Below are 72089 nucleotides of genomic sequence, written 5' to 3'. Positions count from 1 at the left end.
CGCCGACAGATGAAGAAAGGTGGCACGGGTGATATGATGCTCACGTGAAGAGTGGGCCACATAACACCTACCAGTTTAGAGAACGGAAACTGTACCTTTGGGCTGTTGTATCAAAATAACATGCAAATTCCTAGCGGTGGCGTACTGAACTGCAATACCGCGAGGCGAGGTGGCGCTAGTAGTACTATCATCATCAATAAGCAGACGCATTTTTTTTGCAGGTGGGGGGGGGGGAGGAGCTCGCGGCTGGTTCGCGCTGCTCGCTTCCTCTGGGTTTTCTTTTTTTCGTTTCCCAATCGCGTTTCGCGTCTGTAATTATCGCCAGGAGACCTAGCTGGCCTCGACTGGCAAAAACAACGTCAATCAAGTAAGGTTTGCATCGTTTATTGCGAGTGTCCAAGCCGGTACGATCAATGTATACGGTCTGGTCCGAACAAAACAAGTCACCCATACATATCGAAAGCTTTCAACCCATGTGTAAAGACTCTTGAAAGCTAACAAGCATATGCATATAACTGAACATTGAAATCGCTGTATGAACGTCGCTCTCATTGTGTTGCGGCGCTCGAGTTTAATAGCGTGGCTTCAGGACAAGGGTCTGATTCTGCCGTCACATGCGGCGCTTGCCCCGTAGTGTTGATCTTGAACCGAATGCATGATGTGGAATCGGGAAGGAAATTTGTACATTGCCGATAGATAGCTCGTGCAGTTAGAGCAATGTAGTTTTGCTAAATTTGTTAAATAAGTAATTGCGGATGCGTGCATTTCTGAATCATTCTCGCTCTGCAATGTTACATTGAGTACTTCACAATTCTGCGATGTCGCGTCGTGTCGAGAGAGTAGGCACTAGTTTTATTACTCAGCCGTGAGCCCATATCATAGGTAATATGTATTTAGGGGATGGGCCTAAAAATATTTCAGGCTTGCTACATTTATTGGTAGAGTTAAGTTACACAGTTACCACAGCTAGAATTTCTCGTCGCAGGTAATGACCAGTCTGCTGAGTATGCAGCGAACATGTATGCTAAAGGGACACTTACGAGGTGTGTGCTTACAGATCTAAAAGGCCCAATTCTAAGAAAATAAGCTTCAGGTATGCATTGTACAATTTTGTTGTCTGTAAATCTTTGTTGGCACTCTTACATCACACTATCTGCTCAGCCCCGAGCACAATCTCTTTTTTTGCATAGACATATCCATTGAACTTGAGTACTCTCTTGCAAGCAAGCACTCCTGAAATCAATTGGTGGTACATGATGTGAATCTGTCCGAATACTGGTTCAATAAAGGTCACATTTATTACACGCTTGTTATTATGTTTACTTTTTCAGTATACTTGTGCTTGAAAGTGAAGTTGTTTTCTCCCTGCTATTATTAGAGGTTAGGACTTGAAATACGTAATATCCTGCAGTGTGGCTGTAGATAAGTGAAGATCATGTATGTTTCAACTACCTGTGCGATTTCCTAGATTTTTTTTCATGACTGTAGTGCACAGATTTTCACTTTGTAGTGGTAGACACTATAGTTATGACAACTTAATTTAAACAGAAGTAGATGTGCACAAAGAAATCTGGAACGTTTTTCTGCCAAAAAAACAAAACAGTACCACATGCAGTGAACACAATCTTGCTCTTAATGGCAGCATTCACGTCTTTAAAGAAGCTGTGCTGCAACTGCTCATCACCTTTATGATTTATCATTTTAGGAGCCCAATAAACAGATGTGCAGAGCTAAAGCAATTGAGTGCAGTCTTATGAGCTTTGGTGCATCTTTTTGTAAACTGGTATGAGCTGAACACAGGTAATTAAGACAAAACAGTTCTGGGTGTTGTTGGTAAACTGTCACAAGGCACAACTGAATGTCGGAAAGCCTGTTTATGCCCATCACTGTGGGTGTGTTCATTATGTAGTGCAAATAATAATTTCCGACGATTCACATGCCAACTATGAAGTGATCGTGAGTCGTACAGTAGTGGGCTAATTTAGATTGATTCTGGCTTCCAGGGGTTCAAACAAATGACATTTTAGCCTCACAGGAGACAAGATTGCTTGTCGACACATTTGCTTTGACCCCTTATGTTAACATAGTTTTCATATTTTCAAGCTTCCATCTTTTAAGGGTCAGTTTAGTTCCCCTGCACCAATCCGAATTGGTTCACAGCTGTGCACGAGAAGTTTAGAACTTGTGTGGTAGGAGTTCAGCGGTGCGGCATCACAAGTGAATGACAAGGTGGAATCCTTATTTTTGTTCGCTTAATTTAATGAGGTGCAAGCATCTTGGCAAAACACACCGCATTTATAGAGGTGGGTACAGCACCTACGTCTAATGCTATGTTGTTTGTTAAGCTGTGCGAGCGGCTGCACCAAACCAGCGCCGTCAGAGCAGAAGGTACAGGAAAGTCATGAAATAGTTTTGGTGCTGAACCTCTCCTGCGCTTTTTGAAATGAATGGCAAGATTTAGAAGATGCCATTGCTGCGCCACTGAAACGAATGGCGAGGTGCAGCACTTGGTAAATTGGATCATGTGGTGCAGACAAACCCTCAAGCACACAAGCGTCTTAGTGTTTCACACCCATCGAACTATGGCTACAGTGGCTGGGATCAAACAGTGTGTTGTTAAGCTCAGCAGCGCCACAAAATCTAACTAATAGTGTTACAGTTTCAACATTATTGAAGTGTACATTCCATGCCACGGTAGGCAGGCAATGCTTGTAGTCAATCTAAAGCACCTCTCCACAATATGCGCGGTAAAACATTCACAAAAACAGCATTACATGTGTGAGGTTAGAGATGACCTGTTGTAGTGGGCATTCAGATGTTTCAACGTGCTTGCAGAGTGGGCATTCGGGGGTAGTCATCCTGTCGTTGCATGGCAATCTGGAGAAACAAGTAACATCACCAGATATCAATGCATGAAATTTTTTAATGTAAACAAATAAACTCAGTTAATCAGTAAACAGCAGTATTTTATACATATATGTAGTGGTACCTCATAACACGTATATCACTCAGGGCTGCTTCTTCACAAGGCATGTCATGTAGCAGGTTCCTTGCCCATTGTACACATTTGCTTCCATGTCAGGTGGGCCAGAAGGCTGCGGCAGAAAAAGAAGTATTTCTCATTTATGTGACGCTTCCTTTGTCACACTATAGCAAAACCAGACCCATAATTATGTGATGTTTTTTTCATACGCGACTGCAGTAAACTATTAACTAATAGGTTTTTTGCACTAATATATGGGCTAGCTAAGAAGACACATGCGAGGCGACAGTGATTCATTTGCCTTCTTTTATCGCAATGGCCTGGTTGGTGTGACCTGGTGATAGAATTTCAGAATTAGCTATTGAGTCAGCGACTCGTTCCCACGTGAAGCCATGCACGCTGCAAGTAAGGCACGTTTTTCCTGTTACAGATTGAGCCGTTCAACAATTTTAAAATTTAATACTGCAATGCGCTGCCACCGTGTGACGCCTACGCAGTCATTGTCAAAAAAAAAACTACATATGTTGAAATGAACCAACTAGCCCCGCAAGCAGCTATCCTTAAAAAAATGAAGTGGTTTCTACTCACCGGCCCCGCCTTGCAACGGGTGTTCATTCGATGAAAGCTTCAACGGTCGCTTCGTTCCCCGAAAGTCACTCGAATTCCCTTCGCGAAGCATTTGAACGAGTCAAAATAAACAGAATGAGAAAGAATGTGTCGGTCGGCAGAGGCTCGAAATATTTACAGCGAAACAAAACAGTCCGAGACACCTCCGAACGTACCGCGAGCCGTTACCTGCCGTCGCAGCTGTTGGCCGCCGCAAACTTTGAAATGAGGATAATGATGTCGATAGGCTGCTAATGACATTGAGTCAGCTGCAGCAAAAACTACTACAAAAAGTGGATGACGCAGCACATGTTTGACAAAAACTGCTTGTTAGAAGAACAAAATGTTTTTAATGTGTAGCGGTACGCAAACATGTAGTATTTGATCGTTTTAAAATAAAACTTGGCCCTGACAAAGGCGCCTCTACAAGAAAGTGAAATAGCGCGATTTGCGAGAGAGGTTAGTAGATCCACTCTGGGTGTTTGAAGCAGAAACGCGCCGTGGTTGATTTTTTCGCCCCCTACAGATGAGCACTTGAACTTGAGAGTTTCAGGGGCCTGAGTGGGCTGCCGCGTTGCCAATGGTGGAGAGGGTGAAGTTAGAGAGAGCTTACACGCGGTGAGCGTGCGGCACGCGTAGGACAGAGGTACAGTGTACCAGAATACTTTTCAGTGGCACGACCGCGCCTCGCCGGCTGACGCGCGTGGTGGACGCTGCAGCGGCGGCGCTGCCATCGACCACTCTTTGAAGTTCGCCCTGGGTTTCGTCTGCAGTGTACGTGGCACACGAGAATGTGACGCGTGTTCGGTTATGCACTGCCGCTGTTTTAACGTAATTAAGGCTGGGTTCACAACTATTTTCCGGTTACTTTCTAACCGCGTTGGTGTGTTTAAGCTGCTCGCATGATTTCGGGCCTCTCAGCAAGAAAAGCTAGTAGCAGACGAAAGCCAGTCGATGCGCTGCAACTTTTTCTTTTTTGCCCGTAAGGGACCATTCCAAACAATGTGGCTATTTCGCGAGTACTAAATTTTGTGAAACAGTTGTTATTCGTGAAACCGAAAATCCGTTTGATATTCGTGATCATGAAAAACACGTCGTATGGGATAAAAAATATCAAAAATCAGATACGAAAGCAGACAATGCGCAAAGGAAAAAAAACGAACTCCAAAGCGCGCTTATTGACCCACACGATTTTATTGCACGCGTTTTTCATTTGCACAAAAGTTATTCTTGAAGTTTCAATGCACAAAGCAACCAGTGTAGAATTACAGCTAAGTTAGTCTGCTTAGCTTGAGGTGTTGTGCTGCCTTTCTCTTTGACAACACGTTTGCTTTGTTCAAGCCTTTGATAAAAAAAATGAAGTCGTGGGGTAACATAAAAGCTGACTATGCGAGGAGTCAGACTCTCTGCGTGAGCTCTGCATCTCACATTCAAAGAATCGGCACAATGAATCATTTGCAGGATGTCCATCACGCTCATCCGGTGAACTTTTCGTGCACTAAAATAATTTGTGAAAATATCTTCAAGTCTTGAGATGTAGCGAAAGAGTTCGAATGACGGGTAAAGCCAACCGCCCTGATCATTGTGGCATTCAAATGCTGCAGCATGCAAGCGGCGCCCTTCTTCTTTTAGAAGGAGGAGGCTGTCATTACATGTAGGTCAGCCTTGAGTCGCTTCTCTGGACGCGGTACTCATCCACAGATTCACTGTCACATGAATATGAAGTTCCCGCTTGCTTTTCCGTGCAAAGCTTCATTTTGTTGATCAGCTGTTGCTTTCGGGTTTCTTCCCTGTCTCCAACGTCAAGAGGAGAACTTATGACATCGCCTTCTGCATTCTCGCCTGCAACACTGTGTGCAAAATTATAAAAGAGAGACAGTGAGCAGAAACTGCTGTGGCCCACAGCATCGGGTAAGAGTTGCAGCCGGATAAAAGCCTCACCATTCCGGATGAGTTTTCTACTTTATGTTGGCTAAGCCTGGATGTCAATAAGTAGCGAAACCCAACTGGCTCACGCAAACAGCGAACGAGCTCTAGAGTACTTGTTAAAGTGACTCTTAAGCCCTCAGCACTAGACTCTCTGAGAAACTTCTTTTTATCTGCATGGCGCTCCCAGGAGTCCAGGAAACTGAGCATTTTCTAATGTTTTTTCTTACCTGCCGAGTCAGGTCTGAGAGCCTCGGCTATGTACCTTGCTGTCATCACAGCGATCAGTGACTTCATTCTCGTGAAGAACTTCTCGGTCACATCAATTTTATCACAGTGAGTCAAGGGAACATGGAGTAAAACATACTCCGTCTGCGTCGTGAAGTTAATGTAGCGTTCAGCACTTCCCAGGCATTTTGAGTGCCATCACAGCAGCGACAGTCGCGGCCGCACAACCTCCCCACGTGCCTTTTTTCGTTGCGGGACTTCGTCATTGCGCTTACTTTTTCGCTCATTCCTCTTGCGAGTGGGCTGTTTGCTCAGGTAAGCTGGCAGACTCGGCGAAATTGTGAAGACTGCGGACGGAGTGAGCGTAGGCGTCCTACGTGGAATGCGAACTTCCTCACCATTAAGGCGGTGTACGTAGTCCCTGACAATGAAGCGCTGCTCAAAATGCAGCTCACATACCACGAAGTCTGCGGTTTGCGGTTTGTAGGCTCTATGTAGGTTTCTTTCCCACGTGAATCTCCGTTCCGGGTATGCAGGCGCCTTGAATATCGACAGCTTCTTCGCGCTGTTAGTTCGCGCGTATCCTGTGCTGCAGCCTGGGGCATAGCACTGATTGAGACGTTGCTTTGCACTCATTGACGCAAGTGGCCACGTTCACATAAGTACAGGCACGAAACGCAACCACGCAGAACGAAAAGCCAGAACGAAATGCAGTAGCCGTGCGCGCCCACACCAGTAGCTTTCAAGGATGGATGGATGGATGGATGGACATGGCTGTACCCTTTAGATCGGGCGGTGACTAGCGCCTCCAAGCCGTAATACTTAATAAACCCAAAACTATATTTATTTTTTTTCCTTAAAAAGTGAGTTTGAGGATTCGTACTTTGCAGTGAAGAGTTTAATTTTCACTCGGGCCTTGACTTTAGCCACCAATCAGATAACCTCCTTCTAGTTATGTCTACTTGCTTAAAGTATATTTTGCCCTCTCGGTCCCTAAACCCCAGTGCTTAGAAAAACTCTGCGCCATCATCCTGAACTATAGGGTGAAGCCCTTTACAGAACATTATCAAGTGTTCGGCAGTTTCTTCTTCCTCTCCACACGCGCACTGCATACTGTGTCTACCCTTCGTATTTGGCCCGATATGTCTTGGTTCGCAGTACTCCCGTCCTTGCCTCTAACACTAGAGAACTACCCCGAGTATTATCATAGATCCTTTCCTTGGCAATTTCCTGCATAAAAGTTCGATAGATCTCTAGTGTGAACTTCTTAATCATGCCCATTTTCCACATGTCAGTCTCCGTTTCCTTCACTTTCTTCTTAACCGATAGTTATTTTTTGGTTTGGCCGCCTGCTGTTTTCAAAGTATTTACCAGTCAACTTCCTGGTTCGCTTCCTCCTTTTTGTATCAACATTTTTCATGTACAAGTAGCTGAAAACCTTCCTAGCCCAACGCTCCTTCTTCATTTCTTTCAATCGCTTCTCAAATTTTATCTTGCTGCTAGCTTCCCTGCCCTCAAATGATGTCCATCCCATATCACCTTGTACTCCCTGATTTGGTGTATTCCCGTGAACTCCTAAAGCAAGCCTATTTATTCCACGTTGCTTAATTTCTAATCTTGCTTGTACTTCTGATCTCATGCACAAGACCGCATTGCCGAACGTCAGCCCAGAAACCATGACCCCTTTCCATATTCCTCTCACAACATCATACCTATTGAATTCCACAGTGCCCTATTTTTCATCAATGCTGCATTCCTGTTCTCATTAGTCGTCACGTATAGTTCGTGTTCCCTCAGGTACTCGGTCCCATTGCTTATCCATACGCCCAGATATTTGTATTTATCTGTTATCTCTAGCGTGACCTCCTGTATCCTAAGCTCACTACTTCGTTGTCATTGAAAATCATGACTGCTGATTTTTCCTTACTGAATCTGAAATCTAACCTATCTCCCTCATTACCGCAGATGTCCATCAATCTCTGCAAATTTTCCTTGTTGTTGGCCATTAGCACTATATCATCTGCGTACATTAATGCTGGTAGTGCCTGACCATTAAGTTTTCCTTGTTTGACTAAAGAGAGGTTGAAGCCCAGCCCACTTCCCTCTATTTTAGCCTCTGATCCTAGTAGGTACATCATGAATAATAAGGGTGACAGGGGACGCCCCTGCCTAAGCCCCCGTTTTACCTCTGCAGGCTTGGATACCTGTTTTTCGCACTTTATAACTACCTTGCTACCTTTATAGATACCCTTTAAAAGATTAGTGACTACATGTTCCACGCCTAGTGTGTCCAGTATTCCCCACAATTCCTCTTGAACTCCGCTATCGTACGCTCCCTTGATATCCAAGAATGCTAGCCACAGGGGCCTGTGTTCCTTTTCTGCTATTTCGATGCACTGCGTCAGTGAGAACAGATTGTCTTCCAACCTCCTGTGTTTCCGAAACCCATTCTGCAGTTCCCCCACCACCCACTCATCTTCTATCCATGCCTGCAGTCTTTCCTTTATATTCTGCATCGCCAGCCTGTAGACCATTGATGTCACTGTTATAGGACGGTAGTTGTTTATGTCAGCTTTGTCCCCCTTTCCTTTATAGATCATGCTCATCCCGCTAAGTTTCCATCGATAGGGAACTTCAACATCGATTATTATTTTGCTCACTGCCTCTCTCAAAGCCTGCTTAGACTTCGGACCTAATGTCTTTATCACACTAATTGGAATGCCATCTGGGCCTGTTGATGTACTACTAGGAACCCTTTTCTCAGCCCTTTGCCACTCTCGTTGTGAAAATGGAGCCATTGCACCACTTGATTCGTCCTTGTCTATTGTGGTGCATAAAGTACTTCTTTGTTGAAATTTTTCTGTCACCCTTGTTCTTATATATTCAATAGCTTCGTCCCCTTCTAGCCTGGCACCTTGGGCTGTAGTTATAAAACTCTGCTCTAGGCTCGTCTCATTTCTTAGGGAGTTTAGATGGTTCCAAAATTTCGCAGCTGCCTTTCTATCTTTTTTATGTACTTCTGCCAGCCAATGAGCTCCCTTTCTTCTAATCTTTTGATTGATCAGAAGGGATGCAGCCCTTCTACAGCTTAGAAAGGATTCTCATTTTCTTTCAACATCATCTGTCGGTTCACCCCGCTGCTTAGCATGTCTGTGTTCCCTAGAGGCTTCCTGACGTTTTGCTATGGCTCTCTTAACTTCCTCATCCCACCAACTTTTGGGTTTGTGTCTTCTTTTCCGGGCTGACTTGTTACGCGTCTTAGCAAGCTCTAGCTCAAAGAGTCTAATTAGATTCGTGTATGTCCACACTGTCTTATTATCCTCCGTGATTACTTTCTCAATTTGTTTAGTGGCTATTTCAATTTGCCTTTCTGAATAAAAATTTTCCTGTACTTGCTCATCTTGTCTCCTTCCCACTTTCACTGCTCTTCCAAAACTTAGCTTGATACGTTTGTGCTCACTACCCAAACTTCTGGAGCCACCTTCATCTATGTGCATTCCCCTGAGCTTATCATACATCCTATGTGACATCAGTGCATAATCTATCGTCGACTGCAGCCTTCCTACCATGTTATTTGCCCTTCACACTTCTCGGTACTGTATGCAAATGATCAAATCAAGCCTTTCACACATATCCATGATCATTTTGCCTGTCGGGTCGGTATACCCATCTATATCTTCTATGTGCGCATTCATGTTTCCTAGTATAATTATCTCGCACTTTCCTCCTAACTCCTGAATGTCCTTCGATATACACTCCACCATTGTCTGGTTTTCCTCTCTGGCCTTTTCTCCCGTCCACAAGTACACGAAACCAAGGAGTGTCATTTGACCTGCCACTTTCCCTTTTAGCTATAAATGTTCTTTGCACTTCTGCTTGACCCTTTGCCACTCTGTACTTTTATGAATAATTTCCCCAATACCACCCCCCTTTCTGCTGCCTTCTGTTCTATTACAATATTCCCACGCGTAGTCCGGATTGTTCGGAGGTTGTTCCATGACCCTGAGATTTGTTTCTACAAAACCGTATACCATCGGCCTTTCTTCCCTTAGCTGTTCTTCTATCTCTTCCCACTTCAGCCTGTTCCTACCACCCTGCATGTTAATATACCCTATGTCTAAATGGGCTCGGCGCTCGTGGCTACGTCTATTTATGCCCCGGACTCTACCTATCTTAGTCCTTGGTGCCACTTTGGAATCGTATCTGTCCATAACACCTGTCGAAGAGTCTCCCTGGTTGTTTTCCTCGTTACTAGCTATCCTGCACCCCGAAGGGCTCGCTTGCCCCCCAAAAAAGCTACTGCGCGTCCTTCAAGTCACCAACCCACCTCATGACCTAGCCGCCAATCGAAGTGAATTCTGTCTCGTTGAAAAACACCCCACCTATGCACCTCTCTGTTTATTTCCACCACCTCAAAGCCTTTCTCTCAACTCATCCGCCATATCTCTTGGTTTGCGTTGACAACCGCTCTTTGCAGGTTGCTATCACGCACCGGTACCTCCGGTATCGTGCACAGTGCCACCACTTCGGGTTCCATTCACTGTGACACGCGAAGCAAGGCGGCGCCCCCTCCGCTCATTGCACTGAGTTCTTTTAGTTCACTGTAACAGACGCGTCACCACGCACTGCTAGAAGAGCGTGAGATACTACGCTTCCGCGAGGTGCGGGGAGTGATGTGGACGGAGGAACAGCGTTACACAGGCTTGTCAAAAAGGTGCTTCGCATCTATTTCGGTGCAGCAGCATATCAACGGAGGGAATTATAATTTTGGGGGTGAAGCGTCTGTCTGTGCGTCCATTCGTCCGTGTGTCCGTCCGGGCATCGGTTCATTTGTCCGTCTGGCTCTCCGTCAATCCATGCGTTCATCCATGGTTCCGCTCGTCCCTGTCTCCGAGCGTCCATCCGTCCGTCCGTTCTCGCGTCCAGACGGACGCTTCACCTCATTCATCATTCACTCAGCTGTATGCTGTGGTTCTTTTCTTTTTCTCTATTTTTATTTTGGTCTTATTGATTTGTTCCTTAAAAAGGGGATAATGCCACCTGCTTGTAATGGGTTGAAAGCAAAAGTGGCTCGCGCCCTGAAAAAGAAGATGCTGAAGAAGCGTGCTTCTTCGCTCGAGAGCCGGCCTTGAAAGACGTGCTCTTCGAGAGCTGGCTATATCTTGTTTAATTAAAAGAATCCTGCACTTCTGAAGTCACGTTACAATGTGTCCCGTTGAGATTACCTTACTTCACAGTTTCCCATCTACGTCAGTGTCGTCGGAGCATTGCCGCCTCATGCAGCTGCGGTCGTTCGCAGTGTTCTACACTCGCCGTGAAAGGGTACATCTCGGAACACCGGCGTGACGTTTGTCACTTCAGTTTGAAATCCAACATTAAACTTTTCAGCGCGAGAACTTTCGACAACTAACACAAGAGACGAGGACGAGCGCAACACCGTCATCGGCGAAGTTCCTCGCACCACTATTTATGCAACGAACCACAGCCGACCAATCATCGACATCATGGCTGCCGCTGAAAGTATTGACTTGAGCAATTATTCACTACTTGTTCACGTACAAGAATGTCGAATAACGTGTCAATCATTCATACTTTTTTTTCAAGAACACCCCATGCTACTAGTTCACGAGTTAAGATTCCTTAGTTTAAGCCTTGTATGTGGCATAAGCAACAATGCTGTGTGATGGAGCGATAATTTTCAGACCACTCGTGATGACACCAAATCCTAGGATCACGTGTACCGCCCCGCCGCGGTGGTCTAGTGGCTAAGGTACTCGGCTGCTAATCCGCAGGTCGCGAGATCAAATCCCAGCTATGCCGGCTGCATTTCCAATGGAGGCGAAAATGATGTAGGCCCATGTGATTTAGGTGCACGTTAAAGAATCCCAGAGGTAGAAATTTTAGGAGCCCCCCACTACGGCGTATCTGATAATCATATGGTGGTTATGATTATGAAAGATGAATATGAGAGACATAATCATAAACCGGAAATATTGGATGCTGTAATAATAATCATTTTACTCCTAGTATTCAGTTGCTACAACTGCATTTATTTATTTTATTTTGTATTCGCATTGGTATATCAATAAATTACGTTATATTATATTTTTAATTCTGAATTTGCCCCTTCATATTTTTTGTATATGCTAATGTAGATATTGAAGCTAAACACCGACTACACGATAAACACATCCCGTAGTGGTTGGGCGCCGGTATTAGAGTTACAACCAATTGAGCAGGCAATTTGCACTATACACATTCATTCGCCATCCTCCAGCCTACACACCACGATCAGGTTGGTTGCGATGTGTGTCTCAGCTGCAAAAGACAGCGACGTACGTGCCGCAGACCTCAATGTCATCGTGTGATAAGTATGACACGTCCCGACTTGAGAGGTATACAGCCGAAGCAAGCTACCTGCGCCAAGTTTTCAACATAGTCTGTAACGGCTGCAGCGGTTGCCTTGTTGCCGCTGAGTTGCAATGTCGCCTGTGCCTGTCCAACGGTACCTAGAAGCAGGCGTGTAGGCAGAAATTTTTTTTCGGGGGTGGGGGGTTGATTTGAAGTAGGGGACGGGAATGCAAATGCCCCCTTTAGTATCTTTAGGTCACAGCGAAATAAAAGCCAGGTGGGGTATGGGCGCGGTAAGTCACCCTCCTAGCTACGCCACCGCCTAGAGGTCCTTGAACCCTGGAATACTGCACGTCATGATCAACATCCACAACTGCAGCCATACGAGCACGCTGAATTTCGAGATGATGTAGTCTTGCTTTAGAGCTAAAAACTTCGAGCATAAAACCAGGAGTAAAATTCCAGAAAGTAGGTAGTGTATACTACGGTTGTTCGCAAAATTGTGAAGGATGACCACGTGAATGCCGGCCTACCACGCAAAAGTAGTGATTATTTTTATGCCGTAGTGGGCACCATGCAAGTGGGGTTTTAGCAGTTACTCAATGAGGGTTTAGAAAAGGCTCTTAAAGGCCGCGCTTCCAGCTTTTCCGGTGAGTGGTGAGCGCTTTCCGAGCAGGCCTGGTGTTTTTTTTTTGTTTTTTCTTCCTTATTTTGTCCAATGGTGGTCACCGATACTGGTGGCTGTGGCGGACAACTTCACCACCAAAAAGGGCTGTTTCTGTGATCCAATAACATCCTTTGCTGAACAAATCGCCAAGTTTTCAAGTAACCTGTATTGAGGAAACCGGATTGAGCACTTGCCATTGGCTAACAGGCTAAATTTTATATAACCTTGTCACTTTTCAATTATTGCTGATGCCCTAGGCAGCCGATGTAATCCTCACGCTAACACCTCATCTAAGGATTTTCCCCTAATATTACTCACGCTCTTTGTGGCCCGTAGTGGGTACCAACCAAGAATGAAGAACCAAGCAAGCAGGCAAGAAGACAAACGCATGAAGAAGAAGCTTGAATATGGCGGCGAGCGTCATACCGATCGTTCAGCTCCTCTTCAGATTCCTCCTGTCCACTCTCTTGAGACCGGATGGCGAAGAGGTGCCCTTGCTGACCCGTCGTGCTGCGGTGCAGCTATCGGCTCTTCGGAAACTGGGCCCGCTTGACCCTGTCTGCGACCAGCGTGGTCGTGAACGAAAGTTCTGCCAACCTGAGCTCCAGCACCCGCGGCGACCTCCGACAGGAAACGTTCGCGGCGTTCCTCAAGCAAAGTGCGCTCTGGTTCCGGCTCCTCCAGGCTCACCACAGATGCGTGTGGCGAGCAATGATTCCTCCTTTTCGACAGTTCACTTTGAAGCCGATGACGCGACATTTATCGACCCATCGCCGATCTGTGCTAAGGTAGGTGGAGTGCGCCTGTGGTATTTCAGACCCCGGAAAACACAACCTGACTTAGCGTCTCGCGTCATTAGTCTCAGTGTAGGCCGGAACGGTAATTTTTGTTTTACGTAAGCGTTTGCGCGAGTGGGTAGGCAAATGTCAAGAAAAGTTTCGTTGCGTGGACAAAACATGAACGAACAAAGAAAGAGAACGGCACAGACTAGAGCTGTATGAGTCACCTCTCTTCACCAGTTCGTGTTTAGTGCTGCTGTAAAGTTTTGCTTGACAATTAGTTTCTAAAGCTTCAGATTTTTTGCCATAAGGCGTCGACTTAAGCTGTCTGAAAAAAGCTTCGAACACGAGATATACTCTGCATAGTGTAATTACTTCTTACTAAGGTATGTTTCCATAAAGTAACATAGAAATAAAAAATGCCAGCACCTTATAACTGAATTTCTGGATGCGTATTCGTAAAAGAATTGATGTCATATTATTCTGTGTCGAACGCCTTACACAAACGCCTTTATTAAAGGGGCCCCTGCAACACATTTTGAGCATCGTCAGAAAGCGCTTCCGATCGGTAGAGAGGTTCCCGAGAACACGCGAGCCAAATGTTATAGTGCAGCACTCGGCCTGGAAACCACAATAAATTATCAATGTCAGTTAAAAATTACTTTCTCTTATCTCCACAAATCACGGAATAAGACCAAAAATCACTCGTAGTAATCCCATCTATCAGCCACTGGCTGATTTGAACATGGCGCGCTGGGTCGTTACAGAGATCGCCGTGCGAGGCCGCCACTTGTCCACACATGCGAACGTGAAATATACGTGACGACTAAAGGTGCCAGGAATGTAGCGGTGATAAAAAACAAGGCACTGTGGAATTACAATAGGTATGATGTTGTGAGAAGAATATGAAAATGGGTCATAGTTTTCGATCTGACGTCCAGCAATGCGGTCTTGTGCATGAGATCAGAAGTTCAAGCAAGATTAGAAATTCAGCAACGTGGAATAGGTAGGCTTGCCTCAGGAGCTCACGGGAATGTCCCAAATCAGGAAGTACAAGGTGATAAGGGATGGACATCATTTGAGGGCTGGGAAGCTAGCAGCAAGATAAAACTTGAGAAGCGATTGAGAGAAATGGGGGAGGAGCGTTGGGCTAGGAAGGTATTCAGCTACTTGTACATGAAGAATGTGGATACAAAATGGAGGAAGAGAACCAGAAATGTGGCTGGTAAATACTGGAAAAACAGTAGGGGGCCAAACCAAGAAGAACTTTCGGTTAAGAAGAAGGTGAAGGAAGCTGATACCGATACGTGGAGAATTGGCATAATTAAGAAGTCCACACATCTATGGAACTTTTAAGCAGGAAATTGCCAAGGAAAGGATCTATGATAATACTCGGAGTAGTTCTCTACTGTTTGAGGTCAGGACGGGATTATTGCGAACCAAGACATATCGGGCCAAATACGAAGGGGTAGACACGGTATGCAGTGCGTGTGTAGAGGAAGAGGAAATTACCGAACACTTAATATTGTTCTGTAAAGAGCTTCACCCTATAGTTCAAGTTGATGGCACAGCGTTTTTCAAAGCACTGGGGTGGAGAAACAGGGAGGGCAAAATAGACAAAGTGGGTATAATTAACTAGCAGGAGGTTATCTGATTGGTGGCTAAAGTCAAGGTACGAGTGAAAATAAACCATTCACTGCAAAGTATCACTCCTATACATCACTATTTAAAGGGAAAAATATAGTTTTTGGTTCACTAAGTAATACGGCTTGGTGGCGTTAGCCACCGCTCGATCTAAAGGGTACAGTCATATCAATCCATTCATCCATACATCGATCCATGCATGCGTGATCGCTATAAAAAAGCCGCGTATGCGAAGAAACAAAAACAAAAAAGCGTTCTAAGTCATGAGGCGTGCGTGACGTTTTTTGTTTGCCCCTCCCATTCATCCCTACTTAGCTTCCAGCATTTTCGTCGGTACGTGAGAAGAGAGAATGCGTTTGCAGCGTGTGAGAAACCTTTGTAACTCCGCTCGAACTGAACGGATTCTTAAAATTTTTGCGGTGTTGAATTTGTGAGGCAATACGCATTTCTAGTGAAATACTTACGTGGCTACTAAGAAATAATATTTCAGAGCCCTACGAGGCATATAAAACAAACTTGTAATAAACAAGAAGCAAACAATACCCTTCAAACAAGATACTCATGAAAGCATTCAGACAACCTTCCACGAAGTTTAGAGGTTTCCCAATGGAGCATACTTGTGTTGTCTTCGAGATAATCCTGCAACTCACTATTTATATTGCACCTAATTAGCGGGATTTCAAAGAAAACAGGTAGAATTGAGGCCGAAATCGCTGACACGTTCGGCATGGGATGACCTCGCCCGGACAGCTCAGTCTATCTTGCAGTCATGCACGGCACAGAGGGTTCGCAGGTGTATCGAGAAGCTGCCAAGTACCACACGTTTAGAGGCTAGTTTATTTATATATTTATTTTATTTACAGATACTGCTGTCTCATGTTTGAGACATTGCAGGAGTGGTTACAATAAACGAAAACAACAGCTCGAATAAATAAAAACATAATATTGCATAATTGGACACCTGTTCAACAAACAATAATTGATCAAACGAAAGTAACAACAGGAAAACTAAAAACATCAATTTACAAAATTGGACACTTGTTCAAGAAACAGCGCATGCGGTAGTCATTTCAAATAAGTGTCCATATTATTCCAAGTGTCAACTATGCACGGAAAAAAGAGTATTTAAAACAATCGATAAAACATCTGAATGGCACAATGTTCAACGGATTCTATAGGCGAGTCACCTGGGTAGGATGGTTGCTGAACGAAATGGGTCTGGCTATGCGGACGGAATTGTGCACGATGTTATGTAGCATGGTAAGCCGATCACACATACGTCTGTGTTCTAAACAGTTTAGCGATAAAGCATAGTATTGCTCAATAGGGGAGAAATCACGGTCATAACAATTAAAAACGAATCTAATCGCTTTTCGCTAGACGGCCTCAAGTTTAATAACATCAATTGCAAGATGTGGTGACCACAGAACAGACACATATTCAAGATGAGGCCTGACCAGTGATTCGAAGGCTGTATGCTTGTATTCTTTTGTGGCGCCCTTTAGCGTTCTTCTTAAGTAACCTAATTTCTTAAGCGATTTTGCAGAAATAAGGTCGATGTGCTTGTGCCACTTCGAGTTTGGAGGGAATACAACACCAAAATACTTTAATTCCTGAACTTTTTTCAGTGTGTGATTGGAGTTGCCATATCTGATTTGTCGCCATATCTAAAAGTTGGTGCATTGTATCACAAATGGATTACTAAATCACAGCAGTTGCACAGTTGACATCGTCTCACAAATGCTGGGCTTTTGCGCAATCCTCCGTTTGTATAGAATGCGCACCAACTAGCCTCTAAACGTGTGGCACTTGGCAACGTCTTTGCTCTTCGTTCAGAGGTCTGTCTTCCGTTCCACAACAGATTGGCGCAGTATGTCAATCAATGAGTTAAACCAAGCCATCTTGGTGTTCGAACAGTGGGTTCTCAAGTACCAACAACTACCGCGTTTCCACCTGCCTCGTTTTCACCACGTGTCAAGAAGCGCATGTGATTTAAACGTGGCCATTGGTGCCACCATGGGCCACACTACTAAAATTGCGTAGCTACACTAGTAGCGCAATCTAGAGTCACACTTATACGGATCAATTGTGTTCATGCGCGCTCAAGCACATGGCGTGCGTAATTTCAGCTTCTTTCTCCCATGTCATCGCTCCATATGTACCATACAAGGGCTTCGCAGAAACAAGAAAAAGTGGGGAAGTGTTTAAGTGCTCGACAGGTGTCTGTAACTCCGCTCCTATTTCACTCATTTGAAAAATATTCGTGGCTGCCGATACGTGACACCATCAACTGCGATACTAAGGCAAATCTAGAATAACCAAAAAAAATGCCTCAGGATCTCTTTTACTAATCTTAGTTTACTGTTTACTGCCCCCCCTTATGTTTGCGTTTATTTTATATAATCTATTATGAGTCTCACCCTCTAGGATCTGCCACGTGAGTTGTCATCTTTTGAGATTAGGCCTCTGTATGTACATCAGCATGAGTACTTGTTCTTTCTAAGTTCTGTTGACAATTTCCAACTTCACGACCTCAACTCTAAAGTTTATACTGCACAAGTATATACATAACTTGGCGCTTACCTAACTGGCTATGTTCATATTGACACAAACAATTATTATTCTTGGCATAATTATGCTGGTATTTTATTGCATCGACTAAATTGAGGCAAGCGAATTCACGGGAACGTGTTCTCGTTACAGGACCAGCTGCCTCATTGTGACGAGGATTTTCTGGACGCTGGAATGAAAGTGGTGATGGACGAGGATTGCCTAAACGGCCAGCAGAGAGTAGTCGCCGATGGAATGATGAGCCAGGAAGAATGTGAGGTTCTACTTAAGTTTGGCGTGAGTAATTCGTAATTAACACGGAAAGCTCTACCTTTTACTCACGGTCGAAGAAAAGCCTGCAATCAGAGCAACTTATATTATCCATTATCTAGCTATTTAAATTTCTATTGAAGGAGTATCTGCATGTTGTACTTGCGAAAGATTATTTGTGAACGTGACCCGTCTCGCACCTATAAAACACGACTGCTGACATCGAGAAAACTCTGCTTCTGAGGCAGTAAATTTCTGGAGACTAATAAAAATAGTTCACATTAAACTGTGGGCGATACATCAAGCTGTCGACCATATATTGAACTGCGGATGGTACAGCGAGTGATTCAAAGAAAAAGGATACGTGTAACTTCACAGGGTGAGCACAGATAGTTCGCCGCGAAACAAATGCGCACAAGGACTACTCAAAATTAAAAAAAATGAACATTTAGCCTGAACGCCTATAAACTGATCTTTAAAGAGCCAGTCAACAGGCTCTGGCGTTTTTTTTTACACCCTCCAAACAAACTCGCGCATCTTCCGTACGCCTGAGCAACCTCCTTCCACGCGCAGTGACGTCAACTCGGTGATCGGCGACGTTGATTTCATTACTGTTTGTTCAGACCTGGTTTGGACCAATCGACGACCTGCGTTATGTATCACGTTGCCTATCGCCGAGTTGACTGCGCTTGGAAGGATGTACGTCACGCGCAGGAAAAACGCGCGAGCTTTTCCTGCGCGTTTGAGAGCCTGTTTGTGGACTGGCTCTTTAAGTAACAGAATGAATTCCGGGAGAGAGTAGGTGTGCCAGACACAATGTTAGGCGGACAGATACGACTGAGAAAATGACGCCACGCAAGGCTTGAAACAGCGCTGGATGATTCTGAGGAATAATCTGGTTGCTTCTAGATTGTTTCAAGACCTTGCTCGGTGCTGTGACTGTTGTGTCTACCTTGCTTTGAGGCTGTTGCTACGCTATAGTTAGGCGATGCTAGGCTATAGCTACGTTGTTCTGAGCGCAGAGAGATGCGCATTAAATCACGGACAGTTACAGACGCGCCACGAATGTTCAAGCTCTTTGAGAGAGGAACTCGCGCCGAAACCAAGCGTTGGCAACTCTCATAGATATACTTACACATCATCGTTCAGGCCTCCTTTGGCTTTTGTGTCTTCCCGCAGCCCATGTTGCATTAACAGTTTCCTACTATTCTCTCTTTGTATGTACTTCTAGAGTTTGGTTCCTCGGCATCATTTCACCGCCATTTTTGGGCGCAAACTGTTGCCGTTATCATTTTTGCTGGACTTGTTGCGAGCAGTGAGATAAATCCGACTTCTGTGGTAGACACCCACGGCATCTTATGCCTTTGAATAGTATGCCCCCTGGTTCTATCTCACTGAAGAAATTTCTAGAAATCATAATTACTATCTCTATAAAGGTCATTTTATTTGTAAATCATTATTGAAGCGTGCAGTGGTATAATAAACTGGTTGCAATAGCAAATATCAAGCAAGACCATTCCTGTGCGTTCTCTATAGAGTGAATTATATTTATGCAGACATTTTACAGAACTAACAAAATATCATCAAGCATAAGTCTTTCATGCACTTGATCATATTGCCTAATTTATCACTTTTGCTGCCTTAAAAATTTTGCGCACCACTTCAATGACAAGCATTTTTGTCGCAGGGGCGTGGTATTCCTGGTAACGGTTATTACGAAGTTCCACATCCGATGACCGCGAAGGAACTGTTTGTTGGCTTCCGCAGCAGCGATGTCATGGAGGTGCGTGAAAAAAAGCAGTCACATTTGTTTTTATCTACACAACTATACACGCCTTTTTGAAGATAAGTTGAATTATTGACGAGTGTAGCATAGTACCACAGTGGTGGGAGACAGTGTTGCGAAAATGTGCCCCCATTCCATTTCAATTCAATTCTGGGAAATTACAGGCTTCTGCAGTTCCATTCGTTCCAATTCCTTGGAAGCAATAGCTTATCTCTTCCCCACTCCACGAATAGCCGGGCAGTTCAATTTCATTCCTGTGATTCCCCAACATACGAAAAGAATCTTCACAGTTTCATCGACTTGAGCATGAACGCCCCATAAAGTTGACGCCATCAGATGCTTTGAAGACCCGAAAGTGGGAAAAACACGTTACGATGGTCGTAGGATAGTAACTTGGTGACATATTCCGCGCAGTACAACTACTAGAAGCAGTTCTTCTGCGACAAATAGTTTTTTCATGGTCAACAAGTTTAAATAAATGGTGATGTTTTAATACTGTTTAAGCTTCATTGTGTTAATGCTACAATGACGACATTGCGCATTTTCATGCTGACAAAACCAGTGTTCAAAAATACTAAGCGATTCCGGCACGTGGTTGGAGCGGTCGTGAACATAGAGAAGACGCGTCAATTCCTACAATTCTAGAAGGGTCGTTGATATAGGGGTTTGATTAATAAGAAATAAAACCCTGAATAGATATGCTGGTAATATACAGAACAGTACACCGTTTGGTCCTTTTGTGCCCTTGCATCAAATGCGAAACACTGCCACGCACTGCTCATCAGCACTCACGCTTGTCAAGCGCGCCTAGCAAGCTTTAAATGGGTGAAGAGAACTGACTGCGTTCGCCTGAATGCAGGTATTCAATGTCTTTTTTGTTTCGAAGGTTACTCATAGTTTCCCATAACGGATACCGACCGCATGGAGCAGAAGCTACGCAAAGAATGGAAAAAAACACTGGTGTAACAGATTCTGTATGGGGACATCATTTTAGAAGATGGGTTGCTTATGAATGCATCATGCTTTCAATCGCCAGGTCATTTAAAAAATACTGCTCTATTGCGAAGTTTCAACGTCTGGTTTACTAATGATGACGCTTGAAAAACAGCGCGTAGACGTTTTTTTTTTCATTCTCTCTAGCAAAATGTGTTTAATTCCATTCCAATTTCGTTCCTTCATGCCTTGTTCCCATTTCATTCTAATTCCATTCTCGGGCCGCGAAAGTGTGGAATGATTGAGGAGTTATTCTAATTCCGGAGTAGCGATTGCTCAAAGCTGTTGGAAGAAGGAAAGGTTTGCTACAGCACTCCTCACTTCGCGTCGGTTGAGAACAAAGAACGACATGCATAAGATTGAAAGAAAAAAGAACAAAAAATGACACGATTGCGCGCTTGTTCAAACGGCCACCCTGGCACTTCTGAAGAAGAAATGGGAAGTCACCATATCTTCGAATGTAATATCACCAGAGTCCATCAGCCGACATTGTTCTCAAGAACCTGCCCCAACATAACTGGGTAAGATGCCCGCCGCTCTACAAGTTGATGAAAGGGGCGTACTGCCCACGTAGTCAGCGTGCCTGCGCTTTTAACTGCGTGTTTTAGGGGTGAAGTTCCATAGGCCCTAGCACTATCTTACCTTCTGGTCGTGGTATATAACCATTGCTATAGTCGAAACATATGTGAAACACAAGATGCTTTACAATGGACTTGAAATTGATGCAAGACACTAGAAAACGGTGCAAGACATATCAAATTTATACTGCAAGAGAAAAAATGGACTTGAAATTCATCAAATAACTTGGAAAGAAATGCAGTAAGGCACGCAAGGGCAATGACGTGATTTATGTGTCTGCAAAAAACACTTCTGGTAAATATTTACACAAGAAGACAAAGTTGCTGTACAAAATAATAACCAGCGACAACTAGTAGCAGCACAGCAGCAAGACAGAATGAGTTACTTTGGTAAAGCACTTCTTTGCGGGAAATGTATAAGTTAAAATGAAGGTTAGTTCACTTGTAAAAGTTAACGCTCTCGTATCTTCACGTTCGTGTCGGGAAACCCTGTTTCAGGGACACGGCTCAAAAAGCAACGTCGTTTTACAAGAGGGAGTGTGGTTTGACGACTACCCCATTTTGGTTGGTACAGTAAGCAGATTACAGCAATGTCCCTACGTGTCTGAAGGTGTGCGATTGAAAGTAAATGATTGACTTTTGTTACACTAGGTATTCTGTTGTAGTCGTGGGCAGCAAAGCAAGCTGCACAATTCTGAGCAGCTTCAATATATTTGATGAAGTAATCCTGTTGGGGAGACGAGATGACTGATGCACAATCGACCTGACGGCGTTCGTGCGCGATTTCTATCAGGGTCAAGGGATCGAATCCCGGCTGTGGTGGCCGCGCTCTCGATAGAGGCGAAAGTGCTGTAGGCCCGTTTGCTAAAATTTGGCTGTGCGTCAAAGAATTCCAGTTTATCTAAATCCTCGGAGCCCTCCACTACGGCGTTTCTCATTACCATATGGTAGTTTTGGGACGTTAAACCTCACATATCAGTTATCGATCGACATTTCTATCACAGCAAAACGAAAGAAAGATGGATGTGTCATAAAACACGGACTCGTGTATGTACCTCATCAAAGGGAAGTTGTCTGTTAATTCCCTCTAACTCATGGTGTAGTTAAGCCGAGCTGACTGGGAGATGTATTGCCCCGCCACGGTAGTCTAGTGGCTAAGGTACTCGGCTGCTCACTTGCAGGTCGCAGGATCGAATCTCGGCTGCGGCGGCTGCATTTCCGATGGAAGCGGAAATGTTGTAGGCCCGTGTGCTCAGATTTTGGTGCACGTTAAAGAACCCCAGGTGGTTGAAATTTCCAGAGTCCTCCACTACGGCATCTCTCATAATCATATGGTGGTTTTGGGACGTTAAACCCCAGATATCAATCAGTCTGGAAGAAGTATTATAAGTGTTTAATGAAACATTATATTTCACTAGACAATGACAGTGTAAAGCACCTGCAAGTGCAGACTTGTGCCAAAAAGTAGAAGAGCACTTAATATCCTGGAAGCGTCGTGAATAGCAAGGCATGGCCTGTGTAAGTGCATCATAGAAACATCTATCTCTTAAAGAGGTTTGATTTTTAACTCAGAAGGGGGTCTATCCAGGTGTACTAGTGTCACGCAGTCATGACTAGCGTGCATTGTTCCAGAAGGCAAAAATGAGTGGTTTCAATAAATCAGTTTGTCTGCGTTCGTCTTGCATGCATCTTTTTTGGTGTCCCGTCCGAAATTCAGTTTAGGTTGAATACTATATCGTACCAGCTGGCCACACAACCCATGCTTCTGGGCAAAGATATCTGTGATATTTGGTCGTCAATCCTGTTTGAAGGCTAACCAAGCCATTTTACAAAGTTTTGGCTACGCAATAAGAAACCGCGTTCAAATCAACACTCAATTAACCTCGAAGGAGGTGTCGAATACCTCCGTCACGTTTTACGTACACTACGTTTACAGCGGAAACGTTGTAATGTTAACTCTGAAAAATGTCGTAACTTCTGTAAATGCTGAAGTTCTCTATGTGTTCTGCATTTATGAAAACTTCTATTTCATTATTCTGTTGAGCTCACTAAACTATAAATCAATAAACATGATGCACGTCATTTTACAGGCTGTGCTCGTCAATTAATGATGTAGCTTTTACCAATAGCGATTGATTAACCTCCGCAGGAATTGCAAAGCTCGGCCGAGACCGCGATAGCTATGAAGGTCATCCTGGCGGTGTCGGACAGGGCCCGGCTTTATACCGAGGCCTACTTTCGGCTCAAAAGAAGGCTCTACATGCATCTGGTTCAGGTGAATTGCAGAACTGCGGAAGAAGGTTGGTCTCAATATGCCTCATTCTGAATTCCAAGTTTAATTCCGAAAACTCAGACCAGTGGTGTTTTTTCACCTGCAAATTAGATCCGTACTTTAGCTAAATTCAGCGATTGCATAATACTATAGTAGTATTAAGTAACCTGGTATTCGTTTCTGCCATACGTCATCCATAGGCATTTTTAATATTGTCGCAACCACAACTTAGGCGCCTAAAATAGACCCAGTACACAGATTTTTTCTAAACATAGTGATATTAAATATAAGTTGACAGGAAGCTGTTTGCTAGGAAGCTTTTTCTAAATATGTTGTCATTCATTTAATCATTTATCTATTTATGTATTTTGTTACCCTCAATCACTAAAGCATTACGAAGGAGAGCGGGTTAACACATATAAAAACTCAAAACAAATAAAATGTGCATAACAAAGTAAGAAACAAAGCCAAGACAAAAAATACAACCTCTACTCGATCAAACACAACGAAACTGAAACGCGAATAAAAGAAATACACACAGCAAACGCGGAAAAAATTTACAGTACCAGCGGCAAAAGGTCAACATGACAAAACTGCAGCAAAAGAAGCAAAAAACAACAAAATAAAATTCTAGCATCTCGATACACGTCGAAAGAAAGCTAGAGGAAGGGAGAATACATCAGGAGACTAGGAGGAGCTATCTCGAAGCAGGTGAGCTGATAAGGCCTTACAGAAAAGAGAGTGGTCAGAGATAAAAAAGATGACACCGGGTAGCTAGTTCGAATCATCAGATGTAACAGCTATGAAGGAGCAAGAAAACGGCTTAGTGTTCCGAAAATACCTTTAGTCTTCTCTTTGTGATCAATATGAGATGAATAAGTGGGAGGCGTAGTGAGCTCTACACGTAGGGATAGACGATGGTATATCTTGTTGAAAAGGCAACGACAGAAGTACTTGCGACTTATTAATAAGCAGACTGGCAGCGACAAATGGTGCTTCATTGTTGTTACGCTTGGTGTGTATCTTTCTTCAGAGAAAATAAAGCATGGTAGATGATTTCCAATTAGTTTAAGAGATCTAATTACGTTTACGTAGTGAGGGTTCCTGATTAAAACAGCGCATTGTGATTTTCAGCGCACAACAGTTTTATAAAGAAGCATCATAAGGGAGGGTGGAGCTTTGCTAAAATTTCGACATTTGTATCCCAATTTACGGTTAGCATGGTCACCGTTAACGCTAATATTCCATGTTATATTGAAAGAAACGGTAGCGGCCAAGTACCGATAGGACGACACATGGTAAAGTTGGTGGTCACCGAGTTTATATGATGGCGAGCTATTTTATTCTCAGGAAACAGTTATTAGCTTGCATATGTGAAGCTTTATTTTTAGAAGCAATTTAAGTCTGTATTCAAGATGTATTGATTGTTATCGGTACGTATTTCTCTGTAAATCACACAGTCGTTGGCATACAAATGCACAAAATAGAAGACGATGTCAGGTAGGTCAGTAATATATATCAATAACAGAAGTTGACCCAAAACTGAGCCTTGTGGTACACCCGATGTCACGCTGGTTTTTGGCGAGTCAAGACCGTTAACGATGACGTCATAGAGACGGTTTTTGAGACAATAACCGAGCCATGCCAGAACTTTAGAGTGGAGGTTCAGAAAGAAAAGCTTTACATTAGGAAAGCTTCATTTAATTTTTAATGCATCTACAAAATATAGGAAGATAGAGTCTATTCGGCATTGTTTACCAAAAATGATGTGCAGATGATGAAGTAAAAGAAGCAATTGGGTTTCACAGGAAAATGTACGCCTTAAGTTATGTTGGGCTGATGTAAAAAAATTAATAGGATTCTGAAATTTTAGCTATAAGCGAGTGTCGTACATGTTCCGGTACCTTACACAGAATGCTTGTTAGACAAATGAGCCGACAGTTATGGGTGGAGTGCTTGTTACCAGACTTGTGTATTGGTACAACCTTTCCGAGCTTGCAGTCCAGCGGCAAATTTTTCGGTCAAGAGAGTGCTAGAAAATCTTAGGCATGTTTAAGAAGTTTTGAGTTGATATTTTTAATAGTAGGATCTCATTCTACAAGATCAGCTTTGTAAAAACAAGAAACGATTGATAAAGTTGAGATTTTGTAAAACCTTGCCCAGATAAAAACACTGCTATCCAGAGAGGGGTGTTTCATATGTACCAGAATATACGTGATTGCGTTAGGTACCCTAAAACTCGATATACACGAACAGAATGCAATTCGTACTGAAGAAACACATTGCATGCACTGTCACGTTCACAAACTTCGTACTGCGTTAAAGCTCAACTTGACTGCATAAGGGAAGCCCTAAGTGCCAAATGTTTGTTATTTTGTGGAAGTGCTCTCACACTACGGATAATTTCAGCAACAGAAAACTTTCGGTTTCCACGTGCCAAAGCCAAAGTATACTGATGGGCCATTTCTATGAAATGCTTCCACAACTTTTAAGAAAGAACTGATGTCGCATACTGTACAGATCACCTCAACCAGCACGCTGCTTCCTCAAGATTCAAGCCTTCAAGGGCAGAGACATTGTAAAATACGGTTGCAAGGGGGGGGGGGGGGGGGGGGTGGAGAGGGGTTGATATAAATATCAGCCAACGTCACCATTTGAACGAAGGTCATTCTCATATATCATAGGTAAGCTATTTCTCCAAAATATTTTACGTAGGTATGCGTGAAACATCAACAATACCTTCAAGAATTGCAGAAACTTCGGTATTCAAACTGAAATACAGTTATTGTTCAGCCGTCATATCCGAGGACCTCTTTGGGTAGAAATACTTTTCTCCGTGATACACCACCGTGTATCATGGAGAAAAGGCTTTTCTCATGGAGAAAAAGCTTGAGAATAAGTTTACCTGTCTAGCCCACGTATATATTTAAGAAATTTAAGAAATATACAAGCGCGAATACAGTTATGACCAGGTCATCGGCAGTTTTTGAAACCCCTATGGTGTTTCGACCAGATGGAAAGGCGATGGCCATGAATCTGACTGAAACCATCACTTCAATCAGCAGCCGAGCACTGTAACGATAGCTCTAGCATTTGTCACCGACCCGCTGGTTAAATTACGAGAGTAAGTCTGGCATACACATTCATATAGACTCTCAATTGGTGAAGCTGTTTAGACTGTAGGTCGTTGCCACCTCTGTAGCAGTAGTAGTAGTACTGGTAGTAGTAGCAGTAGCAGTAGTAGTAGTAATAGTAGTAGTAGTAGTAGTAGTAGTAGTAATAGTAGTAGTAGTAGTATATAACCACCTCTAGTTTACGAATCGCTCAATAGACTTGTGTGCAAATGTCCTTGTAAATAACACACTAGGTGGCGTTAGTGGATTCCGTATAGTAATTTGTGTAGTTGACAGACGGACGCACAGACAGAGATAGACATACGCAGACAGACAGACGGACGGACGGATGGACAGACAGACAGAGAGACAGACAGATACACGGACGGATGGACAATGGACATGTTTCAACCAGACAAACTGACAAACAGAAAAAAGGAAAGATCGACAGATGGACGGACGCTTTGCCTCACTCATCATCAATCACTCCGTAGATATGCTGTGATTTTTTTTTGTCGTGAGCTCGCGTATTGAAATATGCTCTCTTGCTTTTTATGACGTTGTGCATCTAACGATCTATGAAATTTTTTGACGTGCTTAATGACGTTGCATTCATGAAACACGTTTTCTATAAGTAGTGAAGGCAGGTACACCTTTTGCCTGGAGTGTCATCTTGTATTATAAACGTTTCTTGCGCAAACTTTACAAAACGAGAACTGTAGACAGTGACGAAACAAGTTTAAAACGAATCAGTGCAATCCAACAACTGCTTATTAGGTATAAAAACATCATGTTCATGCATAAACCACACACGTTCCGACAGCTGCCCAAGCTTCTGTAGATATATCATGTTCACCTTCGTATTAAACAGCTGTTTACGCTGATGTGTTTTAACTTCTTTTGTCACTGTCTTCAGTTCTGTTTTGTAAAGCTTGCGTAATAAACGATCATGTTTAACCAACTAGCCCACTCTCAAGTTTTCCTTATCGCCATGTACTAAAGAATTGTTATGTCAGCGCAGATTCGACGCTAAACAGGACTGATATGAGCCACCAGATACACGCGGACAACTGCCAGTACCAGGACAACGCCAGCTGCCCGGTGTTGAACTTGGATTTCGGCTGGCGCGACTTCAGTGCCGCTGTCTACCTGAACGACGACGCACACGGCGGGGAGCTAGTGTTCGCCACCACACCTCGCACAAGCGTACGGGTGCGTAGACTTCAAACTGATGGTATACTCATAACTGCAGCAGTTTTGCTTATATTGAAGATTTTCATCACATTCTGGTTACCGCGCTAGTGAAGAGCAGCACTGTCCTGAACGGTCCATCATCATCATCATCGTCATCATCAGCTTGACTACGTCCACGGCAGGACAAAGGCCTCTCCCATGTTCCGCCAGTCAACTCGGTCCTGTGCTTGCTGTGCCAATTTATATCCGCAAACTTCTTAATCTAATCTGCCCACCTAACCTTCTGTCTCCCCCTAACCCACTTGCATTCTTTAGGAATCAAGTTAGTTACCCTTAATGACCAGAATTTATCCTGTCTACGTGCTACATACACGGCCCATGTCCGTTTCCTCTTCTTGATTTCAACTATGATATCCTTAACCCCGGTTTGTTCCCTAATCCACTCTGCTCTCTCCTTGTCTCTTAAGGTTGCACCTATCATTTTCTTTTCCATCGCTCGCTGCGTCGTCCTCAATTTAGGCTGAACCGTGTTTGTAAGTCCCCAGGCTTCTGCACCGTAACTAAGTACCGGCAAGATGCAGCTGCCATGTACCTTCCTCTTGAGGGATAGTGGCGATCTCCCTGTCATGATTTGAGAGTGCTTGCCAAATGAGCTTCACCCCATTCCTATTCTTTTAGTTACTTCAGTCTCGTGGTTTGGCTCCGTGGTTATTACCAGTCCTAAATAGACACAGTCTTTTACAACTTCAAGTGCACTATTACCTCTCTCGAAGCGCTGTTCTCTTCCGAGGTTGTACATTGCTTTCGTTGTGGCACCACCTAAAGGTCAAGTGCTCAGCCAGACAAATGCATCCAAGTGTTTAGGTACTGTGGAGGAACACTGAGCACTCATGATGCGAGGGATCGGTGTAACGTGCAATCACGAGTCAAGACAGCGATTTTAGTAAATGGGGGTGCCCAGTTGCATACGCGTTATGCCCTTACAATATTTCGACAATAACTTTGCATATACTTGTGAAGTAGAGAGATCTGCCGGATGACGCGCAATTACGCAAAACACCCTGAAATGCGAGCGCCATCCGATATGCTCTTTTCTTGAACAGATATGGGAGTAGTCTTTCGGTAAACAGGATCCTACAGCGGATCACATCACAGACATGCTGAAGTGTATGCTGGAGCGTAGACATACAGGTGTGCTAGGTGCTGCCCAGTGGAAGTGTCATCGGCTGGACTGTTTTGCTAGGCTCAATTGATTCCGGTACTTCGTGCTGCTGCATTTTGGTTCTTGTTTTATCTTTTAAGGCCATACATAGGGGCATGAAACCTTCAGAGTCGAGGAACTTGAGACACGCCCAGTTATGACGCTCTTTCCGACACACAATAATGGGCAAGATAATGCTTTCTGAGTAGATAAGGAATTAGCTGCATCGCACGTGCCAAAGTCCTAAGAAGGCGTTGTGATTTTAGCATGGGGTTATAAGTAAGGTCCGTGTCATGTGAATCAACTGTACCACTCACGCTATGTCAGCTATGCCTCCTCGGGTGTCTAAAGAGGTAAGAGAGGGAGTGAAGGGTATATGTTAATGCAAGAGAGGACACAGAGGGGCATGGAAAAAATGTTCGGTATAACGCAAGCCACTGTTAACAAAATCCTGCATGCGCTTAGAATCGACGGGTGAATTGACAATGCAGAAAAAAAATGACCGCAAGACAACCAGAGAGGACGCCGTCTTGGTGGGGGTTACAATGCCAATTCCTTCATGACAGCTTCAAGTCAGAGATATGGTTGACCTCATCGTAAACAAAGAACTAGTGCGACAATGCCTTCTTGAAGCAAGTTTGAAGAATCTGAGTGTTATGTAGAAGTCGATCCTTCCCAATGAGACAAAAGCGAAAAGACTTGTGCTCGCTCAAGCCCTTCTTTACTCCTCAGCTAATGGCAGAAAAAAATGTCACTTCCATAGATGAATCTATTGCTTTCTGACGCACCGTCCTTCTGAGGCTGTCGCGTCTGCTGGAGGTTTCCGATCATGCTGATTACTCATAAAAAGCACAAACGCAAGCATTCTCCACATTTTATTTCCAGTAAGCAGCAAAATAAAATGTTAATTTGTACGAAAACATTGCGCCTTCCTCAACTACTCTTTGTAGCCCCAGTGACCGGAATACAGTACAAAAAGGGAACTGTTAATATAAATTGAAGATCAACTTGGCCGCGCCCATACTTTGATACTACTTTCTTCGTAAAGATAACAATAGAAATTGCATAAAGTAGAAGGCAAGCGATAAAAAAAGTCAATCAGCGCGTATAGTCGTGGGCATCTGTCGTCATCAGCAATTATCTGCGAAAAGCGTTCACAATAAAAAAATAACAGAATGGAAAGTGCATATGCGAAGGACAGTCGAGAACCCTGATACTCGCCGGTACCGAGTACATATATGCGCAAAATATTGATTTTTTTTGTGGTGTGTTGCACTGTACGGCGCTATACTTAAATCAAGTGCGCTTAGAAAAACTCCAGCCAAGGCCAGTTGCACTAGGCAGTACATAGCGGCATGCACTTCACGATTTCTGCGATGTTCTCCGATGTAGGGCACTGTTTACTTAAAGGTTGCTTAAATATGAGTTCACGGAAACAGGGCACCAGACGGCGCTCGCAGTTCAAGGTGTTGTTGCGCTTGCGCGTCGTCGGCAAATATCGTTGCTTCACGAGAATAATAAAACCTACTCTACCCCACGCACAGCGTTCGCTTCTAATTTTTAAAAGAATACGTCTGTCGCGCAATCCACCAAATATTAATAAAAGAGCACGCCGTTTAGGAACAAAAACAACTTCGGAAGCTTTTAATACAGTGACGATGGAAGCCAACGAAGCCGTGACTGGTGGGTCTTCTATGGTGAATTCGCATGTTTTCATTTTTCGCAACATTGAGGGCCTTCATAGTGAGCTCTATAGTTCCCGAATTACAAAGATTATACGACTACACAAGGTTACCCGGGTATTCATGCAGTAAGAGAAGTTCCAAAGGTCGTGACTTACCTGGCGCATGGACGTGGCGTCTTGCCCTCTTGTTTTTACCCCTAGCGTAGCTTTCGCCACGTTCACTGGATGGAAATGCCAAAAAGAGAGCTTGAAGCGTGCGACTAACTCTTATATATCAGCCTGTATTTTACATCTACAATTTTCCGAGACAGACTATTCGCGATGCAACCAAGTTCATTAGTGAAGCCATTCGATTACTACTTGAAAAAATATATCAAGGCCCCTCTAGTATGTTTTATGCCGACCTCTAAAAAACGCTCACTGAAATAACTGCTGTCACAGATATGACGTCAGTAAAAAAGTACTTGCTTTTTTAATGAAAATTACGCCTTTAAGTGCAAAAGTTAAATCATTACTTCCTGTGTCTATTTGTGAAGTTGTTACACTGAAAAGCGTTTCACGTCCGCCAACGTGAGGGTTAGAAGAAAACTTGAATGATTTGTACTACTAAGCATTCGACCATGAGAAAACTAATTGAGCTGTGCCTATACGTCGCTGTTAATGCAATAGCCTAAGAATTCAAGTACTGCGGAAAACCAGAGGGTTGTTTACGCATGCCCTTAAGTGGTGCAAGATTGTGTCAAAGAAAACACCATCCAAGCACTGCGTGCAAATGGTCAAGCTGCTAAGGTCAAGCTGCATACAAATATGAGGCTCTGCCATTTGTCTACAATCGAGACGCATCCAAGTTTCTACTGCTGTAATTTCTGGTTTCTCTGTAACATTTGAAAGATGCGTTCTCCACTCTTCGTGTTCGGCTCCGTGAGACTAAAAGCTATTGCTACGTTGACGACAGTTTGTAGAGACGCATACAAGAGGCTATAAGAACTCTATTTACAGAGAGTACTCAGGCACTGAATAAATTTCAAGAGAAGGCAAATGCATAAAGGGGAGGCAGAAAATTGGATAGGCAGATGAGATTAAGAAGTTTGCACGTATAACGTGGCAGCAAAAGAGCATAGGACCGGGACATGGAAGACGCTTTTTTCGTGCAGTGGGCGTAGTAAGGCTGATAATAATGATGATGATGATGGCTCACGCACTTCACCCTAGAGCAGCGGCACAAAGCCGTGTCTGATTCATAGTCATCATTCAACGCATATTTCTCTAGATGACCCATCATGGCATTCAAACCAGAAATAAAACTCCGTCCTGCAGCATTAAGATTCAGCCTAGGATTCTACTACACTGAAGTAGGCGTGCGCGATGTCACTTGACGCCGCTGCAAGGAGTGAAAGAGAATCGTCCAGGGTGAACGTATGGGCTATGGGTGTCACTTGCAGGATGACGTCTTAGATCATCATGTATCTTGAAAGGAGCTTCTAGAAAACTTCTACGGTACGAGAAGGCCACCTCAGGAGCATGAGCGCTGCAGGCAAGAACTCTGCGTCGCGGTAACGGACGTAATGATTATGCCGCTGTGAAGTGTGAAGTAGCAACCTGTGTATGGACAAGGTAGCACGCACGATGTCCAGGAGGTATTGCATTGCGCACATACTCGGTCGTTGTGGTGCAGGCAAAGAAAGAATATTATCAGGGTAGAATTGGTTCCTGAGCATTCAGTATATAAAATGAAGGAAATGCAGCAGGGTCATATCGAGAAGGCCTGCCGAACGTAGCGTAAGGTAGAGTGATGTCTCAGCCGGGGTGATGATTCGACACGTACATAGACATCATATTTTTGATGATTACGTTAGAGCTGGTTCGTGAAACCATTCGCTTGAGAATGGCGCTAGGCGCTCAATTTGTGTTGAGTTTCGCAGGAACATTAGATGTAGCGATAGTTGTAGAGAGAACGTTACGACTACGGTCAGTGAGCCGCTTTAGTTAAGCCCCGCTAAGCAAGATAAGGTACCCCTCGCGGTTACAAACGAGTATACAGGGATCAATGGCTCACACATTCATCAAAATGTTACGCAAAGTGGTGCAGATGAGAGGCGGCAGTTGAGCGTATTTACAGAAGAATAATCGGGAACTTCACTATAAGGATGCTGCATCAAACAGTCTCCAAATAGTCAGCGTATTCTTCAAGGTACTCGTCTTTTGGTGGCTTCCCGTTACAATATTTAGAGTCAGAATGAACTTTATGAGCAGAGAACGAATAATGCTGCGGCTGGTATCCTAGCTGTATATGCTGACAAAACCTAAAGAAAAACTGGTGCGTGTGCGGATACCATTCGAGGTAGCCCTTGCTAGCTTTGCTTCTGTGCATTTACAGCTTGTAACACTTCTTCACCTCCTAGCCGACCTAGGCTCCCCCAAAAGTACTTTTCGCGTATTTGAAAAAAGAAATATGTCGTCGGCTGCGAGTTCAACATTCACTCTGCTATGGAAGGTCCATAAGCAATATTTAAAACAAATTGGGAAAGATTTGAAGCACCATGTTTTCACCCTCAAGACAACCTCGCGTTGTACTGCTCCTTGAGCCAGTTCAATGTCACAGGTCCCGTTAATAAGGGGGGCGATCGCTGGGATAATTCCAAAGGCCAAATTATCGGCCCGCCGAACCGCACCACGAAAGCGTGGACAATTTATAAGTGGTCCTATTTAGCGCGCCAGCGGATGCCGGCTGTGACGCAAAGAACAAGTCAGAGCCCAGAGTTTATAAACAAAACAAAATTATATTCTCAAATATGGCAGATCAAACTGTACACCAATATGCACACTCAACAGTAGTTCAGTACAATATGTCACTAATCAAACAACGTACTACCCAATACAATCAGCTACATTCGAAACAACGCACACAAACAAGTATACGCGCTCCAATGCAATCACATGCATGGAACGACCAAGACGCTTAAAGACTAAAGAGTTCGAAAACTTATTCGGTCCAAAGTCCTTGGAACGAAGTCTCAATGATAATCTTCCAGGAATCACTCACTCAAAGTCCAGCGCTGTTGGCGATCTGCTGCCCCCGAAGTTTCTTTTTCAGGAAACCTCGCGTCTTCGATTAGCCGCTCTCCATGCACCAAACTTCTTCGCCGGTAACACGTCGGCCACTCACGCGTTGTGATTGTTGGACGTGTCTTCGCTCTCAGAAGGTAGACTCACACTATTATTCTGCTGGTAGCACCAAGCTTCACCTTTCAGGTGGATATCCTATTCATTAACTGCTTTGTCACTGAGGACAGAAGCCTTCGCCGACACGGGGGAATGACCCTATGCACACTTGCGCAAAACTTTCATCTCCTGCCTACGTACATGGACGCAAACTTCCTTTTTCTCCTGATCTCTCTTCTCCGCTGCTTGCTTAAATACCTTTCGCGCTAGATTCCAGAAAATAATAATCTTTTCGTCGGCGCGATTCCCAGCCAAAGCTGGGGAAAGAGCGAGACGTTTCGAGGACCATCCGCGACTCGTGACGCAACTCTACATCACCACGTCCCTTTCCTTGAAGATCTTTCTAGGGCTTGCTCGGCGGCTGATGTGAGGAGGTTGGTCGGCTAAACTACGATTTCAAGGGAGGAGGCGGCGCACTTGGGGAGTCATAAGATGCTTGTTTTCTTCTTTAGCATTGACCTTGAGGCGTCTCTTGGCGCTTGACCGCCAGAATTCGGCGGCGCGCTTTTTTCTGAGCGCTCGTAATGACAGCCAAGGAAGGAGTGGCTCAGTGAAGTTCTTTGTCCGCTTTGATGCGTGGTTTTTTCACGCGAAACCTTGCTGAATGAGACCTCATTTCAAAAGCATCGACTCAATGCTTGTACAAGACAAAGAAAAAAACAAAAACTACAATACGTGCTGACGCAGAGGATCAGAGAGTTAGTACCAGGAAACACCAAGAGGACGTAATGAAAGCTGCGCCTTGTGAAAACAAGAGGATATCAACTAACAATCATGAAAACAAGAATATTTAGCACGTTAGCAGAAATAACTTGGAAGAACAGGTGCTGCTGTGTATAGTACGTCTTGAGTAGTATCGCATGCACAGTTTAGGGTCGAATGAGTCGACGTGAAGAACCTGCACCGTCCAAAAATACTTCGTAGGGGAGGTTTCTCACACGTCGGATAGCTTTGTATGGTCCAAAATAACGCCTCAGAAGTTTTTCAGACAAGTGTGGTCGTGGAGTAGGAGTCCACACCCTCACTTTGCCACCATGGTGTTATGCGACGTTTTGACGGCGAAGGTTGTAACGTGGCGAATCTGCGTCATGGTGGTCACTGATGTCTACGCTAGCCAGTTAACGATCCTCTCCAGCGTACTGAGTGTATTGCTTGACGCCTAGAGCAAGTTTATCGCCATTATCCCACGGCATCACCGCGTGGAGCGTGGTTTGTACATTGCGTGCGTAAAAGAACGCGTAAAGGTGAAAAATGATCTATTTCGAGCACTGTCGTGTTGTACGCGAACGTTACGCATAGCAGAATATCGTCCCACGTTCTGTGCTGCACGTCCGCGTACATTTATGGCATGCCTGGTTTCGTTTTGTTGAGCGTCTCCGTCAGTGCATTTCTTCGTTCATGGTAAGCTGTTCTTTTTCAGTGACTTGTGCACCTCCGTCTGGGAAAGCCCTCCAGCACTTATGCCGTAAATGACGTTCCTTTGTCTAATCATACGTGACGGCGCGCCATGCCTTTGAGGATATAAGCAGGAAAACTTCACGACCTCACACGCTGTGCTGTGGGGTGACACCTTTCTCCCAGCATAACGAGTAAAGTAATCGGGTACAGTAAACTAACTGAATTCACACACGACCTTGTTGTAATTTTTCGAATACATCTGAGATGGTTGCCAAAATGGCTGGAACATTTGGCATAAAATGACCCAGCTGTGTCATTAGACCAGGCCATCAGATCGATGAACTTTGTATCGCCCCGCCGCGGCGGTCTAGTGGCTAAGGTACTCGGCTGCTGACCCGCCGGTCGCGGGTTCGAATCTCCGCTGCGGCGGCTGCATTTCCGATGGAGGCGGAAATGGTGTAGGTGCACGTTAAAGAACCCCATGTGGTCGAAATTTCTGGAGCCCTCCACTACGGCGTCTCTCATAATCATATGGTGGTTTTGGTACGTTAAACCCTACATATCAAACAATCAATCAACCAATCAACTTTTTAACGACTTCTCTAAAGCTTTTGACACAGTACTGCATTCTAATCTTCTCCACAAACTACACGTCATCTTCAAAGTTCACGTCTGGTTGATTGGATACCTTGTTTTCTTCATAACCATTCTCAATAGGTCGACTTCAGTTGCACAACACCATCTGTTCTAGAGGTAGGCTTGGAAGTTCCACAAGTTTCTATCCTGAGATCCTTGTTATTTTAGTTTTTATAAATGACCTTGCAAAACAGGTATATTTGAGCATTCGCCTATACGCACATTATTGTGCCTAATATGACTTGATCGTTTCCGCAGCTGAGAAAAAGCGTTTTAGTGATTTCTTAACGTCCATTTTTCGCTTAGTGCAACAAGAAAAATAAACATTATTTAAAAAAAATTGGTAGAACCCATGTACAGTGGGAATCGATGATATGCGAAGCACGAATAAGAGAGGTTGATATGTCACTTCAAAATCAGCACAACGTTACGGGGTGGAGGTAATTAATGCCATACATGACTTCCGTGTAATGAATATCATGTTTGGATGTGTCGTTCACCTTTGTCATCTATTCACGTCACGTGATACCAATTTTAATATATGTGGAGCTAGCGAAACCCCGCGAGCACTCTATAAGCGTGGTATGTTGTCACGCTCTTACATGACACGCGTGTCAGGATTATCATGTTTGCACCAGTCATATATTTTGTCATCTATTGACATCACGTAACACCAAATTTGGTATATTTCGAGCTAGCAAAACGGCCGTGAGCGCATCATGAAGGGCCCAATATACTTCAATGTAGCGTTAACGCGCGCGCACGCTGCGCACAGTGGCGCTACGTTAGCGAAACGCGAGCACTCTATAGTCTGACGCCAGGCGAGACCAGCGTCCGTCGGCACGGCCCGACGGTAACCGGCACGAAATGCGACATGCTGCATTTCGTGCCGATGCCTTACCTAGACAACACGGTGCCTCCCTCTTTTCGTGATGGAGGGAAACCGGACGCGCTGAAGCGCACATGCGTCAAAGCAACGCAGCGCGGCGCACACCTGCGAGTATATGGCAGGACTGGCACCTGGCGCGGCCACGCCGGCGTGATGGAACGAAATGAACGCCTGCGAGCACGCGCACCACGCCACGTCAAAATGTATTGGTGCCTTGACTGTGGCAAGTAGTGGTGTTCTCAATTACACGCATCTCATGATTATCATGTTTGCACCAGTCACATACCTTCGTCATCCATTGACATCACGTAATACCAAATTTGGCATATGTGAAGCTAGCAAAATGGCCGCGAGCCTATCATGAGTGTAGCATGTAGTCATGCTGTTACATGACACGCATGTCGTTGTTATCATGTTTGGGTTTGGTATCGATACCATTATCGAAACGACCAGGAGAGCTAAAAGTCGTTGGTGGCTAGATAGATAGATAGATAGATAGATAGATAGATAGATAGATAGATAGATAGATAGATAGATAGATAGATAGATAGATAGATAGATAGATAGATAGATAGATAGATAGATAGATAGATAGATAGATAGATAGATAGATAGATAGATAGATAGATAGATAGATAGATAGATAGATAGATAGATAGATAGATAGATAGATAGATAGATAGATAGATAGATAGATTGACGGACGGACGGACGGACGGATGGACGGACGGACGGACGTATGGATAGATGGATGGATAGATGGACGGACGGACGGACGGACGGACGCGCTCAAAGTCACCGAAGTTCGCTAAGAAATGTTTTGCATTATTTTTATTTGCCATATCAGCGATTCTGCTTCCACAGGTGTGGTTACCTTACAGACATTGTGACGTATTCCGACTGGAAGCAGTTCAAAAGAGAGATGCCCGTTTCATTTTTCGCAGGTATTATCGATACTTCTCGTTGTCTTTAGCATTGCATAAGCGAAAGCTAAAACCTCTCTAAGTACGTCGTGATGGTTAGAAGGGCAAGAGTGGGGGCTAGTTGGTTGAACATTGTTGAGACTCACACCGCGCTGGAATTAAACACACAAATAAAAGACACACTGAAGCACAGGTAGGACACACACGAGCGCGAACTAACAACTGTTTATTCGATGGAAATGTGACACACACATATGTAGGTTGAAAGGAGAGAAAAAAAGAAGAAAATGAAAGAGCGTGAACATGCGCACTGCCCACCAAGATAAAGCGCCCATCAGTGCTAATCAAATCCAGCCTTGTCAACTATCTAAAATGTCTACGTAAAAAAGTATATTCATTGTTTGACAAATGAATAGATGGCACACTAACACATTTGTCCTCACCAAACCTGCGCATCATGAAAGCTTCAATGATTTCTCTTTCCCTTTTGTCTTCTGATCTGGCTAAAACAATGGTCTTTTCAAAGTTCGGCTTACAATGACACTTCATGCAATGGGTAGCTAAGTTACTGGGGTAAATGATTTGCTTGCAGTTATAATCATGCTCGCGTAAACGTGAGTTAAGGCACCTACCAGTTTGCCCAACGTACCAATTTCCGCAAGGCAAAGGAGTACCATATACAACATTTGTTTCACATGGAACAAATTTGTTAACATGCCTAACCGAACATATGTGGTTGTTCCCTTGGTTGCCGCTGTTTACTTGGTGACAAAGCGAAATTAATTTGTGAGGTGCCGTAAAGGTCATGGGTATGCCATGCCTACTTGCAATTTTTTTCAGTCCATGCGAAATGCCGTGAACGTAAGGCATAACAATAGGCCTCTCCTCTGGCTTCTCTTTTATTCCTACGTTCGTGTTGTGCGTGCTGCCGATGGTTTTTAAAAGCCTCTCGGCCAAGGCTGTGATTAAGGCATCAGGGTAATCACTGTCCCTAAGTCTATCAATCTGCTTCATCAAACTACGTGCAACCATGTGGTCACACGACTTTTGGCAGCTGTTTAACATGCACGCATGTGCAACACTTCTTTTCACAAGCTTGGAGTGACCCGAGCTGTAGCTTAACAAACTTTTATCACCTCTAACGTCATATTCCCAGCACATGTGTCCCTCACCTTGCGAAATCATGATGTCTAAAAACTTTATGCCAGAACTTGTGGGCAACTCGTAAGTGAAATCAAGACCACGAAATGTTGTTTTAAACATCGCGACAAAAACTTCGGGTTTTATGTTGGCACATTTCGACCCAGGGAAACATAATAAAAAATCATCAACGTAGCGGAAACATGCCACAACGCCGTACCCTTGCAATCGGGGTTGCAATTCACGATCTCCTTTCGCCATGTACAAATTCGATAAGATCGGCGCCAAGCACGAGCCGATGCAGATACCGTCGTTCTGAACAAAAATGGATCCATTGAATTCCACGTACAATGACTGAAGGTAAAGGCGCAGCAAATCCAAAAAACTACGAACACTAATCCCACACTCGTTTTGAAATCTAACAACCCCGTAAGTGTCAATGCCTTCCTGCACCGTAGTAATGGCCTCAGTTTGTGGGATGTTGTAGTACATGTCCTTGACGTCTATAGATATGCACGTCACTGATTGTCCCTTCTTTAGGAATTCAATAATACCGTTTGAGTTGCTCACCCCAAAAGGGTCTTCCACTGCGATGAGTTCCAACATTCCTTTGAGAAATCTAGCTAAAATGTGCTGCCAAGTACCTTTATCTTCCACGATCATCCGGAAGGGATTGTCTTGCTTGTGCGTTTTGGTAGTGAAGAAGGGTCTCAATGTGGTCCCGTTGCAACCCTTAAGGTCCTTTTCCAGCTTCTGTAGTCCCAGTCGCTTACACAAGCTAACGGCTTTTTTGTGAACATTCTGCAACGATGCGCCATTGAGATCCACTATTGAGAAGTTCTTTTCAACCGCTTCTCTAGCCTTAACCAGGTGTCGGTCTACCGCCATAACTACAAATCTTCCCGTCTTGTCCGACAATTGTAGCGTCAAATTTTGGTCTTTTAAAAATTTTACCACGTTTTTCACATTCTCGCCTCTCGGTCTGCGCAAAGGGTGTTTGTTGACACACTTGATGCCCTCTACAATGCAAGCATTCTTCACATCTTCTGGAACCCTGCGTGCCACGTCGTGAACGAAGCTCAAAAGTTTTGAAGGTTTGCAACAAGGTTGTATCGCAAATTTTGGACCTTTGTCAAGAATGGACCGTACCTCTTGTGGTAGCTCTACATCAGAAACGTTGATGTGCCCTGTCGATGCGACACTGGGTGACTTCCTCCTATTCCTGGGAAGCGACGCGAAGGACAGTCTCCATAACCGTTCCCCCAGGTTCTCGGCCGTGTCTATGAAGAAAGCGTACATCAGGCTTGACGCATTCGGAACGAGGTGTCTTGCACAAGTAGCCTTGATATGCAACCTAAAAATCCGTATTTGTCTCCAGCTCTCAGCTCTCAAAATTTTACACAGTCGTCTCGACGTCTTCTCGGTGGGTGCAATCCTGCCCAGCAATGAGGACAAGACGGGCATCGACAACCCATGCGACAAAGCATAAGTAAAGGTGCGCGTTCTGGCTCTCTCTTGAGCAATGCAGTTGACGAAGAAGTATAACCGCTGAAGGGGCGGAAGGTCAGGAACATAGAAGCCCGATGTACTTGAAATGACGGTTAGAAGGGCAAGAGTGGGGGCTAGTTGGTTGAACATTGTTGAGACTCACACCGCGCTGGAATTAAACACACAAATAAAAGACACACTGAAGCACAGGTAGGACACACACGAGCGCGAACTAACAACTGTTTATTCTTATGCTTTGTCGCATGGGTTGTCGATGCCCGTCTTGTCCTCATTGCTGGGCAGGATTGCACCCACCGAGAAGACGTCGAGACGACTGTGTAAAATTTTGAGAGCTGAGAGCTGGAGACAAATACGGATTTTTAGGTTGCATATCAAGGCTACTTGTGCAAGACACCTCGTTCCGAATGCGTCAAGCCTGATGTACGCTTTCTTCATAGACACGGCCGAGAACCTGGGGGAACGGTTATGGAGACTGTCCTTCGCGTCGCTTCCCAGGAATAGGAGGAAGTCACCCAGTGTCGCATCGACAGGGCACATCAACGTTTCTGATGTAGAGCTACCACAAGAGGTACGGTCCATTCTTGACAAAGGTCCAAAATTTGCGATACAACCTTGTTGCAAACCTTCAAAACTTTTGAGCTTCGTTCACGACGTGGCACGCAGGGTTCCAGAAGATGTGAAGAATGCTTGCATTGTAGAGGGCATCAAGTGTGTCAACAAACACCCTTTGCGCAGACCGAGAGGCGAGAATGTGAAAAACGTGGTAAAATTTTTAAAAGACCAAAATTTGACGCTACAATTGTCGGACAAGACGGGAAGATTTGTAGTTATGGCGGTAGACCGACACCTGGTTAAGGCTAGAGAAGCGGTTGAAAAGAACTTCTCAATAGTGGATCTCAATGGCGCATCGTTGCAGAATGTTCACAAAAAAGCCGTTAGCTTGTGTAAGCGACTGGGACTACAGAAGCTGGAAAAGGACCTTAAGGGTTGCAACGGGACCACATTGAGACCCTTCTTCACTACCAAAACGCACAAGCAAGACAATCCCTTCCGGATGATCGTGGAAGATAAAGGTACTTGGCAGCACATTTTAGCTAGATTTCTCAAAGGAATGTTGGAACTCATCGCAGTGGAAGACCCTTTTGGGGTGAGCAACTCAAACGGTATTATTGAATTCCTAAAGAAGGGACAATCAGTGACGTGCATATCTATAGACGTCAAGGACATGTACTACAACATCCCACAAACTGAGGCCATTACTACGGTGCAGGAAGGCATTGACACTTACGGGGTTGTTAGATTTCAAAACGAGTGTGGGATTAGTGTTCGTAGTTTTTTGGATTTGCTGCGCCTTTACCTTCAGTCATTGTACGTGGAATTCAATGGATCCATTTTTGTTCAGAACGACGGTATCTGCATCGGCTCGTGCTTGGCGCCGATCTTATCGAATTTGTACATGGCGAAAGGAGATCGTGAATTGCAACCCCGATTGCAAGGGTACGGCGTTGTGGCATGTTTCCGCTACGTTGATGATTTTTTATTATGTTTCCCTGGGTCGAAATGTGCCAACATAAAACCCGAAGTTTTTGTCGCGATGTTTAAAACAACATTTCGTGGTCTTGATTTCACTTACGAGTTGCCCACAAGTTCTGGCATAAAGTTTTTAGACATCATGATTTCGCAAGGTGAGGGACACATGTGCTGGGAATATGACGTTAGAGGTGATAAAAGTTTGTTAAGCTACAGCTCGGGTCACTCCAAGCTTGTGAAAAGAAGTGTTGCACATGCGTGCATGTTAAACAGCTGCCAAAAGTCGTGTGACCACATGGTTGCACGTAGTTTGATGAAGCAGATTGATAGACTTAGGGACAGTGATTACCCTGATGCCTTAATCACAGCCTTGGCCGAGAGGCTTTTAAAAACCATCGGCAGCACGCACAACACGAACGTAGGAATAAAAGAGAAGCCAGAGGAGAGGCCTATTGTTATGCCTTACGTTCACGGCATTTCGCATGGACTGAAAAAAAATTGCAAGTAGGCATGGCATACCCATGACCTTTACGGCACCTCACAAATTAATTTCGCTTTGTCACCAAGTAAACAGCGGCAACCAAGGGAACAACCACATATGTTCGGTTAGGCATGTTAACAAATTTGTTCCATGTGAAACAAATGTTGTATATGGTACTCCTTTGCCTTGCGGAAATTGGTACGTTGGGCAAACTGGTAGGTGCCTTAACTCACGTTTACGCGAGCATGATTATAACTGCAAGCAAATCATTTACCCCAGTAACTTAGCTACCCATTGCATGAAGTGTCATTGTAAGCCGAACTTTGAAAAGACCATTGTTTTAGCCAGATCAGAAGACAAAAGGGAAAGAGAAATCATTGAAGCTTTCATGATGCGCAGGTTTGGTGAGGACAAATGTGTTAGTGTGCCATCTATTCATTTGTCAAACAATGAATATACTTTTTTACGTAGACATTTTAGATAGTTGACAAGGCTGGATTTGATTAGCACTGATGGGCGCTTTATCTTGGTGGGCAGTGCGCATGTTCACGCTCTTTCATTTTCTTCTTTTTTTCTCTCCTTTCAACCTACATATGTGTGTGTCACATTTCCATCGAATAAACAGTTGTTAGTTCGCGCTCGTGTGTGTCCTACCTGTGCTTCAGTGTGTCTTTTATTTGTGTGTTTAATTCCAGCGCGGTGTGAGTCTCAACTACGTCGTGATGCAGAATCAATATAATTTTTGCGCAACATAATCAATTATTCGCGGCCTAGTGGCTAAGGTACTCGGCTGCTGACCCGCAGGTCGCAGGATCAAATCCAGCCTGTGGCGGCTGCATTTTCGATAGAGGTGAAAATGCTGTAGGCTTGTGTGCTCAGATTTGAATGCACATTCAAGAACCCCAGGTGGTAGAAATTTCTCGAGCCTTCCACTACGGCGTCTCTCGTAATCAAGTGGTGGTTTTTAGATGTTAAACCACACGTAATAATCAATCATTCAGCCGTTCATATCACATTCCAAACAAAGTCTTTTTGCCGAATTCCAAGCCTTCCTCTACGCGCAGCTCGCACGAGCTCAATCTTGCTGTCTTTTTTGCACGCACAGATTGATTTATTAATAGTTTTTTTTGCCACACAATATAATTATGCTATTGCTTACCTGGTCACAATCGATCACTTCCTCTGAATGATTATGTGATTATTTCGGTTTAAAGTCATTACATAACAAAAGCTGAATTCCTTTATTGTTTTAAATGTATTATTGTTTTTACTTATCATGTATCTTTTTTGCTGCGATTTTATTTTTGCACTCTATAATCTCACTCTTGAAATATACATAGTATAAGGCCACAGTAGGTAAAATAAATAAATAAATAAATAAATAAATAAATAAATAAATAAATAAATAAATAAATAAATAAATGAATAAATAAATACAGTCTTGTCCTAACGTATTACATAAAGATAAGTTTCCCAAGCACGTTTTAAAGGTTGTGTGTTTTGATGTTTACGGTTTTTTTTTATTTCTGCTACACAGGTGCTGCATTCTGTTCTTTGGGTGGTAGGGCATGCTTTCTCTTCGCTAATATGTTTTTTTCGAACATATTTCAAGGTCCTAGAATTTGTTCTAGCCTTTCTAAAAGAGGTGCTTCACATTTTTTTCTATGTAACTGCTTGATATATAGTTTCAAAATATAGAGCATTAATTCAAAGTGCGCACGTCTGAAGGTTCTTCTGTGTCCTTATTTGTGCGCTTTATGTTTAAATTGTGTCTTAGCAGTAGTTTAAAACCACACTTTACTCTGTTTCTTGCATCGAAGTGAAGGCTATGACGGCTGGACATTCTACATGCATGTTACCCAAAAAGCTGATATTGTAGTACAAAACAGAAGTTGAGCAGTGATCTGTGCGAATGCGACTCCAAGGGGCACTTTGCCTGACAATGTCGCACAACGCATGCGTGTTTTTTCTTGCATGAATGCAGTCAGAGTGCAGTGTGATTAATTTGCTTGTAGTGCTAAATCAATCGTCACTTTAATTTTCAGAATACCCTAGAATCGCTGAGGCAAACCTGCCTGCGGTAAACGCGTGGATAAATGGTTTAGTCCAGAGCACGAGTCTTGAGTTATCGGTGCTAAAGCATTCCAAGCGCCGCGTTTGCGGACATTTACAATGAATCTAAGAGAGTATTTTCTTTCACACTAGATAGTTCAAGGTTTGACATAAAAGTCATACGCAGCAGTGGTCAAAATGTCATTGAAAGACCTTGACGAAAACGAAACGGAAGATTAACTATGTAGAAAACGGAAACCAAGTGAAGAGATGTGCTATTCGCAATTTTTATGACCGCGCGGGCCCAGATATGGTTGACATGCTGTGCATCTGTGTGAATTAAGACAGCAAAGCTGTAATGAATAGATCCGTAAACGCAGTTGCGCTTTTCTTCACTCCTCTGTCTGCCCACGGGACGGCTTTATGCTCTCCCATAGTAGAGTACCTAGTACTCAAAATCATTAACCACTTTTTTTCGAAACACAAACGCAGCATTTATTCCCCTTGCATACAGCAGGCCAAACGGTGCTGTGAGGCTTACGGGACGGCTCTATGCTCTCCCATAGTAGAGTACCAAGTACTCAAAATCATTAACCACTTATTCTAAGCACACAAACTCATCGCATGAGTTCTTATGTATGCATATGCCAACATTGTGATGTATAATGGAGCAATGATGTCTTCCTTGCAACGTAGTGATGTTTGTCTTGTTACATATATGTGCCCAACTGTATGTGCCCTATTACTGGAATGTTATGAAACATTTTGTTTTAAATGCGAAGCATTTTTTAGAGAACTTCGGCGACGTTGAGCGTATCTATCTATCTCTCTATCTAGCCGCCTACGACTTTTAGCTCTTGTGGTCGTTTCAATAACGGTATCAATACCAAACTTGTTATGGCATAAAATGACTGTATGAAGAACATACTAGGCTAGTCATAACATGAACCTTATTATATGTATGTGATGAATGACATGATTTACATTTCATGGTCCTGAAGCTCTTGTGGTGGTTTCTTTCACATGGCATGTTGCAAAACCCAGCAGAAACCCAGCAGAAACTGCGGTTGGCAGAGCGTCTTTTGCCTACTAAGACAGCGCAACCGCATTTTCGGGACGTGAGTCCGGTGGAATTCGTATCGAGTTTTTATAACGTAGTGTCGCTGTGACCAGCGTGTGCGCGCGTCAACGGTACATTGGAGTATAATGGGCCTTTTGTGGTGCGCTCGCGGTCGTTTTGCTTGTTTCACATATACCGAATTTGGTGTTACGTGACGTCAATGGATTACGAGAGTATATGACTGGTGCAAACATGATAATCCTGACACGCGTGTCATGTAAGAATATGACAACATACTACGCGTATAGCATGCTCGCGGCTGTTTCGCTAGCTCCACAAAATTTTGTATCACGTGACGTGAATAGATGACGAAGGTAAACGACAAATCTAAACACGATAACCATGACTCAAAAGTCATGTACAGCATCATTCACCTCCACCTCGTAACGTTGTGCTGATTGAAAGTTACATATCAACCTTTCTCATTCGTGCTTCACATATCATCGATTCCCACTGTACGTGGGATCTGCCAATTTTTTGTACATAATGCAAATAAGCTTTTTTAAACCCACTCACTGGGCGCAACATTAATGTGTATCTGTCTTTTTATGACACATTCTTGTGTGGCTGTGTTTGCGTGAACCATCAAATGTACATGCTCTTTCCACGTCATCTAGTATCAATTTCATGTAAATGACGTCTGTTTTGTCATCACCGTTACTGTATGTAAAAAAGGGAAATGTTCAGTTGAACTGCTATTGACTCCTGTGACAATGAATTTTTCTAAACACGTTTACAACATCTCTTCGCCATTTGGTTCGCCATTTTATACACCCTGCGATATACACCCTCCCCTTTGTGCATTTTCTGCCAACCAAGAGCTAACCTATATCACATCATGTAGGGGTGTAACCGGAACCCACCACCTAATTCTCTGCATATGAATTGTAAGGAGCACTGGGAGGCTGCTATGCGTGACTCGGCGCCGAAGGTCCAGGACCAGATCCTTGATTGGACTAAGAGGGTAGCGGAGACCTACTCTGGGTAGGCTCTTCTGACACTCCATGGACCACCACACCTTTCCCTCTTGGGATGAATAGAGTTTTAAATGCGACGCATTACTTAGTAAACTTCGGCGACTTCAGGCGTATCTATCTATCTATCTATCTATCTATCTATCTATCTATCTATCTATCTATCTATCTATCTATCTATCTATCTATCCATCCATCTAGCCGCTTAACACTTTTAGCTCTCCTGGCCGTTTCTATAATGGTATCGATATGCGACGCATTACTTAGTAAACTTCGGCGACTTTAGGCGTCTCTATCTATCTATCTATCTATCTATCTATCTATCTATCTATCTATCTATCCATCCATCCATCTAGCCGCTTAACACTTTTAGCTCTCCTGGCCGTTTCTATAATGGTATCGATATGCGACGCATTACTTAGTAAACTTCGGCGACTTTAGGCGTATCTATCTATCTATCTATCTATCTATCTATCTATCTATCTATCTATCTATCTATCTATCTATCTAGCCGCTTAACACTTTTAGCTCTCCTGGCCGTTTCTATAATGGTATCGATACCAAACTTGGTATGACATAACATGACTGTATGAAGAACATATTTGACTAGTCATAACATGAAAATCATGACATATATGTGATGAATGTCATAATTTACATTTCATGGTCCTGCAGCTCTTGCGGTGGTTTTGTTCACATTGCATGTTGCAAAACTGGTTTGGTATGACATGATTGCATGGCGAAGACAAGCGACAGACCCTAACATCAACATCATGACATACGTGTCATGTAACAACTTGACTACGTGCCATGCTCATGATGTGCTCACGGCCGTTTCACTTGCGTCACATATACCAAATTTGGTAGTATGGTACGTCAAGTGATGACGAAGGTATGCGACTGGTGGAAACATGATAATCATGAGATGCGTGTCATGTTACAGCATGACAACACACCACGCTTTTGATGCGCTGGCGGCTGTTTCGCTAGCTTCATCTATGCCAAATTTGGTATTACGTGAAGTAATTGGATGACAAAAGTATGTAGCTGGTGCAAACATGAGAATCATTAGATGCGTGTCATGTGAGAACATGACTACATGCCACAGTCAAGAAGCCTATACATTTCGACGTGACGCGGTGCGCGCGCTCACCAGCGTTCATTTCGTTGCGTCACGCGTTGTTGACACGCCAGGCGCCGGACCTGCCATATACTCGTAGGTGCGCGCCGCGCTACGTTACTTTGATGCATGCGCGTTTCAGCGCGTCCAGCGTCTCTCCTTCACGAAAAGAGGGAGACGCAGTGTTGTCTGGTAACGAATCGGCATGAAATCTAGCATGTTGCATTTCGCGCCGGTTTCCGTCGGGCTAAGGTCCCTAGATGGTGGTGGTGGTGGTAGTGATTAGAATGAAGAGGAAAAAGGCACCTAATTTCTGTCTGCCTTCAGGCGACACGGCGCAGTGCCTTATAGGGGTGGGGGGAAGGAGGGATAAAAAGAATAGAAGGAAAGTAGAAGCAGAAGAAGACAGCCAACGAGAGGAAAAAAGAAGGAGATAGGAAAGTGGGGATCCGGTCGAAGCAGTCCAAGGGCGGGGTGCCACAATGCGAGAGCTACACGGCGTCAGGAGACCGCGGAGGGCGAACCAGTCGGCGGGAGCTACGCTGAAGTCGGAGATCGCGAGGGCACAACCGTCCAGCTTGAAATCCTGCGAGCGAATCTCCCTAGATGAAACAAGGTAGCGTCACTCATTGTTCTCGAGCCGTCCTCCTCACTCTCTCGATTACTCCTCTTTTTCTCTGCCATCCGCGTCTGTAATTGGTGCATTACTTGCACGTGATCTTGCAAATGGCTGGTGGTGTTATTTATTATTATGCAAAAGGTTCAAAACGAGTACGCATGCGCATATGGCTCCAGCCGGATTCTCGCCGTGACGAAAGACAAAATCGTAGCCAGAACATAAACTGAAGAGGAGGAGCGTTTCAGTGTGCGCTAAGTCGACCAATATTGTTTCGCCATGCTCGTTCAATGCAACATCTGCGTTTTTCAGCAATGCTGTGTAGCCGGAAACAACAGAAAATGGTTTCGCTCTCTTTCAACTTACCTCGTGCTTTCCGAGATGAAGCGCACCATGAAGTGCAACTATGAACCATTTCACGCGAATGCTTTCGTGCAACTCCGTCAACGTATGTCGACGCGGATCTGCGAAGCGAGTTCACTTGTCGGTTTTTATTGAAACGCCCGGCGCGCGTCTAATGCGTGTCTAGTGCATGCCAGTTGGTACAAATACATGTGGGTATGCACGTATACAGAGCAGCTGTAGGTTGTAATCAACGCACCTTCAGAAACATTTCACTCTTGACCAGTTCCCGCTTGAGCCAAAACGCGCTGCTTCGAGACACCTCACCAGTAGAACTCTCACTTTTCAGGAAGTTCCCAGCACCGCATCAGAATCACTTGGCATCACGATTGTCCAAATGGGCACATTTAAAAAAAAAACGTCATCGCAGTGCTGCTGGACGAGTGTCGTACCAGTCTGGTCGTAGTTTTTTTCTTGCGTGTGCACAAGCCGGTTGTAATCAATCGTCACAACGTCACGCCCTGTGGCCACACACAGGATCCAGCAAGAAGCACGTTCACTGTGTCACAGCACGAACAAAACACAATCGGAAAAGTGGACTAGTTAGAACTGGACGAAATACCGTGGCCGTGGAACTAAAATGTACTACGCGAGACGCCATGGCTAGTGGTGTAAAGTATAGAACTGCCCAACGTTGCCGGTTGAGTAACGCACATCCCGCTTGCTCTTGTGTTGTGCCGTTTATGTTGATAAAGGTAACTGTTTATTCTACGTCTTATTTCGTTCCATTTTGTTTCATTTACATCTATTCACCGTAGCAACAGAACCCAAACATTCGCTTTTGGATGAAAGTTTTAAACCTTCTAGGGGGCGCTTCAGGCAAATAAGCGAGGAGGAAAAGGGAGGGTGTCGCTACCTTGGAAACTTGTTTCATCTAGCGACCTTACGTCGGGCCAAGCCGACGGATGCTGGTCGCGCCTGGCGTCATACTATAGGGTGCTCGCGTTTTGCTAACGTAGCATCGCTGTGCCCAGCGTTCGCGTGCGTCAACGCTACATATGAGTATATTGGGCCCTTGATGATGTGCTCGCGGCCGTTATGCTAGCTGCACATGTACCAGATTTGGTGTTACGTGATGTGAATAGATGACGAAATATATGACTGGTGCTAACATGATGATCCTGACACGCATGCCATGTAAGAACATGACAACATATCACGCTCATAGCGTGCTCGCGGGCGTTTCGCTAGCTCTACATATACTAAATTTGGTATCACGTGACGTGAATAGATAGCGAAGGTAAACCACGCATTCAAACATGATAATCATGGCACGGAAGTCGTGTACGGAATCATTTGCCTCCACTTCGTAATTTTGAGCTGATTTTAAAGTGGCATATCAACCTTTCTCATTCGTGCTTCACTTATCGATTCCCACTGAATGTGGGGTCTGCCATTTTTTCTCCTTCTCTTCCTTCGGCACTGGCCCTGCCCTTTTGTGTTCGTCTGTGAGAGATGCGTAAAACTTTTCCTTCGGCCTGCCTGCTTTTGGTAGGCTGATGTGCGCTCAGTATCGGCTGAAATTCCGTGTACATACGTGAAATGTACATATTCATGTTTTATTTGTGCCTTTTATATATTATGTAATGTAAATATTATAAAAATATTTTTGTTTTTTTTTTGCAATTTTGTGTGCCTTTGTTCTGTTCTGTTGAAATGTTCTGTTCAATAGAAAATGATGTCAACTGTCTGTGAACAGTTTTTTTTAGATGCGGAAGCATCTTATACTCGCGCCTTGTAGTGCGCCGTCCGCGCCGTCCGCACCGCTTCTCAAACATTCGACAGCTGACGCGCGCGCATGCGCCGTCGCGCCGTCGCCCACTCTTCCACCATCTGTGCATCCCTTCCTCCTCTACACACCGCGCGCGCTTCACTCCTCCACCATCTGTGCACCCTTCCTCCTCTACACACCGCGTTCGACATCTACAATTCTCCTGATTCTCCAGTGGACGCGCATGTGGCGTCGCGCTTCGAGAACATTCAACAGCTGACAGTGCATGCGCCGTCGCGCTGCATACATACTCAAGGTCGGCGCTCGCTCGCTCAGTTGCCGCTCGTCGGTTGGTTTGTACGGCGCGTCGACGTCCAAGGTCGCGGTGAAATGAATTCCAACGAATCCACAAACACAATGATCGACGTCCCTTCGACCAGCGCCGCCCTTTCGCATACGTGTGTACGTGTTCACTCATTTAACACCCCCTCCTACAACCACGTTAACCAATTTAGCCATCGACCCAAGTAAGTCGCAATTTAACACCCCATTTCACAACCACGTTAACCAATTTAGCCATCGACCCAAGTAAGTCGCACTTTAACACCCCGTTAACCAATTATATGCTCCGCATCCTCCTCAGTGTTCCCCCGAGGGAAGCTGCGGGCAATTTTTTTCTGAAGAAACCGTCCACCGTCTTGGAGGTGAATGCATGAGACGCGAGCGCACGGCACGAGACGCAAGACGCGAGCTTGCGCAGATGGGCTGTCGGTGGTGCCGCCACCGACACTGAATCGCGACATTATGACTACGAAATGATCTGCATATAAAAGCTGTACGATTTTTTCTCGGCTTGTGGGCTTATAATTACCGATGCATTGCCAACTTCTCAATGATAGCCGATCACCACTCACGTGACTCATCCGAGATGATGTACCCTTTGGCTGAACTACGGAATAGGCAGCTTTCGCAGAGCAATGCCTAGTTCACCATAAAGGTCCCGCTGTTTACAGCGAGCGGAAATGTCCTGCCGCCGAAACCCAGTGACGTTCACACTGGACGCGCCCCATGCCGTTGAATGTGCCATCTACCACGGGTCCAACGCGGGATGGGTGCGCTGTCACTCATCTGTTAAAGTGCCTACAATACATAGATGTCACGGCTCGCAGACGCCTTGACACTATCCCCTCGTGTAGACAACGTTGATTACCGTACGTGCACTTTAGTGTATTAACCGACTGCACTGACGATGGAGTAGAAAGAAACAGTACTGCTTTACTTTGCTGGCAAGCCGCTGTCTTGTAATGCATGAAGAACAGAAAAAGTCCTCGACGCCCGCAGCGTTGGTAGGTTTGTCCTCACGCCAACTGCTACCTGTTCCACGAAATGAGGACGTGAGGTAGGCTAATACAAAGAGTGAGTTCAACTCTCTTTGGTTACAACATTCAGTTACGTGCACTGTGACATGACAAATGAATAGGTCTTGGCTGCCATTTAGTTTTAAACATTCCTCCACTAGCACTCCTGTTCGTTCGCGGTGACCGATCCAGCCGCAGATGCCGTAGTACGAAAGCGATTGGTGTTTAGGAGGTTGCTTCAGCGGATCTCCCCCCACCGAACCGGATTATACCCCTGACACACGGGCACCCTGAAGTCCTTTAGACAAGGGGACATCTTTCGGAAAGGCGTTCGGGCGCAGTGACACACGACAAAGGAGTAACTCCTTTCCGGTAAAGATCCTTTTCGCAAGAGCAGATCCCGCATCTACTTTTCTGGCAGGAAGGGAGTACTCTCGCATACAGTGTGCATAATGTATCAATAGAAGAAAACGTATCGCAACACTGCGGTGCCCTGTCAGTATTTTTTTGCGCTGAGAAAATGTTTTCGTTTTCAACAGCAGTGCGATTTGTTGAAAAGTGAAGGCCTATAGTCTGTCCATACTCTCAAACGCCTGCATTACGTCACTAGCACGATCATGTTAGGGTTGGCAGCGGCAGTTGCTGTGTCGGTGACGTAGTATCTTGTAACAGTGGAGTCGGCTCAGTCGGTGGAGAAAAAACCACGCGTCCAGTGAACTGAAAAGGAGACCTGGGCGCTGATAAAGCTATGGGAGGACCATTTGGACGCCTTGCAAGGGCAAAAGCACAGCGGCGGAGTGTACCAGGCGATTGCCGAGAGCCTCACCGACGCCGGTATTCCCCGTACATGGCCGCAAATTCACAGCAAAATTGCCTTCGCAGCGTTTAGCTCATCTTCGATGGAGCCGAGGGCGACAAGAGTCAGGCCCACCTCAACTGTTGCTTTATCTCTGTCTCTGCGCTGAGACATCGCAGGACCACGATGAAACGCGGCACGCCGTCAGTGACCCAGCTGGACGCAGCCATGTAAAAAGCACGACAAAAAACAAAAACAGCAACACACCGACTGTTCATAGTTGCCAGACGAACTTAGGTTTCTGCTAAAAACGCAAAAAAGCGAAAGAAAATTACAGGTATGCACATTATAAGCCACCAGACAATAAAAAAATACGGTTTTACGCTTCGGCGTCGCTGAATGAGATGTACATGCGCAGATTCTTTTTATTATTTCCAATCTTGCTGATTCCACAAACAGCGCCATTTTTTTTTGCAGCGTTCTTCTGAGGCACCGCCTAAAGCAGTAGTCCGGTGCCGTGTGTCATCAGCGCCACTCCTTTCTGCAAATGGTCCCCTTAAGCGACAAAAGGGGTTTACTTCAAAGTACTTTACTTTTGCCCGTGTGTCATGGGTATTAGACGCCCTTTAGGCCGCCGGATTGCTCAGTGTGAACAAGCCATAATGGTGGTGAACGCAAACCGCCACGGCCGCTGGATAAAAAAAACAAGGTGGCCGTGCTATCCACACTTGATGAGGCCCTCGTTTAGCAGAAAATGTCACTGTTTTAGAGCGCTGTATGTGCGAGACCTACTATCAGTGAGCCATATGCGTAAGGTCGTGCTTTTAAGAAAAAGCGTATTATGATTAGGAATGCGCGATGCACTAAAACATGCAAAACCAGACTGGCAACACTGTGGCACTGTCACTGCTATGAAGTTCATTCATATCTCCCCGTCATTCATATCTCCCCCTGCGCGACCACCAAAATAGTGAGGCACTGTTAGCGCTGTTAGCGCTTCGCTCTGTTAGCGTTTTTTGCAAAATTCCAGTTTGGTTTCATTTGTTTCAGTGACATTTTGAACACTGCGTACGACTTTTATCTCAGACTTCATACTATTTTGTTTAAATGAACAAAAAACTCTTTCATTCCTTGTAAATTTTCACAAGTGCCACGCTTGGAATGCTTAAGCAGCGGTAACTCTGGATCCGTTCTTTGGAATAAACAATTCAGCCACGCGATTATCGGAAGCAGGTTTTCCCAGGTGATTATAAGGTGTTTTGATCATTTTTGCAATTATAAACTTAGCAGTGAAAGCGAATCAACCACACTGAACTGTGAGCACATTCATGTAGTAAGAAACACATGTGCGTTATTGCGACCCAGAGTCATGCGAAATGTCCCTCGTAGTCTCATGTGTGCAGATCACTGCTTTACTTGTTTATTGTAGTAGGACATGACCTTTGCGAAAAAAAAATTTGATGACAATCTCTCGCCTTCACAGACTTGGTTTTGATGCATGAATAAAAGTGCTGTTTTAGAATACTGCTATGACATAACCGAAACTAAAAGTGCACAAAAAAGGGCCAGAGAACAAACTTGAGATGGATGCACTTTCAAGAATTACCATATTTTCATTTTTAAACCTGCAATCACTTGCATGGAAAAAAATGGCAGTATATCCACAGAGTGAATAATGGAGAGTGGGGCTGAGCATCCGTCCGTCCATTCGTTTTTGCTTCCGTCCGTCCATGCGTCCATCTGTGTGACCGTCCGTGCGTGCGTCTGTCCATGCGTCCGCACGTCCATCTGTACGTCCGTCCCTGCATCCGTCCATGCAGCCATCCGTCCGTCCGTCCAAGCATGTGTCTGTGTGTCCGTTAGTCCATCTATTCAACACTCCAAGTACCACCATCTCGCATCTTTTCATCATATATTCCCCATATAGAAGCACCGCCGTCTAGCGGACATTCCAAGGACTTAACGAGAGGTGGCGCACGCACGCTTTCTTGAGGCTTGCGCTTCGTGTCTACTTCCCACCTTTAACCACCTCGAGTTCATTGTGTATACTAGTTCACTGTATTCATGGCACTGCGGCTCAACGCTCACTAAGCATTTCTAAAACCAAGGAGGTTACGCCCAGCGAGTATAACGTAGCAATCCTTTCTTGTCAGATAGTGCTCAATGTACATGCCAATGGCTGCTAAGGGGGAATGAGAGACAGGAAAATTTGGCTTTTAGGTAACGCGCACGCTGCGAAATTTTTATTGTTCAACAACGCGCAGGAGAAATCTCCCATTGGCACCACTTTGCAGGTGAAAACGTAAGACTGGTTACACACTACGACTACGACTACGACTACTATGAGGGACGAACGGGTGCCGCTTTAAGGAGCTTCGCCCCTAAAAGGCAAAACGCTCTACGTGTGAACCGACCGTTGATAATTCGTAAGGCTGCGCAAAAAAATACAGTTCCTCCCAACAAAATTCCATATTTAGGATATAAGGCCTACTGAATTGTAAGATAGGGTAGCAACCAAGTAATTGCTGAGATCTTTAAAGAAGAACTTATTGAGTCGTTGGGGCGATTTGTCCACCAAGACCATCCGTCGCAATTTCTAGCACGCAGCTGCCTTTATTGGGCACAGAAATAGAAATTATATGCGGGTGGTGCACGCGTGAAGTGTTCATTGTTTCTCGCTATGTAAAGTGATCGCTCCTTTTGAAATAAAATATTTTTGTGAATCAGCGCTCACACTTGTCGATCAAATTCTCTGTTGTCGTTTTGTGCGCTTCTGACTTTTTAACAAACTGTAGTTAAAATTAGGCCCCGCACAGCTTGAGTTTGCCAGATTGCCGATCTAGCAGAGAAATACTGATTTTTCAAGAAAATGTTTATAGGATTCAGCATTGCAGCAAGCCAATATAAGGAACTAGTTTTACTATAACAACCAACTGAACTAAGGCCATTTCATTTGAATAAATCTTTCAGAAATCAGTGATCACCTCCCCATTTTGACCTGTATTGTTTTTATGATGGTGCAAATTAGCACATTTGCGTTAAAACACCTATATTTGTTTAAACGCGAATGGCCTTGTGTTTATTTAAGGCGAAAGGTGTTGTGTTTATTTAAAGGACTCCTGAAACACTTTTTTGAGTAACTACGGAATTCACTGGAAAAGTTTATTATTCCCTCACAAGTTCAACGCCGCAAAAATTTTAAGAATCTTTCCAGTACAGGCGGAGTTAGGAATATTTGTCACACGCTGCAATCGCATTCTCGGTTGTCTCGTCCCGACAAAAGCGCTGGAGCCTAAGCAAGGAGGTGTGGGAGGAGCAAACTAAAAACGTCACGCGCACCGTTTAACCTTGAGCACTTTTCTTTTTTTTTTTCATCGAATAGGCGGCTTTGTCAGTGTGATCGCGCGCGCATGCGTGGACCAGTGACCACCTCTCGTGGCGACTTCTGTAACAACCCAGCGCGCCGTGTTACAATCAGCTAATCGCTGATATATGGGCCATCTACGTGAGATTTTCCGGCATACTTGGTGATTTGTCTAGAGAAAAGCAAGCAATTTTAACAAACATTCATAATTTATTGCGAATTCCAGGCCACGTGCTGTGCTATAACATTTGGCTCGCGTGTTGTCTGGAGCGTCTACTAGCGATCGGCAGCGTTTTCTGACCACGCTCAAAAAGTGTTGCAGGGCCCCCTTAAGGAGGCCGCGCGGCATGCCGATGTCCTAACAGTGGACTCGCCACAGTTATACATAGCGTTTCTACGTACCGGATGGTTGCGTTGTTTATTTCACAGTTTACGCAATTTATAGCGCTGATGATCCTCTCCCATCATTCTCTCTCAGCCCCTTCTATTCGGCTTCGTCGCATACCGGTAGTTAATCGTAGCTTCACACCACCGTTCACCTGATCCACCACGGTGGTGTGCGCGAACGCAGTGCTCGGCTGCTCATCTGAAGGTTGCGAGTTAAATTCCGGCTGTGGCGGTCACATTTCGGCGTAGGCGAGATAGTTGGGGCTTGTGTGAATACACCGTAAAGAACACCAGATGGTCGAAATTTCCGGGACCTTCCACATCGGCGTCTCTCATGATCACATCGTAGTTTTGAGGCGTCATACGTTCAATATGTTTGTTTTATTTTTCTTTATTTATTTACAACACTGTTAGCCCTCAAGAGTTGTTACGGGGTGGGAAAGCAAACTATGCAGTGCTATATATTAATCTATTCCAGACGTCACTGAAAAGCTTCATCTGACTCACAAGCAACAAATACACTGCAATCAACCTCGTTCCAGTCAACAATTATACGAGGCAAAAAAAAAAACTTGAATACATCGATTCTCGTGGCACATTACAAAATAGCATACAGATGATTGATTCCCGGTAACCCTCGGGCTGGAAAGTGCGAGTAAAAAGTTGGATCGATGTTTAGTGTGTTTGTATACAATTGGCAAAAAACTTGTGATAAAGAAAATAATACATTTATTGTCGACCTGATCTCGGTCTCCTGGAAATGTTCCGTACGTCGGGACCACGACCTCCTCCACCTACACGATTACGACCTGCTCATGCCACCACTCCCCTAGATTTGGTTTTGTCCATTAGTTATTTTTTTTTTGTAATTCTCTAATGTGTCGCAGCACGCCGGGGCGCCCCATCCGCGCACATTAAAGCACCCTGCACCTATCGCTGTAGCCGTCAAACCGCTTTTCTGCGGGTCTGTGTGCGCGTCCGCTCATTTTTGTGGCCTTTGAAGGTTAGCGCTTCTCACCAGAAGTCACCACCGTCTCCGGATATTACAAGCCTGATTTGACAATATATCCTCATGTTGTTGGTTATCTGAAATATTTGCCCAATCCTTAAACGTCTTGGATGAAGTTTTGCTTTGATCAGGGCTGAATTTTTCTGCTCGTAATTTAGACAGGGGGCTGGCGGGCTCTTGATAAAGCATGTGGTGATAGGTAGTTCTCGCATCTATATATTTTTACGCCCTTGTTTGTACTGTTCTTCTTTTTCACTAGAGGTATTGTGGATTGCACTGTTCATCCTTTTCTTCAATAAATTCATTTTTGCTAGTAAGAGTATTTTCATTCCAGATATATTTTCCCTCTCTTAGCATCTAAACACTGCTTCAAAACAATGTTTGGTCAGGAATATTTATATCCGCTGTTTCTGCGTAATATTCATTCTTAGAATAACACATAACCATTACCTTGCTTATTCCTTTCTTGTGATTATAAAGTGTGAATGCAGCCACCTAAAAACATTCTTGCGTTAAACTTGTATGCGAATTCCGATTTTCGCCACTGAGCAAGCATTTTAATCGCATTGGTATCGATCGTAAAAGATTTATTCGTCTAAGGGTAATTTCCGGCATCAGAATGAAGAAGGCAGACTACAAGCTGGCGTAGCCAGAGGGTGCCGCGCCAACCAGGCGAAGGCCCCCCTGCCTCATCAAAATTTTTTGTGCCGTGGCATACAGAACGCAAAATGGCTGTTTGCTTGACGGGTTCTCATTTCAGACCAAAGGGTGCCTCTTCGCCCCCACCCACGCAGAAAAGAATTTCTGCCTATACACCTCTGCATACCCAGAGGCTTTCGATGTGCTTCGATCGGTGCATTGCAACTCTCATAACACGGCTGGTGTGAATGTAATAATTGGCAGCTGAACCCACGGGTGGTATGAAGAATAATGCATTAAATATTACTGGGAAGTACCATTGACTTAATGCTATAATCAATGGAACAAGGACCGTCTAGATAATTCAGCTCGTAGGAACACTGGATTTAGAATATTTTTGGTTTTAGAGTTTCAAGAAAACATCATTCTCACTAAGGTTAAAGATCGCGGAAGAGCTGGTGTCTATTATGATTAATATGTCGCTACTCTAGTGATAAAGCCAAGCAACATCACCGGTGTGAGACACGCTATAGAGCGTCAGCGACGCTCAGACAGTGAACGTAACCACAATAAACAGTAATATCTGAAGGTGCAAGAAATCGATTTACCAGCGTTGCAGCATTGCGCTGGTTTTGTTGCGTGTTTCTATCAACTGTACACTAGATCCAAAAGGACCCAGACGACTGCACAGCTGATCCATTCTATAGTTATCTGTGGACAGTATGACAAGCGTATACCTGAAGGGCGATGGGCGGGTCATGAAAACTTACACGTGTGATCGCGTGCGCCGTTCGTACCGTATCTCGTTTTTATTTGCGTCGTAGAAACTCCGTTTAAGGTTGGAACTCATTAGAAGATTGCACCGTCTCGCCCACAGACGAAATATTTCTGGTGCTGCTAGGCAGTGGTGAGGTAGGGCGTGGCTGCCTAAGTTGAAGTAGGGGGAAAACAATACATCATCTCCCGCTAAAGGAAACCATGTGTATATGCGAAGAAGGGGGCGCTAATGCTTACACTGGCGGCAGCGTTGACGCTGGCGCTCATCGCGGCTTTGTGCCGGGGATAAATTTTGAGAGGCGCAAAGCACGCAGAGATGAACTGGTCTTCGCTACTGGATCGTGACAATCGCTGATATTAGGTGATGAGGTACAGAAAGTCTGATTGGACTCAGCGTCCCACAATCAGCTTTTAGTTAACGCCCACGCTGCGATTTTTCATTATTCAACAACGCACAACAGAAACTTGCCACCGACAATACCTTCGAGGTCAAGATACAGTGCCTATATCTAGGAAGCCGTAGCAACGCATGGTGGCACTGCGACTTTAGACAGGCAGCGCTATCTGTGGTATAGAAGTAGATGCACGTGATGAATATCGCGCGTTTTACCTTCCCTCCAACACGTTGCTGCTCGCTTACGTGCTCGTGCAGAGCGCGGCGCGGTGTGTTCGAGTCACCTCGCAACGTACCGCGTGCAGTGTGGCTTCAAAAAGATCTCTGAACTGGACAAGCACTTCCGAAAAGCGAAACTAACAAAAGGAGTAAAGCTCGTAAGTCAAGTTTGGGATGGGAAGCAGACGATGAAAAACAAAGATGCCCAAGCCACTGCGGGATGCATTTCTCCGGGCCGTGACAATAGCGTGTACGACATATGCCTTGATGTAAGTCACAATCTGTCGACATGAAACCACGTACTCTATTGATGGGCTGTGTTGACGTTTATGAAAATCATATTGTTGCTGTTTCGATGAGGTATCTAGCGGTAGCAGCCGTGCACTGTCATATGCAGTTTTTTTTTTGCGGCATGGTAAAAAATAAATGAAAACAGCCTATACGGTCGTGACATTAAAATGCTGGAATGGTGTTAGTCATGTCATCTGTGTCGCGGCAGCATCACCCACCGACTTCGCCGCGAGGTAGCAAAGTAAGGTTTAATTACTATAAGTGAAGTTCGAAATCTTGGTGGGAGCCGACAGATGAAAAGAGCGTAGTGGGATAATTATAAGATGTAGAGGTGAAATGCCTCAGACTGGCTGGCCGACATTTCGTTTGGAGGACCTCCTATCACAAACATCGGCCAGCCAGTCTGAAGCACTTCACCTGTTCATCTTATTATCCCACTATGACTGAAGTTGAAGTTCCAGCTTCATATTGTCTGGCTTTCGTCTCATGCTTGCTCTATATTTCACGAACACGGCTCTTTGTTCGGTTCTCCGGCATGATTTGCTGCTGAACCAATACAGCTTTACATGCGGAGAGTGTCCCTTGGTGTTGTGTGCATTGTTGTGGCAGCCCACAGCACAATACTTCGGATCTCCCCGACGCTTCCATGGCGTCAATTCTTCCATCGCGCAAAGACAACTTCGCACAGTGAGCATGTCATTTTAGCGCGTCAAGCTGACGGCACGGCATCGAAGTTCCCGCACCGACCTCAGAACGCGTTCTGCGCGTGCCGCACGCGCTCCCGTTACGCAGAAACACACTGAGCGCCTGCGCGCTCTGCCGCGCCTATCCTCATATTCCCCGGAGCCGGCCGCCAGAACCAGGCGTGGCGATGTCGTCACTCCGCCAAATTGAGCTTTGGTTCTCTATACGGGTGGCCGATGACCAGCTGTGAAGCGCGACAGTCAGTTTTTAAAGACGATAGTCTTTCCTGGGTACCTTCGACGCCAAAGTTTTGGTCTGTCTCTCTTTCTGCCTGTTCGTCCGCGGTAACGATACCCCTTATGGAACCAAAGTGACCAAGCTATACCTCAAACGACCAACCCCATTCGCAGCGCTCACCAATATTGCTCACGTTTCAGCGTTCATACTTGTGCGATTGTCAATTAAAAAACAATTATCACGCGTATCTGAGGCACCATTAGAACACGTCGATGTTTTGTATGTGTGTCTTTATACTAGAGAAGGCACACACAAGTAATTCTGGGGACCGCAGCGTTCATCATGCTGTGCTGACAGTGCAATGCGATGCTCAAAAAGGCAAGTGTTTCCAACACTTTGCTAAGACGACACGGTGGTGGCACCTGCCCGTTGCTTTGCGTTCTACTTCTTATCGCCTCCCAAACAAGCATGTATCATTCTCCGCGCACGCCCACGGCCACCTGGATCGGGCGCGCGCACGCACGATCCAGGCGGCCGGGGCACGCCTTCATTCGTTTTCGAAGATAACTACCAGATGGCGCTCGTGTCTAACATGCCTGAATGCGCTCGTTAGCCTGCGCTTCACGGATCGAGATTCTCTGACGCAGCGCTTTCAAAATACAATTCACCGATTTTCTCGCGCAGAACATCAAATAAACGTTTTCAAGGCAAGGCTTTAAATTTATCAGTACGGCATCATTAGGTAGTGTGTTACTTTATTTCAAAAACGCATAGAAACTTATTTATAAAGACCGCCGTGCCTATTTCGCGGTGGTGGCAGTGTGGCGCTATGACAACAAAACAAAAGAGGGTCTTGCAGACGCTTCAGTAAAACTACATGGTGCTGCCACTTGCCAGTAACTTTGCAATCTGAAAAAAGCTTCCGTTTCCTTTGTTCGCTGCAACATGGCGTCCATATGTCACGCAGCGTAGAGTTACTGTATGTACCAGGGTTTCGCCACGGTTTTCGAGTGACGCTCACTATCCCTGCAGGAGCTGAGAGCCCCTATTCTCTGAGTCCTATCACGTCATCATAAGCAGTTGATATTTACTGCGGAGAAGCTCACACTACGCAAATGACGTCAATGGTTCGCAGATTCGGGCAGATGAAGCGTGGTTGACACTGCCTGTTGCTTTTATTCTTGCCGCACTTCATCGGTACTGTAGCCACCCTGCCACATTGGTCGCGAAACCTGGTAGCAAGTGCATTCTATGTTCAATTGTAATACGTACTGCTCACGTGATCAGACGCGGGTTTAGCGGGTGTTGCTATAGAAAGAGTAGTGTTCAGTGAGGCAAGAATAAACACTCTGCTTTTTAGATGCGGAGCATCTAATACTCGAGGCTTGTAGTGCGGTGCCGTCTGCAAGCTTCCTCCTCCTTCTTCCACCATCTGTGCATCCCTTCCTCCTCTACACACCGCGTGCGCTTCTCCTCTTCACGAACATTCGCTAGCTGTATAATGTAGCGCGCATGCACCGTCACGCTTCGAGAACATCGGCAGCTGACGCGCGCGCATGCGCCGTTGCGCTTCTCCCCCTTCTCGAACATTCGACAGCTGACAGTGCATGCGCCGTCGCGCTGTATATATACTCAAGGTCGGCGCTCGCTCGCTCAGTTGCCGCTCGTCGGTTGATTTGTACGGCGCGTCGACGTCCAAGGTCGCGGTGAAATGAATTCCAACGAATCCACAAACACAATGATCGACGTCCCTTCGACCAGCGCCGCCCTTTCGCATACGTGTGTACGTGTTCACTCATTTAACACCCCCTCCTACAACCACGTTAACCAATTTAGCCATCGACCCAAGTAAGTCGCAATTTAACACCCCATTTCACATCCACGTTAACCAATTCAGCCATCGACCCAAGTAAGTCTCACTTTAACACCCCGTTAACCAATTATATGCTCCGCATCCTCCTCAGTGTTCCCCCGAAGGAAGCTGCGGGCAATTTTTTTTTATCGATCCGTGGCATTGCAAAACTTGCCCTGTTTAAATTACCCTCAGACGCTGTGAATACGTTATACGTGCATAGTTGGTCATCGTGTGTAGCTGCATGCGTTTGAATTGGTCTGCCGAGTAAAACGCTAAACATTAAGGGAGAATGAGTTAAACTAGAATTATTCAAATCGGCAAGCTGCTGCAGCTAGCACGTGAATTTTATGCAGCTTTGGTACCTCAAGCTAAAGGAACGTTGGATGCGACAGAGCTGCAGAAGAACGACTCACATCAGCTGTCATGATCCGCGATCGTAGTAAGAGCGTAATACGAATGCCACGCGCCACACGGGTGTCACACGGTCACTCTCAATCGCTAGCCAGCTCTATTCAGTTGAAGGCAGTAAAACTATAGCCGTCTTCCTCGCAGTTAACGAATGGGCTTAACGCAACAAAGAAATTCTCTTCCTGACTGGTTCTATCATGATGAAAAGCACAAAGCATAAAATCAAGGCTTCTAGGCGTGACCGGAGCAATCGAGTTTCGCTCATAGTTTCATAAAAACGAAAAGAAAGCGAAAACATGGGTAAAATAACGCTAGTACTCTGCTGCGCGAGCACTACTCCTACGCGGGTGGTGAGTTTCTTTCACACAAGACATTTGGACCCAAGGTGGTGTAGCATATACAGAAATATAAAAAAATAGCATATACAAAAATGCTAACGCAGTGTCTATTCGCCGAGTCGCTTGTGTAAAGCATCAAATAAACGTTTCATTCTCTCTCTCAACACAAAATTATATCGTCTTTCAATGACCTTTGCCAGCAACGCACGCAGCTACGTTGCCTTTTTTTTTTTCGTTCAAGTAAACACCGCGCGGAGAAATGTTCAGAGGAGAGAGAGGTGAAGCATAGGAGGGGATGAGGAGGGGTCATGCATGCGCAATGAATGTGTAAACAACACGAGGAGGAATGCCTGGATGGAGAGAGAGCGGAAGTCAGCATCGACGAGCAGGATCCGCCCGCGTCGTCGTTGCGAAGTGAGATAGGGCGGAGTGTAGAAGAGGAGGGAAGGGGTGCCGCGCATGCGTAGTAAGTGTGGTCACGGCGCAGACCAGATTGATCTCGACCATAAGGCGCTTTGCAACTAATAAGGTTTACTTTATCCTGGGGACATGTCGCATATATCTTTCGTTTATCTGTGCTTAGATAGGGCGCAATAGCACTCCCGCAGCGATTTAGGTCCGGTAGTGAACATCCCGGAGCAGATTACCGTGGTGCTTCTCCGAGCTAGAATGTCCCTTTGAAATTTTGAATCTGTAAACTGCTCGATCTATGTGTTAGAATCTAGAAAGCCAATGAAAGGAACACGCTCACACGAGTGCACCACGACGTTCGTGCGTCGTCTGCTATGGGGTAAATCGTGGCGGCATTTGGCAGCATTTCTGGTGCCTACGCGCCAATTTTTACCTACGCAAGCCTCCGTAGGGGTGGCGCCGATGAGCAGGTCGTAAATGTATAGAGGAGATCACGGTCTGACTATCCCCAAGCTAGCCCTCTATAGTTTCAGACGCGTGGGCGAGAGTTGCCGGCAAGAGAAATACTGCTGTAACTCTTGGGTGTTGTTACGTCCGAATTTTCTATTTGTTTGAGCCGAACAATAGTTTCTTTCGGTTTTACGAAAGTTCTGTTTCAATAAATAATTTCGAGCGGCGCCATCACTTTGTTAAATTACCTTCAATTTTTTCACTTTATGAAATTTCTTCATTATCAAAATAATATAAGCACTGCCATCACTTTCTCAGATCAAGTTTTAGATGTATTTGTTATTGCTAAGATGCCGGCTAAAGCTGCCGCTTTTCTTTCAGTCCATCGTGCGGCCCAAGTGCGGCCGAATGGTGTCCTTCAACAGCCGGAACCCTCACGGGGTCCTGCCCGTGTTCTCTGGTCGCCGGTGTGCCGTACTAGTGTGGATGACGCACACCAAGGAGCGCCAGGAGGCCGTAAGGGTTGAGATCGAAAACATTCTCGGATACAGCGTGGCTAACAGCAGCCACCGATACGTCTGAATACTTGCAACGACGCTACTTCCAGCGAAACAACTGTGTGTCTGCAGGCTGTAACGCGTTGCTGCTGACGCCAGTGGCATTGAACACTTCGTCAAAACGCTTAAGGGAAGATTTATTTCATATTCTTATACGTATTTTAGAAATCTCACAGAAAACAGCTCACCTTTTGTTGTTTATCATTTTTAGATAGATTAAAATGTGATTGCGGTAAATTTTATTTTGTTTAGAATATAAATGTCTTACAGAGTTTCAAACAATACAGTATCATTCGTATACGTCCACTTCTCCAGCTTTCGGTGAAAGCAAAAGAAAAACGAACAAACGTTAGTTGGATTTTCGTTCTGTGTTCTCTGAACGTTCCTTTACCTGAGAAATGTTGACAATGAATTGAACAAAAGTATCATTGAAGTTGGTGGGCTGTTACATAACAATTGATTACCTGTATGGAAAAAGCAAAAGAATATGAGACGGTGAATTTTTTGCAAAGGACTCAAATACAATGCGGAGATTTGCGAAATCGCCGAATGATTTAGTGCGCGAAATTTGGGAGGTAACACAAAAAGCCGTACTTTGACTTGGAAACCAGAATTGGTTGTCTGAGGACAAAAATATACTGAAGTAAATACTCGCACCAAGCGGAGAGAGTCTACATAAAGAAATTTCAAGGAGCTGCCTAACATTCAAGTAACAAGTGCCACAAAAAGCGGGCTCCTTTTAAGGGGATTCGTGTTTCTGACTGGCGAGAAGTATTATTTTAACTATAAACACATGGTGTCCGCATCTGGTAGCGTGGCTTTGTTTCGCAATTTTTGCGGACTGTTCCCAACTGAGAGAATACAAGTACTCAACTAATCGTAATTTAGGCATGCGTTATGATTCTTTTTAGGATACTTATGGTTGAAATGTTTAGCTCGATAGGATTGCTTCGGTGAACGCAGTACCATATGTAAGTGTTCCAGCCGAAATTTCAACGTAATTTTTTAACTATTCGAAAAGCCTCGTTGCCAGCACATAACTGTTTCATGTAATTGGATTGTTTCGTGAATTCCGCTTTATGAAGAGGTATAACATCCCTGAAAGCACACCAGTTCGTTCAACACTCACTTTAAAATTAACTACAAGCTATTCTAACACTCCCATCTGCTTCACACTCCCTCTCCGAAACCTTGGCATGAAATAAAGTTAACATCACCCTTTTTTAAACGGTACATCGTAATGCGTATGGCGATGGCATAAGCTAGACATTTTTTTAATACAAGTAGAAAAACTGAGAGGAAACACTGATGCAATTGCCGTCCCCACCAGAATTGACAACACAAAGATTGAAAAGAAATTGTGAGGGCCCATAGAATTAACAACGACCTCAAAAGTGCGCGAAATCGAGCTAGTTGTTTCAACTTTGCAGTAAATCAGTGCATAAAGAGGGAAACGTGAGATGAACGATACGGGAAAAGCACTGTCGCCGCCTGTTCTGTGTCTTCGTATCTCGTGTTTTCTTCTTTTTGCGCTGACTTTCGAAATTGAACTCGAAATCTCATACATTCAAACACATTTGGGCTATCGCACAGAAGTCCCGTTCTCACATAGAACGAAAGCTCAAAAGTTCCGCTTCTGTTTTCTTTACCACGTGACTCGAACAATAAGCGTACACACGTCGTAAGTTGCTGCCGTTGCGATCAGGGCACGCAGCAGCCATTCACTGTGTCGCAGGTACAAGCATATGCCGAGAAGTCCGGTTCATTTATTTTTCGGCTATCTATGCTTTATCCAATATTATTTCATTTTTCAATTTCTTTGATTTACTCACGACCATCCAAAATGTTCTAGTTGAGGCGGTGCTCGCCTGCTGACCAAAAGTTTGCACTATTCAATCCTGCCTGCAGCAGTTGCATTTCAATAACGGTGAAACGAGAAATGTCCGTGGGCCTAGATTTGTTCCATTTCAACGAGCAAGTTTCACAGCCCTTCACTGCGTCATCTCTCACAATTATAAGGTAAAACGCCAACAAATATGAAACAGCGCAAAACAGCTCGTTTCATTTCACAGGAATTCGGGCATAGTTATTCGTGTTGGCGCCGTTGGTTATGAGTTCGAAATTTTCTTGCCCATGACCGGCTCATTGTGAAATATTGAAATAAATTAAAATAAGTTTTCCAGTCTGTGTGAAGATTGAAGCCAGGCCATCCACGTCGCAAGTAGGTGTTCTACCACAAAACAAGGATTTTGGATGAAGTGCTCTGGCAAAAACAAATACGCCACGCATGCCGGAATGCGCTGCACAGTCACCGCGAAAGCTGTAAAGGGGTCTTTCACAGCCTTTGCGAAACATTATTAAGGTTACGCCATAGGCCCATTTCCAGAGTGCCCACTACGCCAACAATAATTAGTTTTTTTTTAGTAGGGATGCATTCATTATGCCACCCTTCGTCATTCGGTAAAGCGTGGTACCCGCTAGATGCATGGAATTTTGTGCATTTTTTTCTGTGGCTGACGAAGATGAAATATACCTGAAGCTTTTGTAATGAGTTGGAGCATTCGATGGCCAACTCGTGACGCGATTCATATTGTGTGATGCCTGGTTGTTTTTTTTTCTGTTCAAAGGCTTTAATACTACAATTAAAAGCGAAAGAAATATCTTGTAAAAGTGCCATGCACAGCAAGTCCTTTTTCCCCAATACAATTGGAGCCTGGAATCAGTTACCAGCACACATTGTTAGCAGAAGTCCAAATGAAGCTTTTCATAAGGCGCTACGTGATGTTATTCTACAGATATGTTGTGGTGTACTAAATATGTTGTGATGTACTAATATAGTTATGATCATGTTTGCGTGGTTTCTCCATGTACCCCTGCTTTGTAATTGGGGCTTTATGTACCCCTCCCCCCCCCACCAGTAATGCTTCTAAGGGCGTTAGGTATTTGATAAATAAATAATGAACGCAATTCCATCCCGACATCGAACCTGTCTAAGACCAGTTTGTAACGGAGTTTCAAGCGCTGGCGCAGCCCTATTGTAAAATACGTAGCTAACACGTAGGATATCCGGGTTCGAATCCCATTGTATCATTCGTATTTTTCATTTGCCAAGTTGTTTTTATTTTCTTTCGTGCCATAGTGGTTACAGACACCGGATTCAGCAGACAACTACGGAGCACGCAACGCTTGTGATCTCATATCAGTTTTCACTGTAAAAAAAATGAAAAATCTATGGTTGGCATACAGTAGAAGAACTCTTTTTACCGCATGAAATATTGCTCGCAGAATCCCATATTCAGATCAGGCATGAAAGCAAGTGAAGTTTGCAAAGAATGGATGTTAGAAACTGCCCATCACTTTCGAAGCGTTCAGCTGGGCAGGTGCACACAGCAACTTACGTAGTCGGTACCTTGCTAATTATCGAACGATACTATAGCGGGCAGTTAGCAACACAGCAGACATTATGGGATAGTTTTAAACGGGTAATGTTACGCGCAAAAACATTCCTTTCTTTGCGGAGTGGTTGAAGGCAACACAATCAAACGAGGCCTGATCACGCTATCCCGTTCTACTTTGAAAGACGAAGCTCGAACGTCCTCCAACGTTTGTTAGATGAAATTATGCAGTGGGGGCCGATTTGTACTAGACTTCTTAATTCAAAACACAGCAGCTTCTGGGAAAAAGTAGAGAGAGATCCGAGATGCCTCATCGCAGTGAATGGGTATGCTTATATCTAAGAGGGCAACTGACTACTGCTTGCCTTTCCACTTTAAGAAAAAAGGTTCACTGCTAAAAAGCACTGGTTTCTCCGGCTTACTCTCACCTATGCTTTTGGAACCAATTTTCATTTATAAATCTCTTTTGATAGGTTGCCAGTGAAGGTTGTGAGAGGCAACAAGAATAAATTTATAATTTACTTTTATGTACGCTGATTCACAAAACTTCACTTGATTTGGTAAGTATTCATGGCATATATAGTGCACCTGGCCAGCGCTTGTTGTGTGTCAATTTTTTATTTGGTCCGCTTTTGTGCATCAATTGTTTTAGTATGAATCCTGTTGTTAAATTTAAAGTAGAAACTACATAGGGCAATATTCAAGAAAAGCTTTGCAATTTTAGGGGCAAAAAAGTAATTTTATTGTTACCACGTTACACACAAATTCGGTTCCGCAAACGCACACAAAGTCGGTTCTACATACACATACAAATTCAGTTTCACAAAATTATGGCACTTGACATCTGTGTTCACAATCAATGTATCACATCTTTGCACTCAATTGTTCTTGCACTGAGCACAACAAAAATTGGGTTTTTTTAGGTAGTTCTCAAGCCTTGAATCGGCGAACACGTCAAGACAACCCGGTTGTTGACGATTTTAATGAAAGCACAGGACCATCGTTTCAGAAGCTCCTCCTGTCCCAGTGAAAAGAATTCCGATTCCAAATGGTCCGTTACAATATTATACAATCGCACCAGCAGGGGCCATTGATATTTACGGTCCCTTGCTTGATGCACAGCCAAACCCCTGTTTTTCCACAACACGTACATACCAGTGATCAGCACTACACGTGCCATCGCGCCGTCTGGACATCTCTTCCTTTTGACAAATCTTTCTACACCCAAGGGGTGATACGCCCTGTCCACGAGGGGCCAAAAGGTCTTGGCCACTACAGAGGTTAACAAAGCGTGTTCGTTGTCCTCGTACATGCCGCAGTGCACGCACTGCTTGGACCGAACGTCGTGCCACTTGTACATTCACTCTGCCGTGGGCAGGATGGACCACCCGCAACGCCACACCACATCCTGAATGCTGCCCGGCAGCCAACTGGGCGTCAGCAACACCCACAGAAGACCTGGGTTTTTGGCCTCGCAGCCCGAACTTACAAGTAGCTCTTGAGTGAGCTCCGTGTTACGCACCTCCAAGATGGAGGTGTCCAGGTTTAGTGCGGCTATACGCTTATAAATCTCTACTACGTGCCTGTCGAAGGGCGTCGGGTTCATCGCCTTCGGCCCCGCGGGTTGCGTCGGCAGGAACAAACAACCCTGCACTCCCAAGAAATACGTTGCCAGTTTCCTGGCGGGTTGTTCCTCCTGAATTCGCAGGACCTTGAGGGTCGTCTTCAAAGCATACGTGTCCGCGAGGGCGACTGCCGAAAGGATGTTCCATCCGGCCTTCTCGCGAGGCAATCCCAACTGCTCGTATTTAACGAAGGCCGTTTTGGCATTCCAGAAAAACCTAATTATTTGGAACTTGACCTTACGCACGGTTTGGTACGGCATGACTACCGAGTTTGTCAAAAACCAAGGGCTCCAAGTAAAAACGCCCATGAGCAGATATTGACGTACGTAGTATGGAAAGTAAAATTCAAGTGCCCTGGTTATTTCCTGTTTCAGTGTCTTCACCTCCTCCTTTCAACACTGGCTGGTTACGCCAGTGGCCCTGTAATTTATTCCTAGGATAGTTACATTGTCTACGACAGAGATTCCGTGTAGACGCGTTACCGGAGATACATCAAGACATAAAGGCTTGCATTTATGCAAAATAAGTTTCGCTCCAGAGAGCTCTGCATAGGTTTTGAAAACTTGAAGGACGGCGGCGAGGCTGTCCTCATCCCTGTGATATATCGTGATGTCGTCTGCTTAGGCAGCCACCTTAAGTGAACCACTACCTGGGGTCTGCAATCCGAAGACACTAGGGTGTCTTTCTACCTGGACAAGGAAAGGTTCAACTGTCAGCGCAAACAACAGGGGGAAAGGGGCCAGCCCTGTCGCGCGCCTCGCGTTACCGGAAAAGAAGCTACCATTTCATTATTTATTGTTATATCACTACGAATGTCATTTTACAGTTCCATGATAAAGTTCATGAACTGTCTAGGAAAACCAAACGCCAATAGAGTGGCGAAAATATATTTATGTTCTGCCCTATCGAATGCTTGAGCTTGGTCTAGGGATGTAAGCCATCCCTCCCAGGCAGCACGCCGCCGTTGGACCAATCTTGGACCAACATCGGCTAACATCGGCACCGACGTCGGAAGTGCAACTTCTTCCAATGTTGGGCCGACGTTCAAGCCAATGATGGGCCGACGTTCTGCCGATGTTTTAGCCAGTATGCAACCAACATTGGGCCGACGAAGGCCCATCGTATTGCCGACAAAGCTGCCAATGTTCGGCCAACATTGGGCCATATTTCAGCCAATCACATGCCATTTTTACGCCGATGTTTGCTGCACGACGAATATTGGCTACGGATGTACGACCGACATTGGACCAATCCAGGGCCACATTGCAGCCAATCAAATGCCGTTATTACACCGATGTTTCCTGCACGACGAATATTGGCTACTGATTGGCTTGCCATTATGTAAACATTATTAGTAGGGAATTTTTCTTACAGAAAGATTTAAACAATATGCCTCGATGACCCGCTCTTGTAGCTTTGCAGCCCTGTATACTTGGGGCAACAGAAAATTGAATGCTGAAAACTGAAAGCAGTTACTCGATCTATTTCATCTTTTATTTCTCATTCTCTTTGCTAACACTAGAAGTGTAGTTTATTTTTTTACCAATTTATCTTTTGCAATAGCGAGTGCTTTATTTGGTACTGTTATTTGGTACAGCAGATCGAAAAAAGTCGTTAGGAAGTAAATGCTGAAAGCGTATGTCCCCCACTTGCAATCCCCACATATGTCCCCCACATGGTAATCAAGAATATTCATAGTTTAGAGCATTTTTTTTGTAACTAAAACATGGTGATGGTGCTTCCGAATCAGCATAAGCTAGCCGAACAGTGCACCACCGACAGTCTGCAGACTATTTATTCTTTGTTTTTTTTTTATTTATTTGGTACAACAAAAAATGTATACATTGAAAAATATATATACACAACTAAAAAAGGCCCGCTCTACTGCAGGTCAGGTTGCGTTGGGGGCACAGTGACAGTGGTGCTGTGAAGGCCCTGGCTGCTGTGGCTGGGCAGGAAGCCAGCTGCCGCGAGCAGCCGATAATCTGCACTCTGAGAGTGGGGATCATCGGGCTGCTCCACAACAAATGTTTCTCTGAAGCGCCGCTTCCTGCCCCCACAGCGATCACCAGACCCTGGCAGCCACCTCTTAATAAAGTTGAGGGCCTCCGCCTGGTCGCACCCTGCTTTTTGGCAGATGACATCTGCATACAAGAACAGAAATACCATAGTACACATGAAGCACTGCAGTACAGAGAATACACAAGGGTACACACACATAAAACAATGAACAAGTCTAACCTGTCACTAATCTACAGAGCCTCAGGTTCACAAAGGCCCTTTTCCCTTTTCTGCCATGAAGGCTGTACAGCACTTGCACGTCATGTGCCAATACAGCCTTCATGGC

General features: G+C 44.7%; 2 protein-coding genes across 4 annotated transcripts in view; one reads left to right on the top strand and one right to left on the bottom strand.

Annotated features, from left to right (window-relative positions):
* Positions 1-13168: 13168 nt before the first annotated feature.
* Positions 13169-64747, top strand: LOC142774344 (prolyl 3-hydroxylase 2-like). The gene is made up of 6 exons (XM_075874735.1): positions 13169-13549; positions 17888-18031; positions 19692-19787; positions 23511-23661; positions 27768-27958; positions 64547-64747. The coding sequence occupies exons 1-6, from the start codon at positions 13169-13171 to the stop codon at positions 64745-64747; spliced, it is 1164 nt and encodes a 387-aa protein (XP_075730850.1).
* Positions 64748-71535: 6788 nt separating this feature from the next.
* Positions 71536-72089, bottom strand: part of LOC142774832 (uncharacterized) — an 11285-nt gene continuing 10731 nt past the window's right edge. For all 3 annotated transcript variants that reach the window (XM_075875963.1, XM_075875964.1, XM_075875965.1), the window contains exons 4-5: positions 71984-72089; positions 71536-71886 (exon numbers count right to left, since the gene is read on the bottom strand). The exon at positions 71984-72089 is cut by the window's right edge and continues 54 nt beyond it. In XM_075875963.1, coding sequence (XP_075732078.1) covers positions 71624-71886; positions 71984-72089 — 369 coding nt within the window. In that variant the 3' untranslated portion in view covers positions 71536-71623. The remainder of the gene's footprint in view (positions 71887-71983) is intronic.

Source organism: Rhipicephalus microplus, chromosome 10 (assembly GCF_043290135.1).
Source record: "Rhipicephalus microplus isolate Deutch F79 chromosome 10, USDA_Rmic, whole genome shotgun sequence".
Taxonomy (NCBI): Eukaryota; Metazoa; Arthropoda; class Arachnida; order Ixodida; family Ixodidae; genus Rhipicephalus; species Rhipicephalus microplus.
This window is presented reverse-complemented; position numbering and strand designations above follow the sequence as displayed.

Bases quoted from the DNA above. Each gene is read 5' to 3' on its own strand.
- LOC142774344 (XM_075874735.1), top strand. From the start codon at position 13,169: ATGGCGGCGAGCGTCATACCGATCGTTCAGCTCCTCTTCAGATTCCTC. The intron at 13,550-17,887 runs GTAGGTGGAGTG...TTCTCGTTACAG, and splicing joins CATCGCCGATCTGTGCTAAG to GACCAGCTGCCTCATTGTGA. The intron at 19,788-23,510 runs GTGCGTGAAAAA...TAACCTCCGCAG, and splicing joins GCAGCAGCGATGTCATGGAG to GAATTGCAAAGCTCGGCCGA.